The sequence below is a fragment of the Anomaloglossus baeobatrachus genome, chromosome 7 (assembly GCF_048569485.1).
Source record: "Anomaloglossus baeobatrachus isolate aAnoBae1 chromosome 7, aAnoBae1.hap1, whole genome shotgun sequence".
NCBI classification, from domain to species: Eukaryota; Metazoa; Chordata; class Amphibia; order Anura; family Aromobatidae; genus Anomaloglossus; species Anomaloglossus baeobatrachus.
Genome location: NC_134359.1, coordinates 97,779,234 through 97,851,322, shown reverse-complemented (window position 1 = coordinate 97,851,322; position 72,089 = coordinate 97,779,234). Strand labels below are relative to the sequence as shown.

General features: G+C 48.8%; 1 protein-coding gene across 1 annotated transcript; it reads left to right on the top strand.

Annotated features, from left to right (window-relative positions):
- Positions 1-19,885: 19,885 nt before the first annotated feature.
- COPS8 (COP9 signalosome subunit 8) lies at positions 19,886-63,611 on the top strand. The gene is made up of 7 exons (XM_075318943.1): positions 19,886-20,048; positions 23,496-23,566; positions 53,789-53,837; positions 55,315-55,447; positions 59,091-59,198; positions 60,848-60,910; positions 62,593-63,611. Exons 1-7 carry the CDS (start codon positions 19,971-19,973, stop codon positions 62,670-62,672), a joined length of 582 nt encoding a protein of 193 aa, XP_075175058.1. The 5' UTR covers positions 19,886-19,970; the 3' UTR covers positions 62,673-63,611.
- Positions 63,612-72,089: the final 8,478 nt, after the last annotated feature.

The window sequence follows — 72,089 nt, the reverse complement described above, 5'->3', positions numbered from 1 at the left end:
TAGGAAGTGCCATCAGTCTTTTTCTTAGATTATAGGGTCATGCCTTCTGATTGAGCCCTCCTGCTCTTCAACCTTAGGCAATTTGAATTCTTTATTAGCAGGTTCCTCTCCACCCATAAATTGTAGGTTTTTTAACCCAAAGTGAGACATTAGTTTGATAGGAAACCAACAATAACGCCTTGGCAATTGGGCTCACATAAAACTGGCCATTTTTGAACTCTAAGTATCTCAATTTTTACATGTTTTTCATAGTGGTGATGTATGTTTATATTCCTGGCACTATAGAGTGCAAGTGTCTCTTTTTTGTTACTATTGATGTATGTCATCAATTTTTCATTTTCATCATTCTCTCAGTATTTCACAGCCTTGTCTAAATGTTGTTGAACAAATTTTAAATGCACTTCAACATGCTTTTTGTTCAGCAGTGGAGTCTTGCGTTGTGAGCGTGCATACAGGCCATGGAGGTTGAGTGCATTACTTATTGTTTTCTTTGAAACAATTGTACCTGCTAATTCCAGGTGTTCTTGTAGCTGTCTGCAGGTGGACCTTAGCTCTTGGGCAACTCTTCTGATAACTCTTCTCACTCCTCTGTCTAAATTTCTGTGGGAAGCACCTGGTTGTTGCCGGTTTATGGTGGAATGATGTTCTTTCCACTTCTGGATTATGGCCCCAACAGTGCTCATTGGAACCTACAGTAGTTTAGAAATTTTTGTGTAACCAATGCCATCAGTATGCTTTGCTACAATAAGGTTGTGAAGGTCTTGTGACAGCTCACTGGTTTTACCCATCATGAGATGTTTCTTATTTGGCACCTTGGTAATGAGACTTTTTTTATAAGCCATCAGTTAAACCAGCTAATGTTATTTTTCACTAAGTGGCAGGCTTATGTTCTAATTTCAGCTGGTGTTATGGTTTTCCTTCTTTTTTTGCACTCTCTATTTCTTCATGTGTTCAATACTTTTTTCCTATGTCATTTCTTATTATTACATATAGCTCAATGGGATATATGGTTTATTTTCTTTGCATGTGTGGATTGAATGGATTGTTACTGACATCTGGTGAGAAATTTATGTCAGTAGATTCTTTAGAAACTTAGAGAATTGGTGACACAATACTTATTTTACCTGCTGTATACAGCAGACACAGAGAGAAAACGGCCCCTGTGCAAGAACAGTGTATGGGTCTTTGGCTGTCCAATAATTCTGCCTATGACAGAAGCTCCTTGCTGTATACAGCAGACACAGAGAGAAAACGGCCCCTGTGCAAGAACAGTGTATGGGTCTTTGGCTGTCCAATAATTCTGCCTATGACAGAAGCTCCTTGCTGCTTTGGAGGTGGAAGTAGCCCCTAACCTCTTGGGTCCCTGTGCAGCTGCACCAATGATATGTCTGCCCTTGATATATGGAATTAGGGTTCGCACAAACCTGCGTATATATTGGACAAGTGGTATCTGATATTTTATCGAATAGCACTCATTCCATATTATACTGTGGTGCAGTGCTGACAAGTGCTTTTTTTTCATGGCATGAGAAAAAAAAAGCTCAACATGTGGCGATTTGTAGGGTATATTGGATGGTGAGCACCCATTCAAGTCCATGGGTGCATGCAAAACATCAGACTACTCTCGGATGTCATCCGAGTTAAGTCTGATTTATGCCAACACTAATGATGGAGAAATTAGGTTCTCCATCTTTTCTGCTCCTGTGCTCCACTTCTCGCATTTGAGAGAATCAAAGCACAGTGAATGACACCCGGTTAAAATTCTGATTAGCGTTAGAGCAGAGTGTCATTTGGATAAGAGAATCTACTGCTGTGTGACCCCGGCATAATACAGATACTGAAAATTACACCCAGTATACAGGACAAGAGAAGTGGTGCTGTAGTCTGTATACAGTACAAGACGACCACTGCCTTACTTAAAGGGAACCAGTCATCAGGATTTTCGTATATAACCTAAAGCCAGTACTATACTGGCACTATCAGGCTGCTTATCTACATACCTTTAGTGGTTAGCTCGGATGTTTAGGTTTTGAAATCCAAGAAAGTAAAGTTTATAAAATCGGCAGCTACTTGAGTGACAGCAGCTGAGGATCAGATAATATCTGGGGGGTATTCATAGTTATCCCCTCCCCCTGTTAGAATTAACATAAGTATTATACAATCATAATTATACAATCAATGTAACTTTCCTCTCCCAGGAACAGGACAGGCAGCGGAGAAGAGGGAGAAATTAATCTCTGCCTCTTCTCCGCAGATGTGATCCGATCGCAACAGAGTCTGAGCTGAGTGTTATTAGCATATCGCATCCGATGCTCTTGCATCAGAATACGCAAATAGAACCGAGGCCTAATATAGATACTGAGGATTACTCACAGTGAAGTGTATATATCTTAATGTAGTGTAACAGCTAGGGGGCTTTCCCTTTCACATGACTGACTTTACTCCCTGCAAAGTGATGAAGAAGTCTAGTCTAGTTGCATGTGCACAAAGACCTGAGGAAGGCGTTACCGCTGAAACGCGTTGCATTCACATACAGTCATAACAAACTGACAGTATGGATATGCAGTGTTTCAAATTATTTTTAATAGTATAGTAAAAGTTAATTTTTACTTTTCCATGGATTCCTAGCTTATCCCTTTTTTCTTTGTGGTTGCTACATACTGTGCGGTTTACTGCTGTATAAGGCTACTTTCACACATCGGGATTTTTGCTCTGCGGCACAATACGGCGTTCTGCAGAAAAACCGCAACCGGCTTTTGTAACGCCGGTTGCGTTTCTTATTGCATAGACATTAGTGCCGTATTGTGCCGCAGGGGCTTGCGTTCGGTCTGGTTTTGGCCTGTATAACAGGCTTGGATCCTGGAGACTCAACTACAAGGTTTATTCCGGAAAACCTTCAGAACGGTGAGTGGTTCCTTTTTTCTTTCTATGTGCACTACAAAAATAGAAGTGATGGCTTTCAGAGTATGGTGACAAAACAAATTTTTTAAAGTGTTTATTTTTTATTGGACAAAACTAGTAAAACAAATTTATATAAACTGATCTAGTTGAAAACCTACTAATGTGCAGAGTAAGGACAACATGCTATTTATACTGCTTCGTGAACTGCACAAATTTTTTTATTTTTTTTTTTAATCAACTTTTTATTTTTTGAAAAGAAAGAATTTTAAACAAGTTTTACAGAAACAGATAGACATTGAAAGGAAACATTTCCCAGGTATGCCGTTAGATACATTTTGCAACACACAGATGTAATGTCAGGTAGAAAAAAGGAGGGGGTATCCCCCCGCACACTTCGGCCCTGAAAAGGAGAAAGAAATCAACCCCTACTTGTTCGGGCTTCAAATCTGGAACGTATTCCCAAAATCATCCCACAGAGACCATGTCTTTATAAATCCGTCCATTGTATTGTGGAGCTGGGCCGTCAACCTCTCCATATTTCTCACATCTTTTATCCTAGCATAAAGATCCGAGAGTGACGGCGGTGCCACCCTCTTCCAGAATAGTGATATTAGACATTTGGCAGCGGTGAGAATATGTAGGAGAAGCTTTAATTCAGATTTGCTTAAAGACGAAGGGAGAGCGTTTAGTAAATATACCACCGGATCCCTACTCAGATTTCTACCTACTAATCTACCCATCAGGGACTCCACCTCCTCCCAGAAACCACCAATAGCTGGGCATGTCCAAAATATATGATATTAAGAGGCTCCCCCAAGTCCACATCTCCAACATTCATCTGGATATGAGCGGTTGAACCTATGCAGAAGCTCTGGAGTGTGATACCATGTCATAAGGACTTTGACTTGGTTCTCCTTATAGAGAGTGCTGACTGAGGACCGAAATGTCCTAGTCCATATCACCGACCAGAGTGCTTCCGATATAGGTCGACCGATCCAGCCCTCCCATCTCTTCATATATGTGTGCTTCACTATCTCTGAGGAGTTCCCTCTTGACAATATGTTGTAGATGGCTGAAATCAAACCCTTAGTAGAAGTGCGCCCCGAGCAGAGGGCCTCAAAAGTTGAGGGACGACTTGACGCCATCTGTCCTCTGATGGTCGAGAAGAAATGCGCTATCTGTTGGTATGAGAAATGGAGACCGAGAGGTAATTTGTACTGGTGTCGTAGGTCTGAGAATGGCTTTAGTTTTAAGGTGACCGGGTTAACAATATCACGGAAACAGTACAGGCCCGCCTTTGCCCATTGCCCCACCACCCCTGGGCTCATGCCCTCTGTCAAGTGTGGAGTGAACAGGAAAGGAGTCAGTAGAGAAGACTGCGTCGCTAGTTGGAACTTTATCCTACACTGCCGCCACAGCTCTCTTATGAATGCCATTGGGCCTAAAAGGTCTCTCGAATGAGTTTCACTAGGGCGTCCCCAGATTAGAGAGCTTGGGTGGAAAGGTGCCATCCAAAGCTTCTCAATCTCCGTCCATTTATTATATGCTGGCAGGGTTGTCCAAGAGGCCTGTGTACGTAAATGAGAGGCATAATAATAGAGTATTACACTCGGGCACGACAGACCCCCTCTTGAACGCGGTGCGCACAAAACTGAGTCTGGTATGCGGTGCCTCCCCGAATGCCAAATAAATTGCATTAACATTGACTGGACTCTTTTCAACACCCCCATAGGGACTCGTACCGGAAGTGTTTCAAACAGGTACAAAAATTTCGGGATTATTGACATTTTTATTGCTGCTATTTTGCCCAAAAAAGAGATCTGCAGGGATGACCATTTCTTTAGGCTATTTTCAACGTCTCGAATCAGGGGTGGGAAATTTGTCTGGTATATTGTTTTGTAGCTGGGGGTTATTTTAACCCCTAAGTATCGCAGGGAGTCCGAGCGCCAGGAATACTTAAAGTTTTGCTTTAGGGACCGCACTTTAACTTCCGGGATGTTAATGGGTAATGCCTCTGTTTTATCTGAATTAAGTTTATATCCCGAGAACCTAGCATACTGGGCTAAGACTGCATGCAGGTTTGGCAGGGAGACAACAGGGTTAGTTAGGGACAACAAAACATCGTCCGCAAATAAAGCCACCTTAAAGGATTTTTCCCGAACCTTGACCCCCATAATATCTGGGTTAAGCCGAATTTGAGCTGCCAACTGTTCAATGCTAAGAACGTATAAAAGAGGGGACAGTGGGCATCCCTGCCTCATTCCATTTCTGATAGGGAGGGATTCTGAGTGAGCGTGAGGGAGGCGAATTGTCGCCGCCGGGCACGAGTACAAGCCTCTTAATGCCGAGACAAATGGCCCCGACAGTCCGAACTGGCCCAACACAGAAAACATGAAGGACCAGTCCAGCCTGTCAAAGGCCTTCTCCGCATCCAAGCTTAGAAGCAAAGCCTCCACTCCCTCCCTGTTCACCACTTCCACCAAGTCCAGGATCCTACGTGTGTTATCTCCCGCCTGACGGTAGCAAACGAACCCAACTTGGTCTTTATGGACCAAGTACGGGAGCCAATTATTTAGACGTTCAGCTAAAAGTTTAGTGAATATCTTGAGGTCCGAATTCAAGAGGCTAATCGGGCGATAGCTCGCACATTCCATCGGGTCCTTACCGGCTTTGGGTATAATGGTTTGTGAGGTAGCGTCGTCGGCTGCGCTGCAGAAGACACGGGATCCAGGCACCAAGGTTCACAGCACACCGTTTATTCCAAAGAAAAAGTCCACAATAGTACATATGTGCCTTTCCGGCAGAGAACTCAGGGAGATGTGATCACTCCCTCACACCCGGCACACCTGCCCTTGTTCCTGAATCTATTTAACCCTCCCTTCAGCCTGTAGGGAAACAGCATTAACCCTATAGTGGATTATCATGGAGTGAGCACAACCGGGGCGAGACATACCGGCCGTCATAGATAACCCCGGTCACAGTCTCACATACCCCCCCCCTCAGTTCAAGCGTGCGGGGTTGAACTCCTGCCATCAAACACGGGCCGCGGGACAAGGCATCGGCGTTGCCCTGCAACCTACCGGCCCGGTGTTCAACCGTAAACCGGAAGTTCTGCAGAGAAAGGAACCACCGGGTAACCCGGGCATTCCGTTCCTTGGCGGACCTCATCCAGACCAGTGGAGAGTGATCCGTCACCAAGCGAAACTGACGTCCCAGCAGGTAATAGCGTAGGGACTCCAAGGCCCACTTGATCGCCAGGCACTCCTTCTCCACTACGCTATAATTCCGCTCGGGAGGGGTGAGCTTCCTGCTTAAGAAGGTGACGGGGTGTTCCACCCCCTGAACCACCTGAGACAGCACTGCCCCCAGGCCGACCTCCGAGGCGTCAGTCTGTACTATGAACTCTTTCCGGAAATCAGGGTTTACAAGAACGGGCTGTCCGCACAGGACCCCCTTCAGGGCCCGGAAGGAGTCCTCGGCCTGCGGAGTCCAGCGCACCATGACGGACTTCTTGCCTTTGAGAAGGTCCGTCAAGGGGGCTGATAGTCCCGCAAAATCTTTTACAAACCTCCTGTAGTACCCCACGATACCCAGGAAGGCCCTAACCTGCTTCGTGGTCAGGGGTCTGGGCCACTTCTGGATCGCCTCAACTTTGTTAATTTGGGGCTTAATCACTCCTTGGCCTATCACGTAGCCCAAGTAGCGGGCTTCTGTGAGTCCCAACGCACATTTTTTGGGATTGGCTGTCAATCCGGCTGTTCGAAGCGCGTCTACCACCGCTTGTACCTGTTCCAAGTGGGTCTGCCAATCGGAGCTGTAAATAATGATGTCATCAAGGTACGCTGATGCATACGCCTGGTGCGGTTCCAGCACTAAGTCCATCAACCTCTGGAACGTGGCCGGAGCGCCATGTAACCCAAAAGGCAAGACAACATAGTGGAAGAGACCATCCGGCGTAACAAAAGCGGTTTTCTCCTTGGCGGACTCCGTTAGTGGCACCTGCCAGTACCCCTTGGTCAGGTCGAGCGTGGTAAAATATCGCGCCTGTCCCAGCCTATCAATCAGCTCATCCACCCGGGGCATGGGGTAGAGATCAAACTTGGATATTTCGTTCAATCTCCTAAAGTCATTGCAGAACCTTAAGGAGCCATCGGGTTTTGGTATTAGGACAATCGGACTAGCCCATTCACTCCGGGATTTTTCGATGACCCCCAGGCGTAACATTGTCTTTACTTCCTCCGATATGGCTTGTCGTCGAGCCTCCGGTACTCGGTATGACTTCAGGCGTACCTTCAGGTGGGGCTCGGTGACAATATCATGTCGTATCAGACTGGTCCTACCGGGCAGCTCGGAGAAGACATCGGGGTTCTGCTGAACCAACCGTCTGGCCTCTCGCCTCTGTGTCTTGGTGAGGGCTTCTCCAATCCTTACTTCTGGTTCGTCCTCTCCAGAGGTCGCTGGAGCCGGATGTGAACGACCCGAAGAGGAGGGAGGTGGGGAAAAAACAGCCATCAGGCTTTCCCGTTCCTGCCACGGTTTTAATAGGTTGACATGGTATATTTGTTCAGGTTTCCGCCTACCGGGCTGCAATACTTTATAGTTAACCACCCCGACTCTTTCCTTTATCTCGTAGGGGCCTTGCCACTGAGCCAGGAATTTACTCTCCGCCGTGGGAATCAATACCAACACCCGATCCCCGGGATTAAAGGTCCGCACGGTGGCTTGTCTATTGTAGCGGCCGCTTTGCGCGGCCTGAGCCTCCTGTAAATGCTCCTTCACAATTGGCATGACCGCGCTTATGCGGTTCTGCATACCCAAAATGTGTTCAATCACGCTTTTATGGGGGGTGGGCTCCTGCTCCCAGGTTTCTTTTGCCAGGTCCAACAATCCCCGGGGATGTCGCCCGTATAACAATTCAAAAGGCGAAAACCCCGTGGATGCCTGTGGCACCTCTCGTATGGCAAACATCAAATAGGGAAGCATCATATCCCAGTCTTTCCCGTCTTTGGAAATCACCCTTTTGAGCATGGTTTTCAGGGTTTTATTGAATCGTTCCACTAAACCATCCATCTGAGGATGATACACGGACGTACGCAACTGCTTGATCTGGAGTAGCCGGCATAGCTCTTTGGTCACTTTAGACATGAATGGGGTCCCCTGATCCGTAAGGATCTCCTTGGGCAACCCCAGCCGGCAGAACACAGCAAACAACTCCCGAGCTATAAGCTTGGCTGCAGTATGTCTGAGAGGTATCGCTTCTGGATACCGGGTGGCATAGTCAGTGATCACTAGGATATGCTGGTGCCCTCGAGCAGACTTTACGAGGGGCCCCACCAGATCCATCCCTATCCGTTCAAAAGGGACTTCTATAATGGGTAACGGTACCAACGGACTGCGAAAGTGGGTCAGGGGTGCGGTAAGCTGACACTCCGGGCAGGTTTCGCAGAACCGTTTTACCTCCCCAAAGACCCCGGGCCAATAGAACCTTTGCAATATTCGCTCCTGCGTTTTCTTGACCCCTAGGTGACCACTCATCAGGTGTTTATGAGCCAAGTCGAGGACCCGCCGGCGATACGGCTGGGGCACCACCAACTGCTCTACCCCTACGCCCCGTATTTCATCTACCCGGTAGAGTAAATCCAGCTTAAGAGCGAAATGGGGGTATCTTACCTGGGCACCAGGCAGCTGTGCCACCCCGTCAACTACTGTCACCCGACTCCGGGCATGTATTAATGTAGGGTCCTGGAGTTGGGCTGTCCCAAACGTATCCGGGGACGCCTCCAACTCCGGGATGGGCTCGACCGTCTCAGCCTCTCCTGCCAATACCTCTAGGGGCGACCTATCAGGTTCACATCCTGTCCCTATCATGGGGACCCCTACGGCAGGCGTCCCGGATTCAGGATTGTAGGGCTCAGGTCCCGGACTGACCAATATCTGAGGGGACTTAGGAGGTCCCTTCCATAAAGTCCAAAAATAGGGCAGATCCCTTCCTAGGATCACATCATAGGGAAGAGTATTAATAAGTCCCACCTCATGTTGCACCTGACCGCAAGGTGCTGTGATGGTGACTATCCCCGTGGGATAGTCTCGGCGGTCCCCATGTATGCAAACCACCCCCACGGTACGTCCTGTGGCCTTTACTTTAGCCCTTAGGGTTGATCGCACAAGGGTCACTAAGCTTCCGGAATCCAACAAGCCTGTAACCGGACATCCATTCACCTGAATTTGGCACAAGTGGGGCTCAGTCTCTGGGTAGACCAGGTCAGCGGTACACACCACCTGAGCATACATTGAACCCCGCCGGGTAACCCCACAATCCATGGGCTCCGTGGTGAGTGGACACTGGGCTTCCATATGTCCCACCCGCTGGCACCGCCAACATCTAATGGAGACGGGAACCCCCTTCACGGGTTGTCGTTTAGGGTACAGAACCTTCCGGACCTCAGGAAGGGCGGCCGCGGCCTCAGACGGGACGGTAGGGGACTCCTGCACCGGTGTCAGCGGTGGGTCCTTGGCCCTAGGCTTGGAGGGGCCGGACCGACGGGTGGTACGCAAAGTCTCAGTGTCCCGTATCAAGTCCTGTGTAGCCACATGCCGCTCTACCAGGGACACTAATTGGTCCAGGGTACTCGGGTCACCCTGTCCTACCCACCGTTGAACGGTGACGGGTAAAGTGCGCACAAAACGATCCACTACTACCCTTTCCACCATCTGCGCCGGGCTCAGAGTGTCAGGCTGCAACCACTTTTTTACAAGATGCAATAAGTCATAGGCCTGGGAGCGTACGGGTTTAGCTTCCTCATAGAACCACTGATTTACCCGCTGAGCCCGTACATAGGTATTCACCCCCAACCGTGCCAGTATTTCGGCTTTCAGGGTCACATAGTCAATGGCGTCCTCGGTACAGAGGTCCAGGTACGCTTTTTGGGGTTCCCCCGTCAGATAGGGCGACAACACCTCAGCCCACTGGGGGGTCGGCAGCTTTTCCCGCTCGGCCACCCGCTCAAACACCGCCAGGAACGCTTCCACATCATCCCCCGGGGTCATCTTTTGTAATGCTTGTCTCACCGCTTTCCGGATGCTGCCGTCGTCACCCGGTCCCGGGGTTGTTGCTGCCGGTCCGGCACGGATCGACTTGGCCAGGAGAACCATCTGTTCTTGGTGCCTTTTTTCCTGCAATTGCATGGCTTGCTGCTGACGTGCATTGGCCTGATCCATCTGTTCTTGGAATTTTTTTTCCTGCACTTGCAAGGATTGGAGCAGGTGTGCATTGGTCTGTTGCTGCTGTGCATTAGCCTGTTGCTGCTGTGCATTAGCCTGAGCCAAATGCTTTATTATGTCCTCCATGGCGTCGCCGGGTTTGGGCTGTAGTATAGCCGCTCGAATCCAGGACATGCGCAGCTGGGTCACCAGGGATGGATGCTACACCTCACCGGCTGTCATGCCCGCATTCTCCACCATATGTGAGGTAGCGTCGTCGGCTGCGCTGCAGAAGACACGGGATCCAGGCACCAAGGTTCACAGCACACCGTTTATTCCAAAGAAAAAGTCCACAATAGTACATATGTGCCTTTCCGGCAGAGAACTCAGGGAGATGTGATCACTCCCTCACACCCGGCACACCTGCCCTTGTTCCTGAATCTATTTAACCCTCCCTTCAGCCTGTAGGGAAACAGCATTAACCCTATAGTGGATTATCATGGAGTGAGCACAACCGGGGCGAGACATACCGGCCGTCATAGATAACCCCGGTCACAGTCTCACAGGTTATATAAGAATGTAGGAATGTATTTGGAATGTCTACGCCCTCCATGAACAGATTGAAGAGGTGTGTTAGGTGAGGGGACAACTCCTCTACAAAAGTCTTATAGTATAGGTAAGTGAACCCATCGGGACCCGGGGCTTTATGACCTGGCAGGTCTTTGATCACTTGTTGTATCTCATCTGGGGATATGTTCCGATTGAGTTCCTCCACCGCCTCATGGGACAACCTTGGGAGGTGACAGGTGGCCAAGTAATCATTCACTATTTTTGCTCTGTCTGGCTGGGACATTGGAAATGGCGAGGGGATAGAATATAATGATGTGTAATAAACTTGAAACAATTGGGCCATTTTTGTGGGGTCATATTGAGGGATACCCGAAGTGTCTTTTATCGCGCAAGGGGCAGTAGTTATTGTTTGGTCTCTAAGCTTTCTGGCTAACAACGTATGCGGTTTGTTCCCATATTCGTAATATTTCTGGCGGGAGTACCGGAGGAGTTTTTCTATGTGACCCTGCATAATCTCTTTTAATTTAGATCTCAAGTCAATCACTCTTTTCAAGCGAATCTTAGAGGGACGGGTACAGAGCTGTTCCTCTGCTGACCGTAAATCCTTTTCATATTGGCGATAGAGCTGTTGAGAATCCTTTTTAATCCTAGAGGAGAGGGCTATGCACTCCCCCTAATGACTGCCTTATGGGCTTCCCATATCAACGGGAAGGAAGGAGGTGACTGAGAGTTTTCCGTAAAATAATTCTGTATGGCCTGTCGGAGGGATTCTCGAGAGGAAATGTTAGTTAATAAAGATTCATTAAGTCTCCAGTGGGTTCTTTTTAGGGGGGCAGACGTCAGGTTCAGAAATATCGATACGGAAGCATGGTCCGACCAGGTGATGCTACCAATCTGTGCCTGCTGGAGTGCTCTAAGTGTGGGGATATTGCCAAAGAAATAGTCTATCCGACTATGTGAGTTGTGTGGGTGTGAGAAGAAGGTGTATTGTCTTGCTGTTGGGTTGTCTATTCTCCAGAGGTCATACAATTGGTGTTTACGGATCAGCCTGCGGAAACCAACAGACAACTGTGATGATCTCTGTTGACCTACAGGATGTGAGGGTGCATGCAATTTATCAGCGTTCTCCGAAAATACCATATTAAAATCCCCTCCTATAATGTGTATGGCCCCCCGATCTGCTGAGAGACGTGACAAGACAGATGAAAGAAATTTAAGCTGATTGACGTTAGGGGTATATAGGTTACAGAGGATTAGCCGTTTTCCGTTCAGCGTTCCCTTGACAATCAGATAACGACCCAACGGATCTGCCTCACACTTACTCACTTGAAATGGGCAAGTGTGGGAAATCAATATGGCCACCCCTGCTTTCTTCCTTGAGTTAGTGGCTGAAAAGGATTGAGGAAACCAATGGCGGGCAAAGCTAAAAGACCCTTTGTTTGTAAAGTGTGTTTCTTGCAGGAACACTACTGCCGCCCTTGACTTCCGCATTTCCTGGAGGACCATCCTCCTCTTCACATCAGAATTCAACCCCTTAACATTAAGACTCATTATCTTCGCCATCCCGTGACCTCTAGATGTGCTTGTGTGGAGGCTAATATCTGAGACTTTCGTTTAGTGTGCGCGGCAGGCAATCCCCCTGAACCCCTCTGTGTTATAGCAGATATATTTTGATAAGTTGCATACCTGTGGATCTTACCAGGACCTAAAATAACAAACTCAAACATAACTATGATCAACTATAAAGTAGGAATTTTCAGTTATGAGATAAGTGCACGGCAGACAAAACTAGCCGCCCACTATCCCAATACCAGAGCCGACTTGTATTTACTCAGAATAGAGAGTATTACCTTGAATATAACCTGCACTATAAACTAGAGTGCGAAAAAATTTTTAGTACGACTCTGCCAGTGGGTAGGTGGCACAACTCCACGAATCTGACACACCGGCCCCTACCCCCCCCCCCCCCCCCCGAGATTTTCTAAAACGGAAAAATCACAAAGATATGGAGAACTATATAGGTAGACCCATTAGGACGAAATAACTTCTACAGGTAACCATAAGTTCACAGGAGAGCTTAGTCAAGTAGGTTCTTCTTCCCTCGAACTCTTGGAGCGTCGCTTGCGCGACGTAGTAGCCGGTTGCCAGGTCTGGGGAAGCGGCGGCATCTGCTGTGGCATAGTCCAATCTGGTAAATCTGGAACAGGGAGGTCGAAGGCCCGGCAGAAAGGCTCAAGATCAGCGGGGGCCCGAAGGCTGGCCTGTGTTTCTCCCCGCCGTGCGGAGAGGCTAAACGGAAACCCCCATCTGTAAAGAATGTTGTTATCCTTCAAAGACGACAGTAGCGGGCGGAGGGCCTTCCTCTGCTGGAGTGTTATCCACGAGAGATCTTGGAATAACTGGATTTTGGTACCTCGGTACATCACTTGTTTTGGCGGTCGAGCTTTAAACATTATTTCTTCTTTAAGTTGAAAGTCAGTGATGTGGCAGATAATATCCCTTGGATTCCCTTTCAGATTTTTAGGGCGCAAGGCCCTATGCGCTCTATCTATGGGAATTGGATGGTCAGGGGGTTGCTGCAGAAGTGAGTTGAATATAGTCTGCAAAATTGTTATGACGTCCTCCTTTGCTTGGGACTCGGGTACACCTCTGACCCTTATATTATGGCGTCTGCCTCTGTTGTCCAGATCCTCAATATGGCGCTGCAGCTCCCGTATGACGTCAGCCTGAGAGGTGGTTTGGGACTGGAGGTGACGGATGGTTGTTCTAGCTTCCGTATGGTCATTTTCCAGCTGGTTTATTCTTTTAGAGACTGAAATGACATCCTGCCGTACCGCCGCTATTTCAGATCTGCAGGCATTTTTAACCTCAGAAATGAGTGTTTGAAAATCCTTCTTGGTAGGGAGCTGTTGGACATGCTCCCACCACTCCACAGGTAGGCACATAGGTTGTGTGGTAGATAAGCTGGCCCCTGCCCTCTCCTGGGCCCTCTGCCTGGTGTTGTCTACACCTGATGGATCAGAGGGGGGCCCGGGGGTCTGCAGTCCCGTGCCCTTTATTAATCTGTGGGGTCTTTGGGGCCTGGGGATGAGGGTCTCATCATGCAACATTGGTGGTTCCAGTGGGGAAGACAGGGAGTCAGTGCCCAGTATTGTTTCACTGTCCCATGGGGGCCTGGGGACTCCAGCCCTCTGCAGGGCCTCATGTGAGCTCCCAAAAACCTCCCTGCTGCCTCCTGTCATGTCCTCTCTTCCCTCATTTCCTCCGCTCTCCAGTCCCAGCTCCCCTATGCTCCACTCTATGCCACTCACTACCTTCAGTGTGGCGTCCACTTGGGCTGCAGGGCTCCAGCCACCGCCGCGCTCCAGCACCCCCAGAGGGGGGAGGGGCGGCATCATCACCGCTGTCCCCTCATGGATCGCGGGGCTCGCCTCTAGGGAGAACGGCAGTCGCTCACCTGACCCAGGAGATCGGAGGTATTCTGGGTCCTCCGGCTCACCGCCTCCACGTTCCTGCTGGGCCAAAGGTGAGTCCCCGCGCGTCTTCCCCGCCGCCGCCATCTTGACCACGAGGGACGCCTCCATCCCGCCGGCACTCATGGGACCTCGCTCCTCACTCCCTCTTCCCTCCGCAGCACGAGCCGGCTGTCCCCGTGAGTTCTCCTCCGCGGCTGTTGTCAGGTGAGGTGAGAGGTGCTGAGTCACCCCCACAGCACGGGTCTCCTCCTGCTCCCCCTCGCCGGACGGCTCCCTTGTCAGATAAGCGTCCAGGGTGAGTGCTGCTGGGGTCCCAGGGTCTTTAGCCATCTTTGGGGGCTTCTTCTTCCCCATTTTGGATCCTCCGTGCGTATGCAGAAGTGCTTTTTATAATCCCGGGAGAAGGAGCTCAGGACCTAGGCGTCTTGTCTCATGGAGTTCCGGACACGCCCCCGAACTGCACAAATTTTAACCCCATCTCAGCATCCTTGTGGACTTACAATGCATGTTGGCTGCCCGTATAAATAGTGGGAAATGTGGGTACAAATCGTGCCATACAGGTGTCTTTTTTACTGATCTGAGTTATAAAGGAATAGCATCCTCAGCCAGTGAAAAATGCAGCAGCTGTTGGCTGTACACTATAGATGGCACCCTGCTGCAACAATCAAGTGTTGGCACTAAGCATGGCCATTGAATCGCTTAGATGCTACTGTTAAAAGTCACTATGGCATCTGGAAGGTTAACAGTTTTGGAGGGGGCTCCTCTTTAACCCTATCAGCATTCTAAAGTCATGATTTTGTGGTTCTGATGATTGCCATGGCAACTCAAGTTCAAATTACGGTATGTCCTTGGAGTCTTCCGGGTATAGTGGTCCGTACATTTAAAGCGAATGTGTCAGCTTGTTTTTGCCTCCTAATCTGAGAGCAGCATATTGTAGGGACAGAGATCCTGATTCCAGTGACGTGTCACTTACTGGGTGGATAAGTATAGTTTTGATAAGATTACGGATTAATCAGCAGGATATTATAATTACAGGACTACTTGGCGTGCTGCCAGGTAGTCCAGCATATTCATGAGTTCTGTATAACTGCTAGATTTGCAGCAGAGAAAACATTGATTTTATCAAAACGACAGCAAACAGCTCAGTAAGGGACACAACGCTGGAATCGGGGTCTCTGTCTCTACATTATGCTGCTCTCAGATAGGGGAGCAAAAATCTGGTGACAGATTCCCTTTTCCCCCGAAATGCACCAGCCATTTTGAATATATTGAGGTGCGCTGTTTTTAAAATATCAATTTCTGGTGGTTTCCAATCTACAGGTCCCCTAAAGTCGCTTCAATACTAAGGAAAATGTTTTGTAAATTTCTTTAAAAATTCCTGCGACATTTTTAAACCTTCTAATACCCTAACAAAATAAAAAGGACCTTTGACAAATGGTGTTTATGTGAGGTAGACATAGGGGAAATGCTATTTATTAAATATTATGCTTGGTAGAACAGTGCGGATTACAGTATAGGGATAATCAGTTAAAGTTTGAAAATTACTTTTTTTTCTAATGTTCATCAAATTTCAGGTATGTTTATAAACAAACACAAAACATGTTGGGTTAAATTCACCATTAACATAAAGTACAATGTGGCACAAAACAAATCTCAAAAGCACTGGGATATGTTGATGCATGGGTAGGTGACACTGGTCAGATGTGAAAAATGTGACTTGGTCACTAAGGCATACCTCCCAACATTTAAAGATGAGAAAGAGGGACAAAGTATGCGGCGCGCGTAGCGCGCTGCGGCAATTTTAAGCCACACCCACTAACCACACCCATTTTGCAATCTGTCACGCCCACATCCAATCCTTTTCAGCACTGATGATCACATTGTTTAAGGTTGTGTGCCCACGATTAGTATTTGCAGCATTTTGGACGTAGCGTGTTTTTGCTGTGTCCAAAACACTGCATTGTACAGTACAAGCACAGTGGAGGGATTTCTAGAAATCTCCTACCCATTGTGCTTGTTTTTTCTGCAGCAAACACTGACTTGCGGAGCGTCTTTCCAGACCGCAGCATATCAATTGTTTGCTGCAGTTGCATGCGTCCTCCGTAGGGAGAACACAGCAGGAGACCGCAGCGCACTGAACCCTGATCGTGGGCACAGACAGCTGCGTTCTCCTGTAGAGGAGACAAGCAGCCCCACAGGTCAGGACCCGCTGCCTCCAAGACACAGCGAGTCCTGATCATGGGCACAGGCAGCTGCGGTCTCCTGCGGAGGAGATGTGCAGCCCCGCAGGTCAGGACCCGCTGCCTCCAGGACACAGCGAGTCCTGATCATGGGCACAGGCAGCTGCGGTCTCCTGCGGAGGAGACGTGCAGCGCTGCAGGTCAGGACCCGCTGCCTCCAGGACACAGCGAGTCCTGATCGTGGGCACAGGCAGCTGCGGTCTCCTGCGGAGGAGACGTGCAGCCCCGCAGGTCAGGACCCGATGCCTCCAGGACACAGTGAGTCCTGATCGTGGGCACAGGCATACGCACATATACGGTACATATTTGAACACAAATTCCCTAAAATACATATAAACAGACAAATCTATACACAGTCATCTACACTAACATACACAGATATATACATCATACATATACACACATTGGAGGTAATAACATGGGGAAGCCGGCAGCAGCCGCACTCACCTACCCCGCTTGTCTCTATCCAGCTCCTCCTCGGCATGTGATCACTTGGCAACACTTTAACAGACCTAGCCACGCACAGTGCACACTGACACCGCTGTGTATGTATCACAAGGGAGGATGGGGGTTTTAGATACTAATATATATATATATATACATACACACTGTTTATATACACCCTGTATATATACAGTATATACAGCACAGGAGTGGCTGGAGGCTACAGTATATACAGCACAGGAGGGGCTGGGGCTACAGTATACACAGCACAGGAGGGGCTGGGGGCTACAGTATACACAGCACAGGAGGGGCTGGGGGCTACAGTATACACAGCACAGGAGGGGCTGGGGGCTGCAGTATATACAGCACAGGAGGGGCTGGGGGCTACAGTATATACAGCACAGGAGGGGCTGGGGGCTACAGTATATACAGCACAGGAGGGGCTGGGAGCTACAGTATATACAGCACAGGAGGGTCTTGGGGCATAGACAGTACTTGAGGGGCATACATATTAGGCCTGTTTCAGATGTCAGTGATTCTGGTACGTATGTGCTAGTTTTTATACATACCAGAATCACTGACCTATGCAGACCCATTATAATCAATGGGTCTGCACACACATCAGTGATTTTTCACTGACCATGTCTCCGTGCGGTGTACATGCGTATCCGTGATTGCCGCACAGAAACATGTCTGTTTTTTTCTGGCCTCACTGATGTCCCACAGACCACACTATGGTGTGATCCGTGAAACACGTACCAGAAAAACACAGACATTTAAAATAAAAAGCTTTTTCAACTCACCTTCTCCAGCGATGCTGAGTTCGGCAGCTGCTCTCTGCTTCTTCCTGGCCGGCTCATTATGGCATGCATATTCATTTATGCAGCCAGAGCCGACTCGGAAGTAGCTGCAGAGGTGAGAGAGCGGTGGCTGGGTGCTGAATCGCAGGACTCTTCAGCACCACAGAGAGCAGGAGCGGGGGCAGGGGAGTATATGTCCATGTGCAATCACGGAGTACGGATCACGTATCATGGATTGCACATGGACAACCACTGTGTGCCATGAATCACGAAATGAATATGCATGCCATAATGAGCCGGCCAGGAAGAAGCATTGAGCAGCTGCCGAACTCAGCATCGCTGGAGAAGGTGAGTTGAAAAAGCTTTTTATTTTAAATGTCTGTGTTTTTCTGGTACGTGTTTCACGGATCACACCATAGTGTGGTCTGTGGGACATCAGTGAGGCCAGAAAAAAACAGACATGTTTCTGTGCGGCAATCACGGATACGCATGTACACCGCACGGAGACACGGTCAGTGAAAAATCACTGATGTGTGTGCAGACCCATTGATTATAATGGGTCTGCATAGGTCAGTGATTCTGGTATGTATAAAAACTAGCACATACGTACCAGAATCACTGACATCTGAAACAGGCCTAATATGTATGCCCCTCAAGTACTGTCTATGCCCCAAGACCCTCCTGTGCTGTATATACTGTAGCTCCCAGCCCCTCCTGTGCTGTATATACTGTAGCCCCCAGCCCCTCCTGTGCTGTATATACTGTAGCCCCCAGCCCCTCCTGTGCTGTATATACTGCAGCCCCCAGCCCCTCCTGTGCTGTGTATACTGTAGCCCCCAGCCCCTCCTGTGCTGTGTATACTGTAGCCCCCAGCCCCTCCTGTACTGTGTATACTGTAGCCCCAGCCCCTCCTGTGCTGTATATACTGTAGCCTCCAGCCACTCCTGTGCTGTATATACTGTATATATACAGGGTGTATATATACAGTGTGTATGTATATATATATATATATATATATATTAGTATCTAAAACCCCCATCCTCCCTTGTGATACATACACAGCGGTGTCAGTGTGCACTGTGCGTGGCTAGGTCTGTTAAAGTGTTGCCAAGTGATCACATGCCGAGGAGGAGCTGGATAGAGACAAGCGGGGTAGGTGAGTGCGGCTGCTGCCGGCTTCCCCATGTTATTACCTCCAATGTGTGTATATGTATGATGTATATATCTGTGTATGTTAGTGTAGATGACTGTGTATAGATTTGTTTATATGTATGTTAGGGAATTTGTGTTCAAATATGTACCGTATATGTGCGTATGCCTGTGCCCACGATCAGGACTCACTGTGTCCTGGAGACAGCGGGTCCTGACCTGCGGGGCTGCACGTCTTCTCCGCAGGAGACCGCAGCTGCCTGTGCCCACGATCAGGACTCGCCATGTCTTGGAGGCAGCGGGTCCTAACCTGCGGGGCTGCTTGTCTCCTCTACATGAGAACGCAGCTGTCTGTGCCCACGATCAGGGTTCAGTGCGCTGCGGTCTCCTGCTGTGTTCTCCCTACGGAGGACGCATGCAACTGCAGCAAACAATTGATATGCTGCGGTCTGGAAAGACGCTCCGCAAGTCAGTGTTTGCTGCAGAAAAAACAAGCACAATGGGTAGGATATTTCTAGAAATCCCTCCACTGTGCTTGTACTGTACAATGCAGTGTTTTGGACACAGCAAAAACACGCTACATCCAAAATGCTGCAAATACTGATCGTGGGCACACAGCCTTAAACAATGTGATCATCAGTGCTGAAAAGGATTAGATGTGGGCGTGACAGATTGCAAAATGGGTGTGGTTAGTGGGCGTGGCTTAAAATTGCCGCGGCGAGCTACGCGCGCCGCATACTTTGTCCCTCCTTCTCATCTTTAAATGTTGGGAGGTATGGCTAAGGGGTTAAACTAAACAGTAAAAAAACCCAAAAAACCTCATATTTGATAAAAGCAGCGTCCTTAGTGTGCACGGGTATGGAGAACGTCTGGTGGGGCACAATGGTTTTGGCCGCTTGTATTTCTGGTCGCCACAGTAACCCGCACCCCGTAACCTGAGGGCCAGGGTAGTAAGCCCCCCGCTGTCAGCCACCCCGCCGTGAGCCCTGTAAAGGTAGCTGCAGTACTAGCGACGAGCAAGCGTAGTAGCGTACACGTAAACCATGATAAGGTCACGTGTTTGCGTTCCACCTACTCCCCCAATCAGGTGCAGCTGTCTTCTAGCCAATCCGTGGAAAGCAGCCGTGACCCGGAAGCGGAAGACGTGCGGTGGCGGAGCAGCGCTGAGGCCCTGGGGGCCAGCAGGGAAGATGCCAGTTGCCGTGATGGCGGAAAATCCGGTGTCCTTCCAGAGGCTTCTGGAGCAGTGTGAGGAGCAGGAGCTGGAGGTGCGTTCTCCTGATAGTGAAGGAGTCTGTTCGGCGGCCGCAGTGTGCGCTGTCAGAGGACATGTCGGCACCATGTGCTTCCACCCCTCATTGTCCTCTGTATATACTATATAGACCTGGCTATAGACAGGACTGCTGTACGAGATATCCCTCCACTGTCGTTATATAGTCCCTGACTGCTAGGAGGCGGAGCAGGCGGAGGATTGCTTGCTCTGTGCTTGTCTGTTACACTCTTCAAGGAATTCTCTATTTTAAGCGATATCATATTACAATAATAAAGGGATGTACTCAGAATGTCATGTCACCTATATACACAGGGAAGGGGACACTGTCTCTGGGGTCCCACTGTGCGGCCATCTAAATACAGAAGGGGCTGAGCCATTCAGTCTGTTAGTGATGGCTGGATAGTGAATTTCTGGTGATGAAGCTTTAACAGGTTTGACAATCGCATGATACCGGTCAGTGCATGTGATTTCCCCCAATATTCATCTGTTCTGGTGACGGCCCCCTATGGATTGTGCAATGTCTCATCTCTGCCATCCTCTTGGCCTGATTGATGTGGATGACGCCGTGACCTGCATCATCTATGTAGCTGAGCGCGCTCCGCAAAGGACATCGCTGCGTTTGCCCACAGTAGGGCAGCGCAAAGTGCGCCACCGTGGCAATTGGTGCTGCTGCACAGGCGCAAGAATTGCTTCAGTTGTGTGGTTGATGCAGGAGGTGTCACCACATCAATTAGCTGGAAGAGCGGACGCTGCAAGGAGGACGCCTATCGGACCGGACCATCATTTAAATATAGCGTGGGACCAAATCAAATGGTGTTTTTGGGTGTACATGGGGGAGTCAAGGAACAGTGTAATCATTTATGAAACACAGAACATCAGCAGGAAAAGGTCATAGCATTTGTTGAGATAATAAAAACTGGACAGGTTCCCTTTAAATTTATTTATTTTTCTTTGACTTAGAACCAACAAAAATATAGCAATAGACAAGCTTAGGTGGGCACCAAGAAAAATAACACGAGTGCACAGGATAAGGTGTATAATATATAATTAGAAGAAAAAGACAAAGCACATACATCTGCAAAAAAACACATCCAACAAGTAAACTTTTATTATGCAATTAAGAAATACTGAGCAAAGAAAATCTAATTAAAAACATGTAAAATGGCAAAGCCAAGAGATTTCAATTTTCCCATATAATAAAGATTTAAAATTAACCCCCCCCTTTAATGTTTTAATGTTCAAAACCACAGATTATTAAGAAAGTGAATCCTCCACTAATATGTTAGTCATTGAATGTTTTATGAGATAGTTCCAGAATGTATATAAACACCTAAGGCCTTGTGCGCACAATGCGTTTTTACCCGCGGTTTTGCTGCAGAAATTTCTTGAGAAATGTTTGTAACCTTTCTGCAGACATTTCCCAGCAAAACCTATGGGGAAAAAAAATAGCTGTGGGCACTGCGTTTTTTTTCTAAAGAACATTCTTTCTGCAGAATTTCTTGAGAAAATTTCTTGAGAAAATGAGCATGTCACTACTTTTCCACAGGTACCTGCGTTTTTGCCATAGATAATGGTAAAAACCGCGGGGACCAACTTGCGGAAAATCCGTGGCATAATCGTGGCATAAACGCGGGTGCGGGATTCTTTCAGGGGGTCCGTTTTTTTTTTTTCTCAAGAAAAATGCACTTTCTAGTGCGCACATAGCCTGGAGCACAGGTAAAGATGACAGGGGGGGAGCAAAGGACCCCACTCGTATCACTGGTATGGACCATCTTCTTTACGGGAGAAAAGTAAATTCTAATTCTAAAATCTAATTCTTGGGTCAGCATGTGAAAAATTGTCCAATTTTAATTTTTTTTTTTTTTTTTTTTTACCTTTTATGTTTTCACATGCAACAGTTTAAGGCCCCTTTCACACGTCAGTGATTCTGGTACGTTTGTGCTTTTTTTATACGTACCAGAATCTCTGACTTACGCAGACCCAGTAAAATCAATGGGTCTGCTCACACATCAGTGATTTTTCACTGAACGTGTCTCTGTGCAGCATACACCCGTGGCCGTGATTCTGCACGGAGACATGTCAGTTTTCGTCTGGCATCACTGATGACCCACGGACCACACTATGGTGTGATCCGTGAAACACGTACCAGAAAATCACGGACATATTAAATATTAAAAAAATTCAACTTACCTTGCCTGCGATTCGCTGTGTAGCCTCTGCTTTCGGCAGCTCTTGCCTGGCTCATGAATATTCATGAAAGCAGGAACTGCCGACCAGGAAGTAGCTGCTGAGAGCGGTGGGCGGACGCTGGAGACCCGAGGAGATCAGCACCCTGGACAGCAGCAGTGAAGGCAGGTGAGTAATGTCCATATGCAATCACGGATTGCACATGGACAACCCACGTGTGCCGTGAATCACGGAACACGGAGGGACATGTGCGTGTTTTACACGTCAGTGAAGAACGTCAGTGTTTTTAACTGACGTGTGAAACGGGCCTAAAATGTACAAAGTCAAATATAGTTTCCTACGTTAAAGGGGTTGTCCACTACTTGGACAACCCCCTTCTCAGTCTCCTTGTAAACACTTGTAAAAATAAATAAGCCTACACTCATCTCCAGTGCGGCCGCAGCTCCACTGATGTCTGAAGTCGTGTTCCCAAGACCCACATGATTGATTGCTCTCAGTGAGAGAAACCAAATTAAAATTTTGTAGTTGTGATACCTTTTAATGGCTAACTGAAAATAAAATATGATGTTATAAAGCAAGCTTTAGAGACATCTCAGGTATCTTCCTCAGGCATGGTATGACAAAATATCTGAAGAAACACAAATATATGCACAAACAGAGCAGAGCGATGCATAGTAAAAAGACATTTAAATAAATAAACACTGAGCTTGGAAAGTGAATCCTTAATTAGCTTTGATTAGTGGTGAGTTTTATTGTCCCAATATCCATGTAGGATGAGACATGGTGCCCTACCAGTGGACCAGTCGAAGCGTACACCAACGCGAAATGGCAGTCGTCCTTATGAGGAGCCTGCACTCAGCTCCTTCCTTGCCTTTTATGCTGGACTTTTTGGAATAAAAGAAACTTCACTTGGCTTATGGATTGTGCGGTCCTTTTCTTCTACGTTCTACTTGGACATTCTCAAGTCAGACACTCAGACTCGGTTCTGTTCTTTGGATGCTAGTTATGTCTGAAGGGCAGGAGGAGATGTGATCACTAATTGGCTGCAGCAATCTCATGATATAATATCATGCGAGCCCCAAAAGAGCCTGTGCTGATACCTCTGGAACGGCAAGGGAGGGGAGTATAGCTGTTATTATTTTATAAGGGCGGAGCATAGTGATTGAGAAAGTGTTGTCCAAGTAGTGGACAACCCGTTTAGTAACTAGAGAAACTATTTTATGTGAAGAACTAACCCCGACTTGTCTTTATTTAGGCCCCAGGAGGTGTTGCTACTCCACAAGTCTACAGTCAACTTTTAGTCCTGTACCTGTTGCATAATGACATGTAAGTATGTACAGGTTGCACTACATAGTTTAATACTCATCTTAGCAATTTTGAGGAGTATTTCTTTATCATTCCTTATGGGAGACCCAGACCATGGGTGTATAGCTTATGCCTCCGGAGGACACACAAAGTACTACACTAAAAAGTGTAGCTCCTCCCTCCGAGCATATACACCCCTGGATGACAGGACCAAACCAGTTTCATGCTTTGTGTTCAGGAGGTCACACACACACACATGCATCCTCTTTTGATTTTTCATTTTTTCTAAAGATTTGGAAGAAAAGCGGGTCCACTGGACTCCCGGCATGTCCCTTCTCACCCCCCCTGTGCGGCGGTGCTGTTAAGGTTGACTTCAGGGCAGGAGCCCTTCATGCCGCGCTCCTTCACCATCCCTTAGGGGCTCTGGCTTGAAGTTAGAGCCAACACGGTTCTCAGTGCCTTGCAGGAGACCGGCCTCCATCCGCAGCCCTTTTGCAGGACCCTGCTGGACGGAGCACTGAACCCCCACCCCACCCAGGGACTGGGCCCTGCGTCTCAAAGCTAAGTATAGAGACGTTATTCAGAGGGTCCTTCTGCAATGTGGGGCACTTTTATGGGGGGGACAGTGATTTACTTTAATAATGCTGCTTTTTACTGTGTTTCCGGCCGGTTCCACGGTTTTTACTGAGAACCGCGCCGATGATGCCTGATTGTCGGCCGCATGCATAACTCTAGGCCCCGGCTTCAGCCGCGGCCTAGTTTCGTTTCGTTCCCCTGCATGTCAGTCCTGCAGGGGGACACTGCAGCGCCGCCCACCGGCCGTTCTGCACAGGGGAGGACACTCCTCTCTGAGGAGATGATTCCCTCCCCTGTACATCTCCTTAGCCCTCCGATTCCCGCTCCTGGCTTAACCCCCGCCCCCCCCCCTCACTCTGGCGCCATTTTCTCAGCGTTCTTAGTACACTGGTCGGCGCTGGCTGCTCTGCAGAAGGAGTGAATATCTGGCTGGGGGTCCAGGCTTGGAATCCGGAGGGCACACATAATAGCGGTCTGGTAAGTCACAACCTCTGGTTGTGCACTTTTTATACACTCTCAGGGCATTCTGATGGAGTTAATTCTTTATTATAGAACCTCCTCCTCAGCAGCATGTCTAACACTAGGAGCAAGGCTCCAAGGCTATACGCTATATGCACTGCATGCAAGCTCATATTGCCTGAACCGAGCACAGACCCACACTGTAATGCCTGTTCTAATGTGGTGGTGCCTCAGCCTGGAGTCTCCCCAGGCTGAACCCCCGGCTTGGGTAGCATCTTTTTCCAATGCTATTTCCCAGTCCTTTGCAGACTCCATTGGACAGTTGTCTCGGACGCTGCTAAGCATGCATCAGCCCCCTTCTCAGGGTGCCTCTGCTGCTCCAGCTCGCTCTGCAGAGCTCACAGAGTCTGTTTCATCTAATCCCAGACCCCGTCCTCCTAAACGGAGACGCAGGGACTCCTCTCCTTCCTCGTCCCACGGCTCTGGCTCACGGGCCGAGTCACAGGGCGAGGAGGATGCCCTTACTGTGGGCTCAGACGCTTCGTCTATGTTCCCCATTGATACCGATGGTGATGCAGATGTTAGCGATTTGATAGCGTCCATTAACTCCGTTCTGGACCTTAACCCTCCAGTGTCAGAAGAACAGGCCTCTTTGGTAGAAAAACACCAGTTTATCTCACCTAAGAGAGCAAGGAGTACGTTTTTTAACCACTCCAGTTTTCAGGCCACTGTGACTAAACCCAGGGCCTGTCCTGACAAACGCTTTCTTAAGCGTACTTCTGATGACCGTTTCCCCTTTCCACCAGAGGTGGTCAAGGAGTGGGCTCAGTCACCAAAGGTAGATCCTCCGGTGTCTAGAATCTCAGCCCGGACAGTTGTGTCTGTGGCGGATGGCACCTCTCTTAAGGACTCCACTAACCGCCAGGTTGACCTTCTGGCCAAATCTGTATATGAAGCGGCAGGAGCTTCTTTCTCCCCGTCTTTTGCAGCAGTGTGGGCTCTTCAGGCCAGCTCTGCTTCCCTGGCGGAGATGCACTCCCTCACCCGGGACTCTATGCCGGAAATGGTGGCCTTAACTTCCCAAGCCTCGGCTTTTTCATCCTATGCCATGTCTGCCATTTTGGAGGCGTCTCAACGCACAGCGGTAGCCTCCGCTAATTCCCTCGCGATCCGCAGGATCTTGTGGCTCCTTGAGTGGAAAGCAGACGCTGCTTCCAAGAAGTTTCTAGCCGGACTCCCTTTTTCAGGTACCCGGCTGTTCGGTGAACGATTGGATGAAATCATTAAGGGGGCTATTGGCGGGAAGAGTTCTTCCTTGCCACAAACTAAGGCCAAGAAACCTGTCCTGGGCAGGAACCAGTCGAGGTTTCGGTCCTTTCGTTCCTCAAACTGGTCTTCCTCTAAGCCCTCAGCCTCCACGAGCTCGGTTAAGGATCAAAGACCCGCCTGGCCCTCGAAGCCTCGTCCCCAGAAAAACGGAGGAGCTGCTGCCACCAAGGCAGCCTCCTCTTGACTATCGGGCCGCGCCAGCAGCGTCCTTAGTCGGTGGCAGGCTCTCCCACTTTGGCGACGCGTGGTTTCAACACGTCTCCGACCAGTGGGTGCGGGATATCATCTCCCACGGCTACAGGATAGAGTTCTCTTCCAGCCCGCCAAACAGATTTTTCTTCGGCGCTCCATTGGGAGACCCAGACGATTGGGTGTATAGCTACTGCCTCCGGAGGCCACACAAAGTATTACACTAAAAAGTGTAAGGCCCCTCCCCTTCTGCATATACACCCCCCGTGGGATCACGGGCTGCTTCAGTTTTCATGCTTTGTGCGAAGGAGGTCAGACATCCACGCATAGCTCCACTGTTTTTAGTCAGCAGCAGCTGCTGACTATGTCGGTTGGAAGAAAAGTGGGCCCATATGGGGCCCCCAGCATGCTCCCTTCTCACCCCACTTTTGTCGGCGGTGTTTGTAAGGTTGAGGTACCCATTGCGGGTACGGAGGCTGGAGCCCACATGCTGTTTTCCTTCCCCATCCCCCCTCGGGGCTCTGGGTGAAGTGGGATCTTACCGGTCTCCAGGCACTGAGACCGACCTCCATCCACAGACCCGGAGAACCTGCTGGATATGGAGCTGGGTATCGTCAGGGACAGGGCCCTGCTACATTAAGATACTCTGTGTCCCCGTACACATCTCGCACACACACACCAGCATTGCTGGGAGTGCTAGTGCGCCGGGGACAACAGCGCGGAGCGCTTGTGCTATTATTCACTGCAGCTTAGCTGAGTGAATTTATGTGTTAGAAACTGCCGCGCCGGCCGCTGCGGGGTGTTTTACACTGTGGCGCGGCTGGGACTTGTGGTGCGCCGGGGACTTCCGCGCTAGCCGTGCACATAGGACGGCCGCGCTTATTACTCGAGTCCCCGGCTTTGCGGCCTAGTTTTCGCTTCGTTCCCGCCCCCAGCCCTGCCAGTCAGGGGAGGGGCGGGACGCTGTACAGAAAGTCAGCGCCGAGAGCTGGAGTCTGCTTTGCATTCTCCAGCCCCCTTCACTGGACACAGTGGGACGCCAGTTTCCCGCTCTTGTCTGGGGCACGCCCACGGCCCGCCCCTCTTCACAAGACGCCGGCAGCCATTCCTGCACGCAGTCTGGGCTGGAGAAGGGAGACAAGCTCTGGGCAACCAGTCACAGGATTCGGGCGACCACACACCCGCCTTTGTGCGGGCGGTAAGCAGCACCTGAAGTGCTGACCCCACTAATGCCATTTGTACTTTATGCCTAGATGGCTAGACTACAGCAGCAAAAAGCAAGGGTGCTAAGGAACAGGCTTTCTAGGCTGCTTGTATTGCATGTGCTGAAGTGTTCATTTGTACTTTATGCTGGTATGCTATACACTGCACTGTACGGTCGCTATTCTTGGCTATATACTCCTAGATGGCTGGACAACAGCAGCAAAAAAGCAAGGGTGCTAAGGCACAGGCTTTCTATGCTGCTAGTACTGCATGTGCTGAAGTGTTCATTTGTACTTTCTGCTTGTATGCTATACATCGCACTGTACGGTCGCTATTCTTGGCTAATGCTTCTAGATGGCTAGACAACAGCAGCAAAAAAGAAAGGGTGCCAAGGCACAGGCTTTTTATGCTGCTTGTACTGCACGTGATACTGTTCCACACGGCAGGTTCCACTGTCCCCATTGTGTGCAATGCTCCCCTGTAGCACTTGGTCAGCCGGGGTCTCTGCTAGAGGTGGCCAAAGGAACCACCTGTGAACCCTGTCCAGGGACAGGGACGGAGTTGCAGTTTTCGGCTGATAGATTGTCTGTGACTGTGACTAACATCTTAGAGACTTTGCAGTCCAGACGGACCATGGGCAATGTTGATACAATGCTCCCTCGCCGCCCTCATTTGGAACAAATCAGTGCTCCGGGGGGGTCCCATGCATCCCAGGGCGCAGGCTCTGACACGGACGACAGTCCCAGACAGTCTAAGCGAGCTCGCTGGGAGCGGCACTCTGCTTCATCACTGGTTAGGGTCCCAGCAGGACTCTCTGTATGATGAGGCAGACGTAGCTGATCAGGACTCTGATCCTGAGACCGCTCTCAATCCGGATACTCCGGATGGTGACGCCATAGTGAATGATCTCCTAGCGTCCATCAAGGGAATGTTGGATATTTCTCCCTCAGCTCCTCCGGTGGAGGAGTCAGCTTCACAGCAGGAGAAATCCCTTTTCAGTATCTCAAGCGTATTTTGAGTACTTTTCTGGCCACTCTGACTTCAGAGAAGCAATCCGGAAACACCACACTTATCCAGATAAGCGTTCTCCAATCGTATTAAGGATACACGTTATCCTTTTTTCTCCCTGACGTGGTCAAGCGCTGGACCCAGTGTCCAAAGGTGGATCCCCCAATCTCCAGGCTTGTGGCTAGATCCATAGTTGCAGTGGAAGATGGGACTTCACTTAAAGATGCCATTGACAGACAGATGGTCCTCTGGTTGAACTCTGTCTATGAAGCTATCGGCGTGTCGGTTGCTCCGGCATTCGCAGCCGTATGGGCATTCCAAGCTATTTCAGCTGGTCTTGCGCACGTGGACACTGTCACATGTACATCTGTGCCGCAGATGGCGTCCTTAACCTCGCAGTGTCTGCATTGCGACTTACGTTATTAATGCTGTCCTGCACTACGAGCCGTACGTCAGTGGCGTCCGCCGACTCCGTGGTTTTACGCAGAGCCTTGTGGTTGAGGGAATGGAAAGCAGATTCTGCTTCCAAAAAAGTGCTTAACCAGTTTGCCATTATCTGGTGACAGACTGTTTGGTGAGCGATTGGATGAAATCATTAAACAGTCCAAGGGTAAGGACTCTTCCTTACACCAGCCCAGATCAAACAACACCCAACAGAGGAAGGGACAGTCGAGGTTTCGGTCCTTCCCAGGCTCGGGCAGGTCCCAATTGTCCTCGTCCAAAAGGACTCAAAAGGCTCAGAGAGGCGCAGATTCCTGACAGGCTCAATCACGCCCAAGGAAGGCAGCCGGAGGAACCGCTACCAAGGCGGTTTCCTCATGACGTTCAGCCCTCTCTCTCCGCATCCGCGGTCGGTGGCAGACTCTCCCGCTTTGGCGACATTTAGCTGCCACAGGTCAAAGACCGGTGGGTGAGAGACATTTTGTCTCACGTGTACAGGATAGAGTTCTGTTCTCGTCCTCCGACTAGATCTTCAGAACTTCCTCACCTCCCGACCGAGCCGATGCTCTTCTGCAGGCAGAAGGAGTGGTAATCCCTGTTCCTCCTCAGGAACAAGATACGGTTTTTACTCCAATCTGGTTGTGGTACCAAAAGACGACGGCTTTTTCCGTTCCGTTTTGGACCTAAACCTGCTCAACAAGCACGTGAAAACCAGGCGGTTCCGGATGGAATCCCTCCACTCCGTCATTGCCTCAATGTCTCAAGGAGATTTCCTAGCGTCAATAGACATCAGGATGCTTATCTCCACGTGCCGATTGCTCCAGAGCACCGGTGTTGGCTACGTTTCGTTATTGAAGACGAGCATCTTCAGTTCGTAGCCCTGCCCTTCGGTCTGGCGACAGCCCCACGGCTTTTCACAAGTTCATGGCAGCAGTGGGAGTAGCCCTGCACTCTCAGGGTCACTCTGTGATCCCTTACTTGGACGATCTACTTGTCAAGGCACCCTCTCAAGAGGCATGCCAACACAGCCTGAACGTGGCGCTGAGACTCTCCAGAGTTTCGGGTGGATTATAAACTTTTCAAAGTTAAATCTGACACCGACCCAATCGCTGACATATCTTGGCATGGAGCTTCACACTCTCTCAGCGATAGTGCAGCTCCCGCTGAACATACAGCGTTCACTACAGACGGGGGTGCAGTCTCTCCTTCAAGGCCAGTCACACCCCTTAAGACGCCTCATGCAGAGGCAGTCCCTTTCGCGCAGTTTCATCTGCGTCCACTTCTATAGGACATTCTTCGCCAATGGGAGGGGAAGTCGACGTCCCTAGACAGGAACGTACCCCTTTCTCAGACGGGCAAGGACTCTCTTCAGAGGAGTCCACCCTTCAGATCAATGTTCTGGAAATCTGGGCAGGGTATCTTGTCCTGCAAACCTTCCAGCAGAGGCTGGAAGGCAAACAGATCCGAATTCAGTCGAACAACTTCGCAGCGGTGGCATACATCAACCACCAAGGCGGAACACGCAGTCGGCAAGCCTCCCAGGAAGTCCGGCGGATTCTGATGTGGGTGGAAGACAGAGCATACACCATATCCGCAGTTCACATCCCGGGCGTAGAAAACTGGGAAGCAGGCTTCCTCAGTCGCCAGGGCATGGACGCAGGGGAATGGTCTCTGCACCCGGACGGGTTTCAAGAAATCTGTAGCCGCTGGGGGAGGCCGGACGTCGACCTACTGGCGTCTCGGCACAACAACAAGGGCCCGATTTTCATGGCGCGGTCTCACGATCAAAGAGCTCTGGCGGCAGGCGCCTTAGTTCAGGATTGGTCGCAGTTCCAGCTACCCTATGTGTTTCCCCCTCTGGCACTGTTGCCCAGAGGGCTACGCAAGATCAGCTCCGATTGCCGCCGCGCCATCCTCGTCGCCCCAGACTGGCCGAGGAGGCCGTGGTACCTGCATCTGTGGCATCTCACGGTCGGCCGACCGTGGGCACTACCAGACCGGCCAGACTTACTGTCCCAAGGGCCGTTTTTTCCATCTGAATTCTACAGCCCTGAACCTGACTGTGTGGCCATTGAGTCCTGGATCCTAGCGTCTTCAGGATTATCTCAAGACGTCATTGTCACCATGAGACGGGCTAGGAAGCCGACGTCTGCCAAGATCTACCACAAGACGTGGAAGATATTCTTATCTTAGTGCTCTGCTCAGGGAGTGTCTCCCTGGACATTTGCATTGCCTACTTTTCCTTCCTTCCTGCAATCTGGTTTGGGAAAAGGTCTGTCGCTCGGCTCCCTTAACGGACGAGTCCCAGCGCTGTCTGTATTCTTTCAGAAGCGCATAGTACGACTTCCTCAGGTACGCACGTTCCTGCAGGGGGTTTGTCACATTGTCCCTCCGTACAAGAGGCCGTTAGACCCATGGGATCTGAACAGGGTACTAATTGCTCTCCAGGAGCCGCCCTTTGAGCCTCTGAGGGATGTTTCACTTTCTCGACTTTCACAGAAAGTGGCCTTTTTGGTAGCGGTCACGTCTCTTCAGAGAGTGTCCGAGCTAGCAGCGCGGTCATCCAAAGCTCCCTTCCTGGTGTTTCACCAAGACAAGGTAGTGCTGCGCCTGATTCCGGGGTTTCTCCCTAAGGTGGTATCCCCCTTTTCATCTCAGTCAGGCTATCTCCTTACCTTCCTTTTGTCCTCATCCAGTTCATCGATATGAATTGGATTTGCATTTGTTGGATCTGATGAGAGCGCTCAGAATCTACATTTCCCGCACGGCGCCCCTGCGCCGCTCGGATGCACTCTTTGTACTTGTCGCTGGTCAGCGCAAAGGGTCGCAGGCTTCCAAATCCACCCTGGCTCGATGGATCAAGGAACCAATTCTTGAAGCCTACCGTTCTGCTGGGCTTCCGGTTCCATCAGGGCTGAAGGCCCATCCTACCAGAGCCGTGGGTGCGTCCTGGACATTATGGCACCAGGCTACGGCTCAGCAGGTGTGCCAGGCGGCTACCTGGGCGAGTCTACACACCTTCACCAAGCGTTATCAGGTGCATGCCTACGCTTAGGCGGATGCCAGCCTAAGTAGAAGAGTCCTGCAGGCGGCGGTTGCCTCCATGTAGGGAAGGTCTGTTTTTACAGTCCAAACTTGAGGTATTAATTTACCCACCCAGGGACTGCTTTTGGACGTCCCAATCGTCTGGGTCTCCCAATGGAGCGCCGAAGAAGAAGGGAATTTTGTTACTTACCGTAAATTCCTTTTCTTCTAGCTCCAATTGGGAGACCCAGCACCCGCCCCTGTTCCTTCGGGATTTTTGGTTGTTCGGGTACACATGTTGTTCATGTTGCATGGTTTCAGTTCTCCGATGTTCCTTCGGATTGAATTGTTTAACCAATTATTGGCTTTCCTCCTTCTTGCTTTTGCACTAAAACTGAAGCAGCCCGTGATCCCACGGGGGGTGTATATGCAGAAGGGGAGGGGCCTTACACTTTTTAGTGTAATACTTTGTGTGGCCTCCGGAGGCAGTAGCTATACACCCAATCGTCTGGGTCTCCCAATTGGAGCTAGAAGAAAAGGAATTTACGGTAAGTAACAAAATTCCCTTCTTTCTGTCCACTCCCCCCTGCAACAGGACCGCCGCCTTCTCACAGGCCGTGGCATCCTTGCAGGCCAGCGGAGTGATTGTACCGGTTCCCGCTCGGGAACAGTTCAGAGGTTCTACTCAAACCTCTTCCTAGTCCCCAAGAAGGACGGTTCCTTCCGGCCCATCCTGGATCTCAAGCTTCTCAACAAGCATATTCAGGTGCGGCACTTTCGCATGGAGTCTCTGCGATCAGTCATTGCCTCAATGACCCAGGGAGACTTTTTTGCATCCATCGACATCAAAGATGCCTATTTGCATGTGCCGATTGCAGCTTCACACCACCGTTGGCTCCGGTTTGCAGTCGGGGAGGAACACTTCCAATTCGTGGCTCTCCCTTTCGGCCTTGCCACGGCTCCTCGAGTTTTCACCAAGGTCATGGCAGCAGTGGTTGCGGTTCTGCACCTCCAGGGGTTGGCAGTGATCCCTTACCTGGACGACCTTCTAGTCAAGGCGTCCTCGAGTGCAGAATGTCAGCGGAGTGTCTCTCTCACTCTTGCCACGCTTGTCCAATTCGGGTGGCTTGTCAATCTGCCAAAGTCCACTCTGACCCCGACCCAGAAACTCGCGTACCTGGGGATGCAATTCGAGACTCTGCCGGCACTGGTCAAGCTGCCCTTAGTCAAACAGCAGTCCCTTCAGGGGGCAGTGCGCTCTCTGTTGCGGCCCCGCCGTCATTCCATCAGGCACCTCATGCAGGTGCTGGGTCAGATGGTGGCATCAATGGAAGCGGTTCCCTTTGCCCAGTTCCACCTGCGTCCCCTGCAGCTGGACATTCTCCGCTGTTGGGACAAGCGGACTTCTTCCTTGCACAGGCTGGTGGCTCTGTTGCCACAGACCAGGAGCTCTCTTCAGTGGTGGCTTCGGCCCCTCTCTCTGTCTCAGGGACGCTCCTTCCTGACCCCGTCCTGGGTGATTCTCACCACGGATGCCAGTCTATCCGGCTGGGGAGCAGTATTTCTCCACCACCGAGCACAGGGCACTTGGACTCCGACCGAATCAGCCCTCTCGATCAATGTGCTGGAAATAAGGGCTGTGCTCCTAGTTCTCGAAGCCTTTCACCCCCTCTTGGCGGGCAAGAACATTCGAGTCCAGTCACACAACGCGACAGCGGTTGCCTACATCACTCACCAGGGCGGGACTCGCAGCCGCCTGGCAATGTTGGAGGTCCAACGTATCCTTCAGTGGACGGAGGACTCCAAGTCCACCATATCCGCAGTCCACATCCCAGGCGTAAAAAACTGGGAGGCAGATTATCTCAGCCGTCAATCCGTGGACAGCGGCGAGTGGGCCCTGCATCCGACGGTGTTTCGGTCAATCTGCCGCAAGTGGGGCACTCCCGAAGTCGATCTCATGGCTTCCCGGCACAACAACAAGGTCCCGGTGTACGTGGCTCGTTCCCACGATCCTCAGGCCTTGGCAGCGGACGCGCTGGTTCAAGATTGGTCCCAGTTCCGTCTAGCCTACGTGTTTCCTCCCCTAGCGCTCTTGCCCAGAGTACTGCGCAAGATCAGGATGGAGGGTCGCCGGGTCATAATCATTGCTCCAGACTGGCCCAGACGAGCGTGGTACCCAGACCTGCTCCGTCTGTCCGTAGAAGTGCCGTGGCGTCTCCCAGACCGCCCAGACCTTCTCTCACAAGGTCCGTTTTTCCGCCAGAATTCTGCGGCCCTCAGATTGACGGCGTGGCTCTTGAGTCCTGGATCCTGACGGCTTCAGGCATTCCTTCCGAGGTCATCTCTACTATGACTCAGGCCCGGAAGTCTTCTTCGGCCAACATTTACCACAGGACCTGGAGAATTTTCCTGTCCTGGTGTCGGTCGTCCGGCCATGCTCCTTGGCCTTTTTCCTTGCCGACCGTCCTGTCCTTTCTACAGTCTGGTCTGCAGCTAGGACTTTCAATTCCCTCAAGGGACAGGTCTCGGCTCTGTCGGTGTTGTTCCAGCGGCGTATCGCTAGGCTGGCTCAGGTGCGCACCTGCATGCAGGGCGCATCTCACATCATTCCTCCTTATCGGAGGCCCTTGGATCCCTGGGACCTTAATTTGGTCCTCACGGCCTTACAGAAACCCCCCTTCGACCCTCTTAGGGAGGTTCCCTTGTTTCGCCTTTCCCAGAAAGTAGTTTTTCTGGTGGCCATAACCTCTCTCAGAAGAGTCTCTGATTTGGCTGCGCTCTCTTCAGAGTCACCCTTTTTGGTGTTTCACCAGGACAAGGTGGTTCTCCGTCCGACGCCGGATTTTCTACCTAAGGTGGTGTCTCCTTTCCACCTTAACCAGGACATTTCATTGCCTTCTCTTTGTCCGGCCCCTGTGCATCGCTTTGAGAAAGCGTTACATACTTTAGATTTGGTGCGGGCGCTCCGGATCTATGTGTCACGCACCGCTGCTCTTAGGCGGTGCACTTCTCTTTTTGTGCTGACCGCTGGTCAGCGCAAGGGGCTCTCGGCTTCCAAACCGACCCTAGCTCGTTGGATTAGGTCGGCCATTTCCGATGCCTACCAATGTGCTCAGGTGCCTCCCCCGCCGGGGATTAAAGCGCACTCGACCAGAGCTGTCGGTGCCTCTTGGGCTTTCAGGCACCAGGCTACGGCTCAGCAGGTCTGTCAGGCTGCCACTTGGTCCAGTCTGCATACCTTTTCGAAGCACTACCAAGTGCATGCTCATGCTTCGGCAGATGCGAGCTTGGGCAGACGCATCCTTCAGGCGGCTGTCTCCCATTTGTGAAGTTAGGTTTTGCCTACTTCTCAGTTATCTGTTTTTTCCCACCCATGGACTGCTTTGGGACGTCCCATGGTCTGGGTCTCCCATAAGGAACGATAAAGAAAAAGAGAATTTTGTTTACTTACCGTAAATTCTTTTTCTTATAGTTCCGACATGGGAGACCCAGCACCCTCCCTGTTGCCTGTTGGCAGGTCTTGTTCCGTGTGTTTTTCACCGGCTGTTGTTGTAGACAGAGGTTCCGGTTAGTTCCGGGTATTACTCTATTTCTACTAATGGGTGGATGTCCTCCTTCAGCTTTTGCACTAAACTGGTTTGGTCCTGTCATCCAGGGGTGTATATGCTCGGAGGGAGGAGCTACACTTTTTAGTGTAGTACTTTGTGTGTCCTCCGGAGGCATAAGCTATACACCCATGGTCTGGGTCTCCCATGTCGGAACTATAAGAAAAAGAATTTACGGTAAGTAAACAAAATTCTCTTTTTTAGCCAAGAAGTCTGTAAATTATAATAACTCAAATTTGTAGTACTTCGGTTACATAATGTTAGGATATTGCTATTTATGCAGGAAAATGTGTTTCCAAGAATGACTGGTGAGATGGTGAAAGCTCAGGACAAGACTGTTCTGCAATAACAGGCCATGAATGTTTTCTTGTTCTTATAGGGAATGTTGACTACATGGCAACACATTACTAATAGCCCCATAGTATAAAATAAACTCTATACTTGGCTCCTTGACGCCATCATTTCTCTAATATTGGCCTTTTGTCCCTCGTCCAAAACCCTGAGATAATGTCACTTGGCCCCCGATTGGATGCAGCTTTCACTATTCTGGCTGATTGGCTGCAGTGGTCAAGTGACATTTTTATATTTTTAGATAGAAAGAAACTGGCTGGGGACGGAGAGCTGAGATTCGATCAATGGCGCTTGTGCTGGAGCCAAGTATACAGGTGTCTTATGTTGGGGCTTTTTTTTTTTTCCTTTAAGGCTGCACCTTGGGGCTCTTAAGAAAGGCTTGTCCATCAGATGGCAATACCTTTAAATTAATATTCTCTAGCCACCAACTTCCACATCCGAGAGGAGCAGTGTCAGTGATGTTACGACCCGTCTACCTGCTGAGACTTGTGCATGCATCCCGGCGGTTATGTAGGGCCGTAATGTCATTGGCTTCACTTCATAATAACCCTGCAGATATGGTTTATACACTGAAGCACATGCAAGCAGTGGCTATCCCTGACCCTTGCACTGATGACACTGCTGATCACAGGATAAGTCCTCAGTCCACTTGTCTTTTATACAGATGAGTCTAATCCTATAAAACATTGGATTGCACTCGCACCAGTGTTAAACAGTGGAGCAGTGTCCATTTGCTTTATTTATTTTTTTTTCTCGTGTTATCGGCATGAGAAAAGAATCTCAACATGCTGCGATTGTCAACGAGCCTCGCTTCACACGCACCCATACAAGTCTATGGGTGCGTGTGAAACATCACACTGTACTGATGTAATCTGAGTGCAGAGCGATATACCCAGACAAGGAGGGGAGGAAGAGGTTACTCTCTCCCTCTTCTCACCTGTGATCGGATCGCAGTTGCTTGACACTCGGCTCATGCTCGAAGTGGAGTCTGAACTGAGGGTTATTAGCATTTCTCATCCGATGATCTACATCGGAAGTAACACACAACAATCTCAGAAGATTGTTGGGGGCAATGTTTTGTCAATGTCCAAATCTTCAGGTCCCGGATTTGTTCTGGTTTTACTATTTGTTGTACTCAGGGTATGCAGAAAGAGAATTAATTCTATATAACATCAGAGCCCCAAATGTTATACTCAAGAAAAATGGAATAGCACAATTAGTCCGGCCAGTACTTTGCTGGAACGCTCGATCCTGATAATCTGCCCACATAAACATGCCAGTCACCTCCTGAGCGATCAAAGTGCTATATCGGCAGCACATCGCCCGATGCAAACTGAGGATGTGCTGCCGATAATAAATACTGACACTGGGAAAAGAACAATTGTGTTAATGATCTTCTATTCCCATACTTTCTTTTCAGCTCATGTAAACAATGTGGAAAACAAAGGAGTCACTCAATGTGCAGATTTTTTTTTTTTTTCCTCCTCATTGCTTCCTATTGCTGAAAGAAAGGGAATCTGTCACCAGGTTTTTGCCACCTAATCAGAGAGCAGCATAATGTAGAGATAGAGATTCTGAATCCAGCGATGTCACTTAGGCTGCTTTCACATCAGCGTTTTTTTTTCCCTGTAGACAAAAAAAAAACGCAAATCGCATATGACCGGATCCTGTGGATTGTACGTGCAACACATGCAACCGCAATTATTTTACTGGATCCTTCTACTTTTTATGGCTGCTGCGATGGATGCAGTGGGACACAGAATTTATCGGCCGCCATTGGAGTCAGCTGATTGGGAGTCTGCTGACTCCTGATCTCAGAGCCCGCACACGCTGCGATGGATGCAGGTTAACAGCAGTCACTGGCTGCTGCCTATCACGTGTGACCATGTGTCGGCTGTGTGGTCAGGAGTTCAGATCAGCAGACTCCAGTATCGGCTGATTACTTGTTCTGTGTCCTGCTGCATCCATCGTAGAGTGTGCGGGCTGTGAAGTCAGCTGAGTTTGGCCGGCACCGGAGTCAGTTGATCTGAACTCCTGACCTCACAGCCAGCAGAACAAGTAATCAGATCAGCTGACTCCACTGTTGGCCGATTACTTGTTTTGTTTCCCCCTTCATCCATCACAGCGTGTGTGGGCTGGAGTTCAACAGAGTTCAGATCAGCTGACTCCAGTGGCGGCCGAACTCAGCTGACCTCACAGCCCACACACGCTGCGATTGATGCAGGGGGACACAGAACAAGTAATCGGCCGACACTGGAGTCAGCTGATCTGATTACTTGTTCTGCTGGTGGTGTGGTCAGGAGTAGGGATGAGTGAGCCGTAAAATGCACGATGAAAAAAAGAAACCCAAACATCTAACCCTGGGGTTAGGGGTAAAAAAAAATGACGTAGGGTTCGCCATATTTTTGTATTCTAGCCATGTACAGCAGGCAGGTACGGGCTACCCCCAACCGCCAGCTGCCTATTTATACTTGGCTGGGAGCCAAAAATATAGGGAAGCCCTTTTTTAATTATTTCATGTGGCGGTGGCATGTTATTTCTTCTTTAGCGCAGTCCAATATTTCACATGCACCCATAGACTTGTATGTGATGCGAGACTTGCTGCCAAATGCAGTATGCTGTGATTTATTTTTTCAGACTGATGTGGCATGAGAAAAAAATAGTGGATGGACACTGCTCCAAAGTTTTCCACTGGTGTGAGTCCAATGTTTTATTAGATTGTACTTGTCTGTTAAAAAACGCAAGTGGAGCCGAGGCCTAAAGAGTAAAAATCCATTTACTAGTATCGATGACGCATGTAGAGACCATATTAAAACCTCTGGATGTGTTTTGTTTTTTTATATATAAATATATTCTTGAGTACATAATTTCTCAATACCAATTATTCTAGAGGCTTCAACAGGTCCACAAATTTTTTTTTGAAGCTCTCATACTTCTCATTGCTGAGCTTTTGCTGCAGTTGAATCCACCCTCTAAGTCCATCCTCTAAGAGTTACATACCGTATCTTTATGATAAGACCGTTTCTTTGTCGCTCCATTGGGAGACCCAGACAATTGGGTGTATAGCTTCTGCCTCCGGAGGCCACACAAAGTATTACACTTTAAAAAGTGTAAAGCCCCTCCCCTTCTGCCTATACACCCCCCATGCCTCACGGACTCCTCAGTTTTTATGCTTTGTGCGAAGGAGGCACACATGCACGCATAGCTCCACATCTTAGTCAGCAGCAGCTGCTGACTAGGTCGGATGGAAGAAAAGAGGACCCATAACAGGGTCCCCAGCATGCTCCCTTCTCACCCCACTCTGGTCGGCGGTGCGGTTAAGGTTGAGGTACCCATTGCGGGTACACAGGCAGGAGCCACATGCTGTTTTCCTTCCCCATCCCTTAAGGGCTCTGGGTGAAGTGGGATCCTAATCGGCCTCCAGGCACTGAGGCAGTGCTCCCTCCGCAGCCCCTGGGGAATCTGCTGGACAGGAGCCGGGTATCATCAGGGACAAGGCCCTGCTACTGTGAGGTACTCTGTGTCCCCCTGGGGGACCGCGCATGAAGCGCTTGTGCCATACACACCGCAGCGCTGCTGGGTGTGTTAGTGCGCCGGGGACTACCGCGCCGGCCGCGCTTATAACTTTAGTCCCCGGCTTTTGCGGCCTAGTATCGCTTACTCCCGCCCCCAGGCCTGCCAGTCAGGGGAAGGGCGGGACGCTGCACAGGACGTCAGCTCTGAGGGCTGGAGCATACTGTGTATCCTCCTCCCCCCTCATACAGCACAGTGGGGCATCAGATTCCCGCACTTTCTGGGGCACGCCCACGGCCCCCTCCTCCCCACAGAACGCCGACAGCCATTCCTGTCAGCAACTCTGACGCTAGAGAGGAGAGACAACTTGGCTCTGGGAGGCCCAGGCAAGGGAATCTGGTGATCACACAACCGCTTTCAGCGGTCGGTAAGCAGCACCTGGGTGCTGGCCCCACTGAGTGCCGAAGTGTATATATATATATATATATTAGTTATATGCTGTACATTTACACTGTACGGTCGCACTGTTGATTTTTGGCTATATACCCTCCTGCATTGTACTCAGAGGAGACAACAGCATGTCGTCCGCAAAAAGCAAGGGTGCCAAAGCACAGGCTTACTTTGCAACCTGTACTTCATGTGCGGCTATACTACCGGCAGGTTCCACCGATCCTCATTGTGTGCAATGCTCGGCCCCTGTGGCACTTACTCAGCCGCAGCCGCTGTCACTGGTGGCCCAAGGGGAACCACCTGTTACCACTGTCCAGGTGACAGGGACAGAGTTTGCAGTATTTGCTGACAAACTGTCTGAGAGTATGGATAAATGGTCTGCTAAGATACTAGAAGCCTTGAAGTCCAGGCCGGTAACTCAGGCCCCGGGCACTGTTGTTTCATTGACCCCAGGCCCCCCTCAGTTAGAGCAGCAAAATGCTCCTGGGGTGACTTATAGGTCCCAAAATGAGGTCTCTGACATGGACCGCAGTCCCAGACCACCTAAGCGGGCTCGCTGGGAAATTCCCTCGACTTCATCACACTGCTCAGGGTCTCAGCAAGAGGACTCTCTAGAGGATGAAGCGGAGGTGGCAGGTCAGGATTCTGATCCTGAAGCCGCTCTCAACCTAGATACGCCAGAGGGAGACGCCATAGTGAATGACCTTATAGCGTCCATCAATCAGGTGTTGGAGCTTTCTCCCCCAGCGCCTCCAATTGAGGAGTCAGCTTCTCAGCAGGAGAAATTCCGTTTTAGGTTTCCTAAGCGTACAATGAGTATGTTTCTGGATCACTCCGACTTCAGAGAGTCAGTCCAGAAGCACCGAGCTTGTCCAGATAAACGCTTTTCTAAGCGCCTTAAGGACACACGTTATCCCTTCCCCCCTGACGTTGTCAAGGTTTGGGCTCAGTGTCCCAAGGTGGATCCTCCAGTCTCCAGACTGGCGGCTAGATCCATAGTTGCAGTGGAAGATGGGGCTTCTCTCAAAGATGCCACTGACAGACAGATGGAGCTCTGGTTGAAATCCATCTATGAGGCTATCGGCGCGTCCTTTGCTCCGGCATTCGCAGCCGTATGGGCCCTCCAAGCTATCTCAGCTTGTCACTCGCAGATTAATGCAGGTGGAGTCATTAACCACTCAGGCGTCGGCGTTTGCGTCCTACGCCATTAATGCTGTCCTGGACTCTACGAGCCGTACGGCGGTAGCATCCGCCAATTCGGTGGCGGTCCGCAGGGCCATGTGGCTACGTGAATGGAAGGCAGACTCTGCTTCCAAAAAATTCTTAACCGGGTTGCCATTTTCTGGCGACCGCCTGTTTGGTGAGCGATTGGATGAAATCATTAAACAATCCAAGGGAAAGGATTCATCCTTACCCCAGCCCAAACCGAAGAGACCTCAACAACGGAAGGTACAATCGAGATTTCGGTCCTTTCGGCCCGCGGGCAGGTCTCAATTCTCATCGTCCAACAGGCCACAGAAGAGTCAGTCGAACTCCGATTCATGGCGGTCTAAGTCACGTCCTAAAAAGACCGCCGGAAGAACCGCTTCTAAAGCGGCCTCCTCATGACTTTCGGCCTCTTCACACCGCATCCTCGGTCGGTGGCAGGCTCTCCCGCTTTTGCGACGCCTGGCTGCCACAGGTACAAGACCGTTGGGTGAGAGACATTCTGTCTCACGGTTACAGGATAGAGTTCAGTTCTCGTCCTCCGACTCGTTTTTTCAGAACATCCCCGCCCCCCGAGCGAGCCGATGCTCTTCTTCAGGCGGTGTGCACTTTGAAGGCAGAAGGAGTGGTGATCCCTGTTCCTCTACAGCAACAGGGTCACGGTTTTTACTCCAACCTGTTTGTGGTGCCAAAAAAGGACGGATCTTTCTTTGTCGCTCCTAATTGGGAGACCCAGACAATTGGGTGTATAGCTACTGCCTCCGGAGGCCACACAAAGCACTACACTTAAAAGTGTAAGGCCCCTCCCCTTCTGCCTATACACCCCCCGTGGGATCACGGGCTCCTCAGTTTTTCATGCTTTGTGCGAAGGAGGTCAGACATCCACGCATAGCTCCACTATTTAGTCAGCAGCAGCTGCTGACTATGTCGGATGGAAGAAAAGAGGGCCCATACTAGGGCCCCCAGCATGCTCCCTTCTCACCCCACTTTTGTCGGCGGTGTTTGTTAAGGTTGAGGTACCCATTGCGGGTACGGAGGCTGGAGCCCACATGCTGCATCCTTCCCCATCCCCCTTAGGGCTCTGGGTGAAGTGGGATTTTACCGGTCTCCAGGCACTGAGACCGTGCTCCATCCACAGCCCCTGGGATGGATATGGAGCTGAGTATCGTCAGGGACAGGACCCTGCTACATCAAGGTACTCTGTGTCCCCATACAGACGCAGACACACTGCAGCATTGCTGAGTGTGTTAGTGCGCCGGGGACAACAGCGCCGCGCGCTTGTGCCACTACTCACTACAGCTCTGCTGAGTGAGTCTATGTATTGCGAACTGCCGTGCCGGCCGCTGCTGTTAGTTTGCTGCGGCGCGGCTGGGACTTGTGGTGCGCCGGGGACTTCCGCGCTGGCCGTGCATGTATGACGGCCGCGCTTATTAATCGAGTCCCCGGCTTTTGCGGCCTAGTTTCGTTTCGTTCCCGCCCCCAGGCCTGCCAGTCAGGGGAAGGGCGGGACGCTGTACAGAATGTCAGCGCAGAGGGCTGGAGTCTACTTTACATACTCCAGCCATCACACTGGGCACAGTGGGACGCCAGTTTCCCGCACTTTGTCTGCGGCACGCCCACGGTCCGCCCCTCTTCACAGAACGCCGGCAGCCATTCCTGTGTGCAGTCTGAGCTGGAGAGGGGAGACAGGTTCTGGGAGACCCAGACACGGGATTCTGGCGACCACACACCCGCGTTTGAGCGGGCGGTAAGCGGCACCTCTGGTGCTGACCCCACTAGTGCCGAAGTGTACATTTGTATTTTTATGCTTGCATGCTATACATTGCACTGTACGGTCGCTGGTGATTCTTGGCTATATACCCTCCTATATTGCTCAGAGGAGACAACAGCATGTCATCCGCAAAAAGCAAGGGTGCCAAGGCACAGGCTTTCTATGCTGCTTGCACCGCATGTGAGGCTACTCTACCGGCAGGTTCCACTGACCCCCACTGTGTGCAGTGCTCGGCCCCTGTGGCAACTGCTCGGCCGGGGCCTCTGCTAGAGGTGACCCAGGGAGAACCACCTGTGAATACTGTCCAGGTGACGGGGACAGAGTTTGCAGTTTTTGCTGATAGATTGTCTGTGACTATGACTAAAATTCTAGAAACTTTGCAGTCTAGACCAGTAACTCAGACCAGGGGCACTGTTGACTCATTGCTCCCTGGTCCCCCTCAGTTGGAACAGCTCCGGGCTCCGAGGGTGTCCCATGCATCCCAGGGTGAAGGCTCTGACACGGACGACAGTCCCAGACAGCCTAAGCGAGCTCGCTATGAGCGGCCCTCGACTTCATCACACTGGTCAGGGTCCCAGCAGGAGGACTCTCTGTGTGATGAGGCGGAGGTAGCTGATCAGTATTCTGATCCTGAGACCGCTCTCAATTTGGATACGCCTTAGACGCCATAGTGAATGATCTTATAGCGTCCATCAATAGAATGTTGGATATTTCTCCCCCAGCTCCTCCGGTGGAGGAGTCAGCTTCACAGCAGGAGAAATTCCATTTCAGGTATCCCAAGCGTAAATTAAGTACTTTTCTGGACCATTCTGACTTTAGAGAGTCAGTCCAGAAACACCACGCTTACCCAGATGAGCGTTTCTCCAAACGGATTAAGGATACACGTTATCCCTTTCCCCCTGACGTGGTCAAAGGCTGGACCCAGTGTCCCAAGGTGGATCCCCCTATCTCCAGGCTTGCGGCTAGATCCATAGTTGCAGTGGAGGATGGGGCTGCACTTAAAGATGCCACTGACAGACAGATGGAGCTCTGGTTGAAATCCATCTATGAAGCTATCGGCGCGTCGTTTGCTCCAGCATTCGCAGCCGTATGGGCACTCCAGGCTATTTCAGCTGGTCTTACACAGATTGACACGGTCACACGTACCTCTGTTCCGCAGGTGGCATCCTTAACCTCTCAAATGTCTGCATTTGCGTCTTACGCGATTAATGCTGTTCTGGACTCTACGAGCCGTACGGCAGTGGCGTCAGCCAACTCCGTGGTTCTACGCAGAGCCTTATGGTTAAGGGAATGGAAGGCAGATTCTGCGTCCAAAAAGTGCTTAACCAGTCTGCCATTTTCTGGTGATCGACTGTTTGGTGAGCGTTTGGATGAAATCATTAAGCAGTCCAAGGGTAAGGATTCATCCTTACCTCAGCCCAGACAAACCAAACCCCAACAGAGGAGGGGACAGTCGGGGTTTCGGTCCTTTCGAGGCTCGGGCAGGTCCCAATTCTCCTCGTCCAAAAGGACTCAAAAGGATCAGAGGAACTCAGATTCTTGGCGGGCTCAGTCACGCCCAAAAAAGACAGCCGGTAGACCCGCTACCAAGGCGGCTTCCTCATGACTTTCGGCCTCCTCTCTCCGCATCCTCGGTCGGTGGCAGGCTCTCCCGCTTTGGCGACGTTTGGCTGCCACAGGTCCAAGACCGTTGGGTGAGAGACATTCTGTCCCACGGGTACAGGATAGAGTTCAGTTCTCGTCCTCCAACTCGATTCTTCAGAACGTCTCCGCCTCCCGACCGAGCCGATGCTCTTCTGCAAGCGGTGTGCACTCTAAAGGCAGAAGGAGTGGTGATCCCGGTTCCTCTTCAGGAGCAAGGTCACGGTTTTTACTCCAATTTGTTTGTGGTACCAAAAAAGGACGGATCTTTCCGTCCCGTTCTGGACCTAAAACTTCTCAACAAGTACGTGAAAACCAGACGGTTCCGGATGGAATCCCTCCGCTCCGTCATCGCCGCAATGTCTCAAGGAGATTTCCTAGCATCAATAGACATCAAGGATGCTTATCTCCACGTGCCGATTGCTCCAGAGCATCAGCGTTTTCTACGCTTCGTGATAGGAGACGAACACCTTCAGTTCGTAGCTCTGCCTTTCGGTCTGGCGACAGCCCCACGGGCCTTCACCAAGGTCATGGCAGCAGTAGTAGCAGTCCTGCACTCTCAGGGACACTCTGTGATCCCTTACTTAGACGATCTGCTTGTCAAGGCTCCCTCTCAAGAGGCATGCCAACACAGCCTGAACGTTGCGCTGGAGACTCTCCAGAGTTTCGGGTGGATCATCAACTTTTCCAAGTCAAATTTGACCCCGACCCAATCGCTAACATATCTTGGCATGGAGTTTCATACTCTCTCAGCGATAGTGAAGCGTCCGCTGGACAAACAGCGTTCACTACAGACAGGGGTGCGATCTCTCCTTCAAGACCAGTCACACCCCTTGAGACGCCTCAAGCACTTCCTAGGGAAGATGGTAGCAGCAATGGAGGCAGTCCCTTTCGCGCAGTTTCATCTGCGTCCACTACAATGGGACATTCTCCGCCAATGGGACGGGAAGTCAACGTCCCTCGACAGGAACGTCTCCCTTTCTCAGGCGGCCAAGGAAGCTCTTCAGTGGTGGCTTCTTCCCACCTCTTTGTCAAAGGGAAAGTCCTTCCTACCCCCATCCTGGGCGGTGGTCACGACGGACGCGAGTCTGTCAGGGTGGGGAGCGGTTTTTCTCCACCACAGGGCTCAGGGTACGTGGACTCAGCAAGAGTCCACCCTTCAGATCAATGTTCTGGAAATCAGAGCAGTGTATCTTGCCCTACAAGCCTTCCAGCAGTGGCTGGAAGGCAAGCAGATCCGAATTCAGTCGGACAACTCCACAGCGGTGGCATACATCAACCACCAAGGAGGAACACGCAGTCGGCAAGCCTTCCAGGAAGTCCGGCGGATTCTGACGTGGGTGGAAGACACGGCATCCACCATATCCGCAGTTCACATCCCAGGCGTGGACAACTGGGAAGCAGATTTTCTCAGTCGCCAGGGTATGGACGCAGGGGAATGGTCTCTTCACCCGGACGTGTTTCAGGAGATCTGTCGCCGCTGGGGGATGCCGGACGTCGACCTAATGGCGTCCCGGCACAACAACAAGGTCCCAGCTTTCATGGCGCGGTCTCACGATCACCGAGCTCTGGCGGCGGACGCCTTAGTTCAAGATTGGTCGCAGTTCCGGCTACCTTATGTGTTCCCTCCTCTGGCACTGTTGCCCAGAGTGCTGCGCAAGATCAGGTCCGACTGCCGCCGCGCCATCCTCGTCGCTCCAGACTGGCCGAGGAGGTCGTGGTACCCGGATCTGTGGCACCTCACGGTAGGCCAACCGTGGGCGCTACCAGACCGACCAGACTTGCTGTCTCAAGGGCCGTTTTTCCATCGGAATTCTGCGGCCCTGAACCTGACTGTGTGGCCATTGAGTCCTGGATCCTAGCGTATTCAGGGTTATCTCAAGAGGTCATTGCCACCATGAGACAGGCTAGAAAACCAACCTCCGCCAAGATCTACCACAGGACGTGGAAGATATTCTTATCTTGGTGTTCTGCTCAGGGATTTTCTCCCTGGCCATTTGCATTGCCTACTTTTCTTTCCTTCCTACAATCCGGTTTGGAAAAAGGTTTGTCGCTAGGCTCCCTTAAAGGACAGGTCTCAGCGCTATCTGTATTTTTTCAGAAGCGCCTAGCACGACTTCCTCAGGTACGCACGTTCCTGCAAGGGGTTTGTCATATCGTCCCTCCTTACAAGCGGCCGTTAGAGCCCTGGGATCTGAACAGGGTTCTAATTGCTCTCCAGAAGCCGCCTTTCGAGCCTATGAGGGATGTTTCCCTTTCTCGCCTTTCACAGAAAGTGACTTTTCTTGTAGCGGTCACCTCTCTTCGGAGAGTGTCCGAGCTAGCAGCGCTGTCATGCAAATCTCCCTTCCTGGTGATTCACCAGGACAAGGTGGTTCTGCGCCCGATTCCGGAGTTTCTCCCTAAGGTGGTATCCCCCTTTCATCTCAATCAGGATATCTCCTTACCTTCTTTGTGTCCTCATCCAGTTCATCAATGTGAAAAGGATTTGCATTTGTTGGATCTAGTGAGAGCACTCAGAATCTACATTTCCCGCACGGCGCCCCTGCGCCGATCGGATGCACTCTTTGTCCTTGTCGCTGGTCAGCGTAAAGGGTCGCAAGCTTCCAAATCCACCTTGGCTCGGTGGATCAAGGAACCAATTCTTGAAGCCTACCGTTCCGCTGGGCTTCCGGTTCCCTCAGGGCTGAAGGCCCATTCTACCAGAGCCGTGGGTGCGTCCTGGGCATTACGGCACCAGGCTACGGCTCAGCAGGTGTGCCAGGCGGCTACCTGGTCGAGTCTGCACACTTTTACCAAGCATTATCAGGTGCATACCTACGCTTCGGCGGACGCCAGCCTAGGTAGACAAGTCCTTCAGGCGGCGGTTGCCCACCTGTAGGAAAGGGCTGTTTTACGGTCCTGTCACGAGGGTTATTTTACCCACCCAGGGACTGCTTTTGGACGTCCCAATTGTCTGGGTCTCCCAATTAGGAGCGACAAAGAAGAAGGGAATTTTGTTTACTTACCGTAAATTCCTTTTCTTCTAGCTCCAATTGGGAGACCCAGCGCCCGCCCTGTTTTCTTAGGGATTTTTGTTTTTTTCGGGTACACATGTTGTTCATGTTGATTGGTTTCAGTTCTCCGATGTTTCTTCGGATTGAATTTGTTTTTAAACCAGTTATTGGCTTTCCTCCTTCTTGCTTTTGCACTAAAACTGAGGAGCCCGTGATCCCACGGGGGGTGTATAGGCAGAAGGGGAGGGGCCTTACACTTTTAAGTGTAGTGCTTTGTGTGGCCTCCGGAGGCAGTAGCTATACACCCAATTGTCTGGGTCTCCCAATTGGAGCTAGAAGAAAAGGAATTTACGGTAAGTAAACAAAATTCCCTTCTTCCGTCCTGTTCTGGACCTAAAACTGCTCAACAAACACGTGAAAACCAGGCGGTTCCGGATGGAATCGCTCCGCTCCGTCATCGCCTCAATGTCCCAAGGAGACTTCCTGGCATCAATCGACATCAAAGATGCTTATCTCCACGTACCGATTGCACCAGAGCATCAGTGCTTCCTGCGTTTCGCCATAGGAAACGAACACCTTCAGTTCGTGGCACTGCCTTTCGGCCTGGCGACAGCACCACGGGTCTTCACCAAGGTCATGGCTACAGTGGTAGCAGTCCTACACTCTCAGGGACACTCGGTGATCCCTTACTTAGACGATCTGCTTGTCAAGGCACCCTCTCGAGTGGCATGCCAACGCAGCCTGAACATTGCTCTGGAAACTCTCCAGAGATTCGGGTGGATCATCAATTTCCCAAAGTCAAATCTGACACCGGCCCAATCACTGACATATCTGGCATGGAGTTTCATACTCTCTCAGCGATAGTGAAGCTTCCGCAGGACAAACAGCGTTCACTACAGACAGGGGTGCAATCTCTCCTTCAAGGCCAGTCACACCCCTTGAGGCGCCTCATGCACTTCCTAGGGAAGATGGTGGCAGCAATGGAGGCAGTCCCTTTTGCGCAGTTTCATCTGCGTCCACTTCAATGGGACATTCTCCGCAAGTGGGACAGGAAGTCGACGTCCCTCGACAGGAACGTCTCCCTTTCTCAGGCAGCCAAAGCCTCCCTTCGGTGGTGGCTTCTTCCCACTTCATTGTCGAAGGGGAAATCCTTCCTACCCCCATCCTGGGCGGTGGTCACGACGGACGCGAGTCTGTCAGGATGGGGAGCGGTCTTTCTCCACCACAGAGCTCAGGGTACCTGGACTCAGCCAGAGTCCTCCCTGCAGATCAATGTTCTGGAGATAAGGGCAGTATATCTGGCCCTAAAGGCGTTCCAGCCGTGGCTGAAAGGCAAACAGATCCGAATTCAGTCGGACAACTCCACAGCGGTGGCATACATCAACCACCAAGGCGGAACACGCAGTCGGCAAGCCTTCCAGGAGGTCCGACGGATTCTGCTGTGGGTGGAAGCCACAGCATCCACCATATCCGCAGTTCACATCCCGGGCGTAGAAAACTGGGAAGCAGACTTTCTCAGTCGCCAGGGCATGGACGCAGGGGAATGGTCCCTTCACCCGGACGTGTTTCAAGAGATCTGTTGCCGCTGGGGGATGCCGGACGTCGACCTAATGGCGTCCCGGCACAACAACAAGGTCCCGGCATTCATGGCACGGTCTCAAGATCACAGAGCTCTGGCGGCAGACGCATTAGTGCAGGATTGGTCGCAGTTTCAACTGCCTTATGTGTTTCCTCCTCTGGCACTGTTGCCCAGAGTGTTACGCAAGATCAGGTCCGACTGCCGCCGCGCCATCCTCATCGCTCCAGACTGGCCGAGGAGGTCGTGGTACCCGGATCTGTGGCATCTCACGGTGGGTCAACCGTGGGCACTACCAGACCGACCAGACTTGCTGTCTCAAGGGCCGTTTTTCCATCTGAATTCTGCGGCCCTCAACCTGACTGTGTGGCCATTGAGTCCTGGGTCCTAGCGTCTTCAGGGTTGTCTCAAGAGGTCATTGCCACTATGAGACAGGCCAGGAAACAAACGTCCGCCAAGATCTACCACAGGACGTGGAGAATATTCTTATCCTGGTGCTCTGATCAGGGTTTTACTCCCTGGCCATTTGCCTTACCTACTTTTCTTTCCTTCCTTCAATCCGGATTGGAAAAAGGTTTGTCGCTTGGCTCCCTTAAGGGACAAGTCTCAGCGCTCTGTGTTTTTTTCAGAAGCGCCTAGCCAGACTTCCAAAGGTACGCACGTTCCTGCAGGGGGTTTGTCACATAGTCCCTCCTTACAAGCGTCCGTTAGAGCCCTGGGATCTGAACAGGGTTCTGATGGCTCTTCAGAAACCGCCCTTCGAGCCAATGAAGGATATTTCTCTTTCACGCCTTTCGCAGAAAGTTGTCTTCCTAGTAGCAGTCACATCGCTTCGCAGAGTGTCTGAGCTAGCAGCGCTGTCATGCAAAGCTCCTTTCCTGGTGTTTCACCAGGACAAGGTGGTTCTGCGGCCCGTTCCGGAATTTCTCCCTAAGGTGGTATCACCCTTTCATCTGAATCAGGATATCTCCTTACCTTCTCTTTGTCCACATCCAGTTCACCAATGTGAGAAGGATTTGCACTTGTTGGATCTGGTGAGAGCACTCAGATTCTACATTTCTCGTACGGCGCCCCTGCGCCGCTCGGATGCACTCTTTGTCCTTGTCGCTGGCCAGCGTAAGGGGTCACAGGCTTCCAAATCAACCCTGGCTCGGTGGATTAAGGAACCAATTCTCGAAGCCTACCGGTCTTCTGGGCTTCCGGTTCCATCAGGGCTGAAGGCCCATTCTACCAGAGCCGTGGGTGCGTCCTGGGCTTTGCGGCACCAGGCTACGGCTCAGCAGGTGTGTCAGGCGGCTACCTGGTCGAGCCTGCACACTTTCACGAAACACTATCAGGTGCATGCCTATGCTTCGGCAGATGCCAGCCTAGGCAGGCGAGTCCTTCAGGCGGCTCTATTACGAGGTATTATTTTACCCACCCAGGGACTGCTTTTGGACGTCCCAATTGTCTGGGTCTCCCAATGGAGCGACAAAGAAGAAGGGAATTTTGTTTACTTACCGTAAATTCCTTTTCTTCTAGCTCCAATTGGGAGACCCAGCACCCGCCCCTGTTCCCTTCGGGCTGTTGTTCTTTGTGTACACATGTTGTTCATGTTTAATGGTTTCAGTTCTCCGAAATTTCTTCGGACTGAATTTACTTTAAACCAATTTATAACTTTCCTCCTTCTTTCTTTTGCACCAAAACTGAGGAGCCCGTGAGGCACGGGGGGTGTATAGGCAGAAGGGGAGGGGCTTTACACTTTTTAGTGTAATACTTTGTGTGGCCTCCGGAGGCAGAAGCTATACACCCAATTGTCTGGGTGTCCCAATTGGAGCTAGAAGAAAAGGAATTTACGGTAAGTAAACAAAATTCCCTTCTTTTACTTCTGAATAATCCAGGTCCAGAGGCAGCTTCCTCTGTGGTTGAAAGGAACGCTCATTATCCTTGCCAATCACTGAGAATTATGCACGATAGCGTGGAGGTCTCCTCCTGCCCAACACTGATTTATGTGATGTGTGTAGGGCGGGAAAGGAGGCTAATCTGCTCATCACTAAAGCTGAACAGGACCGGCACCGTCTTTACCATGCTGGAAGTCCTAAAAAAAATAAATAAAAATAAAGCACACCACTGATCACTGGAGCTGAAGGACCTCGCAGGATATCAGCCATATGATCAGTTACACACCTTGTGAAACCTGAAAAATATGGGGAATAAGAAGACTTTAATCATGCGTAGTTCAGTACCAGATATAAAGTCTGTGTATATGCAGCAGAGCTGTGCGTCTGTTGTTCGTGCAGCAGAGCTGTGCGTCTGTTGTTCGTGCAGCAGAGCCGTGCGTCTGTTGTTCGTGCAGCAGAGCCGTGCGTCTGTTGTTCGTGCAGCAGAGCCGTGCGTCTGTTGTTCGTGCAGCAGAGCCGTGCGTCTGTTGTTCGTGCAGCAGAGCCGTGCGTCTGTTGTTCGTGCAGCAGAGCCGTGCGTCTGTTGTTCGTGCAGCAGAGAAACCGTAACAGGAACTGTCTGGTAATCTGCCTATGACTTCCCTCTGGGGCTCCCAAGAGCACTTTATTGAACCCTACACAATCAAGGAACTTTTAATAAGTAGAAATACTTTTTTTCTCTTTTTGTGAAGTCTAAACTTGGATGGATTTTACTGCATGGTGTGTCCTATAGTCTAAAAAAAAAAAATTCAGTACCTGACCAGCTCAAAACTATAACGTATTCACATAATAGGGTTATGGAAACAAGACTGTACCAGGTGAAGACAATCAGATATGAAAATATTGAACTGGATACAAAGCATCAGAAAAGTCCTGTAGCTTGTGTTGAAGAAACCCTTCAGCGTTTGGTCACCCTTTGCACCTCAGATCAGCTACAGTCTTATATATATATATATACTAGAAGGTGGCCCGATTCTACGCATCGGGTATTCTAGAATTTACGTATTGTGTAGTTCATGTATGATTTTTGATATAGATATAGATACAGATATATATATATATATATATATATATAGATATATATAGATAGATAGATGTTGTGTGTAGTTACCAAGTGTTTGTGTAGGGCGCTGTACATGTTCTGGGTGTTGTCTGGGTGTGGCGGGGGGTGAGAGCGGTGTTGTATGTGTGTTGCGTTGTTTGTGGAGCGCTGTGTGTCTGTCGCGTTGTGTGTGTGTGTTGCGCGGTTTGTGTGGGTGTTGTGTGTTTGGGGGAGGTATGTTTTGTGCAATGTGTGTGTTGTGCGGTATGTGCGTATATTTATGTATGCCGCGGTGTTTGTGTGTTGGGTGTTGTGTGTGTGGGTGTCTGTGTATGGCGGTGTTTGTGGTTCCCTGTGTGTGTGTGTGTGTGTGTTGGGGGGAGGTGTGCACCTCCCATCGTGCTCCATCCCCCATGCTGCGCACCCCCCTTCGTGCTACATCCCCTATGCTGCGCATTCCCCTTCGTGCTACATCCCCCATGCTGCGCACTCCCCATCGTGCTACATCCCCCATGCTGCGCACCCCCCATCGTGCTACATCCCCCATCGTGCTACATCCCCCATGCTGCGCACCCGCCATCGTGCTCCATCCGCCATGCTGCGTACTCCCCATCGTGCTCCATCCCCCATGCTGCGCACCCGCCATCGTGCTCCATCCGCCATGCTGCGTACTCCCCATCGTGCTACATCCCCCATGCTGCGCACCTCCCCATCGTGCTACATCCCCCATGCTGCGCACCTCCCCATCGTGCTACATCCCCCATGCTGCGCCCTCCCCATCGTGCTACATCCCCCATGCTATAATAGTTCTCCTATTATACTCAGAGAGGAGTATAATAGGAGGACTGTAATAGGAGGAGTAGTCCTGAGGGGAGAGGAGTATAATGCCGGCTCCCTGCACATGTGTACCGGGAGCCGGTGTACGCTGGTAACTATGATACACATCGGGTAACTAAGGGACCTTAGTTACCCGATGTGTATAATGGTTACCAGCGTTCACGGGCTCCGTCAAGATCCAAGCATCGCAAGGTTATGTCTGGCGCTGCTTGGATCGTGACGGAGCCGGTGTACACTGGTAACTGTGATACACATCGGGTAACCAAGGGACCTTAGTTACCCGCTGCTGGGATCGTGACGGAGCCGGTGTAGAAGCAAGCGATATCCCAGGATGTTGTGAGTGTGTGGATGTGATGTGTGAGGTGTGTGTGAGAGTGAGTGTGATCTGATGTGTGTGTGTGTGTACTCACCTGGGAGTCGGAGCTCCGTTTCAGTTGGGCCAGAGCGAGCGTGCATTGCGTGAGGGGGGCGGGGCCTGCAGAGAGCCGGGGCGAGAGGCCAATCCGTGTGGGGGGGGCGGGACCATGGCGAGCCCAGCGGCCAATCAGCTTTGTGTCACCGTAAGGACACAATTTTGGAGCATGACAGACAGACAGACAGAATAAGGCAAAAAAAAAAATATATATATATATATATATATATATATATATATATATATATATATATATATATATATATATATATTATATATTTTTCTAGTTTTTGTTGGGGGAGGGGGGGTGAATTGTGTGTGTGTGTGTGTGTGTGTGTGTGTGTTCGTTCCTTTATGGTGATGCTGCTCAACTCAAGCCCTCCAGGCCACCAACAAATCAGAATTTCAGGATTTCTCTAGTATTACGAAGGTGATGGAACTATAATCAAGGCATCAGAAATTGCTACAGTTTCTCTCATCTCTGGAAATCCTGAAAACAGGATCTGTTTCTGGGCTTTGAGGCCTGGAGTTGAGGAACACTGCTTTACGGCATCTCTGTTTTGTGCAGCCGCCGGGTTCGGTCAGACACACGTAGTTATACCTTTTATATGCTTCTCTGGTATATACAGAATGCTATACACTTAGCGCTCCTGTAACAGTTTCTATATATTTATTATTTTTTTTTTCTTTTTCAGGAATAATGCTCGCTATTTATGGAAAAGAATCCCACCTGCTGTTAGATCTGTAAGTTTTTATGTTGTTTGACTTTCAGCATTGTGTCTATCTTTACTATTAGTGGTTGTGAAAATAAATACAATTGGAAAGCTTTACCTATGCCTTATAGCATGTGTATTGCACCCAGATGACCTCAGTCTATGGTGTGTAATTCTCACTTATATAGTATAGTCTCCATGATTCCTGATTTCTCTTTTTCATTGTGTTGACACATGGTCAGAAAAAGGAGACTGCTCCATAGGTTACAATCGGTACGTGTTCTTTAAGTAGGGCTACGTTCACACACACACTTGTGTGACATAACTGTGCTGTTTTTTTTTGTGTGGTTTTTTTTTTTTTTTTTGTTTCCCCCCCCCCAGACAGAGCACAGACCCCTAGTTTAATTGACCCATTCACACGTTAGTTTTAAAAATTGGATCCGTGCCTCCTGTCAGAGACTCCGAGCACGTCCTGTTATCATCCATTTTTGCAGATCAGACTTTGCTATTAAAGTCTTTGGGGAGCTGTATAAAGTGGATCAAATACCAAAAACAGACTTTATATTTCAGTTTTCCATCCATTTTTGATCAGTTTTAAAACTGACATCTTGAAAAAATGGATAAAAAACAGTTAGTCTACCTTCTTTAGAGGAAAAAACAAGCAAAGGAAAAAAACCCCCAATGCAATATAGATGAAACCAGAGAAAAAAAATCAGGCCTGTTCTCTCAGATGGTAACAATCACAGATGTGTGAACCTAACCTAAAAAGCGCAGAACATGTACTTGAAAATCAGCCGTTCGTCCACTTAGCAAGTGCTACAAACTGCTGTCTGTATGAACCTAGTGATATCACACTCAGCTATCCTTTCATAATGTTCTTTTTTATCTTTTATATAGAAAGCGTGAAAAGGGTGTACTCGAAGGTTCATTTACCTAGTCTAGGTGTGATTGGCCATGCCTATATTACCATGACTTATATTGCGGTTCCTAGTGATGAGTGGGCACTACCGTGCTCGGTACTCGCATAACTAGTGGTGAGCGGACACTACCATGCAAAAGTGCTCGGTACTCACGTAACTAGTGATGAGCGGGCACTACCATGCATAGGTGCTTAGTACTTGTAACAAGCAATCGGACGGACTTGACTCATATACTGAGTATTATGGAAGGCAATCGGAAACTCAAGCATTTTTACAAAAGATCTTCTGGATAAAAGCTCAAGTTCCCCATTGGCTTCCATCATACTTGGTAGACTGGTCGAGCCCGTCCGACTGCTTGTGACGAGTACCGAGCATGGTAGGGCTTGGTCATCGTCATCACTAATTATGAATACCAAGCACTCGTGCAGCGTCGTACTCACTCCTCACTAGTTACGAGCACCCGTGCATGGTAGTGCTTACTGCTCGCTCATCACTAGTGGTTACATTTTATATGTATAGACTTTTTACTTACTGTCTTACGATTACTTTTCTTAATAACATTTCCATTGACCTATTTTTTTTCCTTAGTCGAGTCCAGAGATTGGGTGGATCTGGGAGGTTGGACAGAGAATCTGGCTGAGAGATTTCCCAGGAATCTATTCTACAATAGCTGCCCATCAATGGTCTGAAAACATACAGCCCATCATAGAGGCTGTTAGAGGTAAGGAACCTTTTGTATACACCTTGCTAGGAGAAGCCTTTACTACATCTGAACATCACATCCTTGTACAATTGGTACATAGCTTATTCCCGAGCTATGGCCATTATTGTGGATTCCTTGTTCGCGTTTCTATAAACCTTTAGGGGTACTTTGCACGTTGCGACATCGCTACTGTGATATCGTCGGGGTCAAATTGAAAGTGACGCACATCCGGCGCCGGTAACGACGTCGCAACGTGTAAAGCCTAGAAGCACCGATAAACGATCGCAAAAGCGTCAAAATCGGTGATCTCTGTAGTGTCGGTCATTTCCATAATTTCGCTGAAGCGACAGGTACAATGTTGTTCCTCGTTCCTGCGGCAGCACACATCGCTGTGTATGAAGCCGCAGGAGCGAGGAACATCTCCTTACCTGCGTCCCGCCTGCAATGAGGAAGGAAGGATGTGGGTGGGATGTTTACGTCCCGCTCATCTCCGCCCCTCCGCTTCTATTGGCTGCTTGCCGTGTGACGCCGCACGACCCGCCCCCTTAGGAAGGAGGCGGGTCGCCGGCCAGAGCAACGTCGCAGGGCAGGTAAGTGCGTATGAAGCTGCCGTAGCGATAATGTTCTCTACGGCAGCTATCACAAGATTTCGCATCTGCGACGGGGGCGGGGACTATCGCACTCGGCATCGCTACAATCGGCTAGCGATGTCGCAGCGTGCAATGTGACCCCTATTCTTGTAGAAAATATTACTAGATTCTGCTGGTGGGATTACATATACAGTGGAACCCTGGTTTATGAGAACAATCCGTTCTGGGACTGTGCTTATTAACCAAGTTACTCGTCTAGCAAAGCAAGATTTCCAATAGGAAATCATTGCAATGCAGACAATTCCTTCCACAACTTGTTAAATGTCCCATCCTGGTCCCCTGTTGTGCCATTCCACAAACTCACACATTATATGCTCACCTTACCTTCCTTTCCATCGCCGGCCTGCTGGAACTTGCTGTTCGCTAGCACAGGCTGTGTATCGGGTAACCATGACGACGACGGAGGAACTTCCGCGCCCAGAGCGCTGACGTCAAAGGCAGGAGCCTCTGATTGGTCAGCGCACTGCCTTTGAGTAGCATCTGACAGCGGAAGTTCCTGGCTCTTCGCCGATGGTTACCGATACGCAGCCTGGAGCGGCGAACTACAGGACCCAGGAGGCCAGCGATGGAACGGAAGGTACACATATTATGCTCACTTTACCTTCCGTTCCATCACTGGCCTCCTGAGTCTTGTAGTTCGCCGCGAGGATTCCTCAATCGTCGCGATGCACCGGCAAACTACAAGACCCAGGAGGCCGGCAATGAAACGGAAGGTAAGGTGAGCATAATACTGTATGTGCGTGCGTGCGTGTTTGTTTGTGTGTGTTTTGTGCGTGCTTGTGTGGGTTTGTGTGGACTGCAAGTGCGGGTCAGAGCGCGGTGGATGTACGGAACCGGAAGTGTGTGCGGTGAGTATTTTGCTCGTACAGCAAAGCTTTCTCGTAAACCGGGTTACAAATTTACAGAAAGCTTTGCTTGTTAAGCGAAATTCTCGTTAACTGGGTTACTCGTTAAGCGAGGTTCCACTGTAATGCGCCCTGGTTCACAGTGGAGACTGTAACAGATTTGTGAGATTTGTCTTGAGTCCTAGAAGATCTGTGCAGATCAGACCAGGTCTGTAATAGCGATAAGGGCTATCTTTTTATTTCTTGGCTTAGTAATTTTAGAATATACCATGAGTGATGTGTTCTGTTTATAGAAACCAATCATTTTCCTTCATGTGAGAATTACAGAACGTCCTATACACAGCTATTTCACTGTGGTTATATCTTGTGCTCTCACCTAAAAGTATAGATGAGTGAATTGGTTCACAGAGTCCTGGTCCATGTGTTAGATCAGCATGTTGCGACTGTCAGAAAGGAGACTTGCAAACAATCTCCCACCTACCAGCATCCCCGACTCTTCAGAATGGCAGGAAATCTTGTATGTATCATGCCACACTCATGACGTCTTCTCAAAATAGGAACCAGAAATGCTGGCAGGTGGGGAACAGTTCAGAAGGCTCCCGTCCACAATAACAGAATGTTTTTGTGACCGCTGCACAAGGGTCCTGCAAATTTTTTTGCTTATTTCTACTTCTGTCCTCATAGTGCACAGCTCTGTAGCCTTCAACTTCCAGATTGTGGGCTCACCTGGTTGATTGAACATTTGGGCGAGATGAAATGTGACTCTACTGTCTCAATATGTACTCTCCTGATGCAGCAAAGTGCAGAAGGACTGAAGCCGTCCGAAATCAGGGGATAAACAGCGCTTTCTAGAGATCCTGGGCACACTTAATGTAGTGCTTACAAGCTCACTTTGAAAGAGCTTGGAAGCACTGAACATATTTGGCCATGACTGCAATGGTCGCTGGTCCTCTTGGTGATGAGCAGTATATAAAATTATATAAAAGCGGAGACATTTGGAGAACAGGGCAAAGTTTTTATAATCCATAAATTACAATGTTCATTGCTCATCTACCCATTTTGTGGGATTAACCATGTAAAGGTGAAGAATTCCCAAAGATCAATTGTTTTCTTTCGTACAGTGGCTAAATAGGGTCCTAAAGTTCAACCTTTGTTGAATTTACCCTTGTTTAACCCTTTTAAAATTGTTTTTGTTTGTATCACAATATATTTTGACAAAATTATTTCATATTTGAAAGAAAGAAAATGCTTCAACTGTGCCATCTGGTAAGGCTCTGCTAACAGCTCCGCTTTTCTTTTCCATTGTCTGTTCTATTTATAATGGAGAAACGGACCAGATAGATGCCGCTGACATCCTGAGCATTTCTGTGTCAGATTAAAGTAGAGGGATCCCATTGATTTATATGGAGGTCCTTCTTTTCATTTATACTTAGAATGGAGGAAAAAAAGTCCCATATGCAGAGTTTGCTTCCATTCTAACAATGAACAGCACATGGAAAGCAGACCCCCATATAAATCAATGGGGCCCCTGTGCTTTTGTTTGAAACAGGAATGCCCTGGATGCTAATTAATTTGATATGTTCTCTATGTAACAGACAGAACAGCGAAACGTACGTGTGACCAGAGCCTGAATGCTGCCATACACATTAGATGGCGTTCAGCTGGCAGCTGTCGCTCGTTTCTCCATACAGCCGAGTGCTCCATGAAAGTGGCACTGTCAAACATCTCTGGGGGGCAGTATGATCCGCTGTCCAAAATCTGACATCCCAGATCAATATTTTTTCAGGAGGTGGTCATTCATTTATAAAAAGGAAAAAAAGCAATTCATTTTTGAGGATGTGATTTAAAAAGCTTTGCTTGAATCTGTATGATCTGTGTCTGGAATAGTAATCGGCTGCAATACCAGACTCGGATGGGTTTTTTTTCTTCATCCTGTTTAATGTCTTGCTTCATATATTCTCTGTGGACGTGTGATCTGGAGACTGGACCTCTACCGCCATTATTTGCGTTCTATTGCATCTCTCTCCACCAGAGGGAGACAAAGTCCACAAGATTTTGCTTCTTCGTCTTTGACTATCTCCGTAATGCCGGTTTTGTGTAATAAACGTGGTAAGCTGTGGCTTTGCTCCATTGGTGTTATTGAAACAAATGCTTTTTCGTTGTTAGATGCTACACGACGCCGCGCGTTTAGCCTGGTAGCACAAGCCTACACATCAATCTCTGCTGACGACTTGGCAGCCTTTGTTGGACTCTCTGTGGAAGACGCTGTTAAAGGTGAGTTTTGCCGCAAACTTTCCAGTTTTTATATTTATAGAAAAAAAAATAATTAATTTATATTTCAAAATATAATTCAGAGAAAGATGAGTAGTAGTGTTCATTATTCAGTGTCGTGGCTTATACAGGGCAACTAACAGCATATTCATTTCCCTATAGAGATGAGCAGATCTGTTCACACAGCCTTGGTCCACAGTCCAGGTCAATGCTATCTGGTCATGGAAAGGAGTCGCTCGAATTTACGTTCCCTCTGTGATCTCAGGGTCGGCTTTTGATTAGCTCAGCCAGCAAAATATCACCTGTGCGTCGCAATGTTGATGTCACACCAGACCGGAAATCAAACGGTGTACCGAGAAACCGGGAAGATCAGGACACTCGCTTACGTTGACGGCCAGAGAGCACTGACCTGGACTGCGGTCGGACCGGGGCTGTCCAAAGTGATCAGCTCAGCTCCACTTCCTGGCAATACAGATATTTGGGTTTTCTTTTTACAAATTAACTGGCATTTTTGGTCACCACTGCACCCACAAAAAATGCAATGTGATTAAAACATAGTATGTATCTCAAATTCGTACTAATGGCGCACAAGAAAACAAATCCTCTTACTATTTTTTTCCATTGATCGAACTGTAAGTGTCCAAAAATGACGACAAACTATTTATTTATTTTTTGTTAACCTCTGTTTATACTCTGTACTTGGCATTCAAAAACAAGCTCTCAAATGGCTATATGAAGTAAAAAGAGGCGTTAGGGCTCTCTTCCTCAAGGGGAAGAAAAAAGAAAGACAAAATAAAAATTCTGTGTCCTTATAGTTTTAAAGAGGTTTTTTGAATAGACCATATGTATCAAATCACAGGGGGTTTAAATTTCCATCACTCCCACTGATTGGTCTGTGCGGCTCCAATGAACGCCATGTTCCCTTATTTACCAGACAAAGCTCCATACATGTGGTGGTGGTGGTGGTTGTGTCTGGTATTGCAGCTCACATCTCCTCCGGTATATTTAAGTGCTTACAGTGCTGTTAGTTTGGATCACAGTTGGGCCTAGTGTTGAGCGAGTAGTTGACTATTCGTACTCGCTATGCTGTTAGTGAGTCCTGTCCACTACCCGCATATTAGTTACGAGTAGCGGGTGCAATGTAAGTCAATGGGAAATACTCGCTAAGTAGCCAGTAACAAGAAAGCCGTACTATTCGCTAGTCACACAAATAGTACGGCTTTTGGGTTACTCGCTACTTAATGAGTATTTCCCATTGACTTACATTGTGCCCGCAACTCGTAACGAATATGCGAGTAGCGGACTTTACTCTCTAACAGCATAGCGAGTACGAATGGTTAACTACTCGCTCACCTCTAGTTGGGCCAGAACCTGCGGGTGTAATGTAGATTATAAATTAAGGCCACCATTCGATCATGTGACTTGGTCCTGTACACTGGCCTGTTGTTTTCATACACAGATGTCACCCAAGATTTAACCTATGCCTTGGACCAATTTAAAATGGCTAAAATACATTACATATTTGTGTCGATGTCATTAACACAAATGTGTTGTGTTTTTTTTTTTTTGTTTTTTTTATTATTCCTTTAAATATCCAATCAGTCCAAAATAACATTTTCTGTTTTCTTCTTGTGTGTGAAACCCTGTAACAGGTGTCGTAGAGCAGGGCTGGCAAGCTGATTCTGCCTCTCGTATGGTAATGCCCAAGAAACCTGGTAAGTGGCAGTTTATGGAAGTTACATTTGTTAGATACAATATTGTTAAAATATAAGTTGATCAGATATTCTCATTAAGAGGATCATCCACAAACACCTTCCTTCCAGTGTAACATCTGCGATGGATAGATGTAACAGCAGTCTGGGTGGTCCAGTTACAGGGGTAGTTCTACAGGAATCAGCAAGTATCATGCGCGGGACTTGGGTTTCATTCAGACATCCAGCTAGGGGGCCATTCACACAACCATGAATTTTTTTGTGGACTGCAGAAATCGCAGAGATGTATCTGATTTTGATTAAAACGTCAGATCAAAATAGGCCATGCAAGTCTATGGATAAGTGAAAAAAAATCCGACCACACTTGTGTGGTCTGACTTTTACGGACTGTAAGAATTTAGAAGATGGAGAAAGTTTTATTTACCGTATTTTTCGGTTTATAAGACGCTCTGGATTATAAAACGCACCCCAAATTTAGAGGAAAAAAAATGGGGTCTTTCTTACAATCCGGTGTTGTATTACAGGGAGCAGGCGGCAGTGGTGGTGAAACTGGGTCACAGGAGGCAGGGGCAGTGGTGGAATAGGGCAATACTGTGGGCGCTGTGCTGTGGGGCTGCAGGCACCATCCTGAAAATGTTGGCGGTCGGACTTCAAAATAATGGCGCCTGGAGTCGGTGTGTGAGCAGATGAAGCTCTCGGCTCAAGATCTCATCTGCGCACGCGTCGCCTCCGGCCCTTTGCTCTCCCAGCAGCGGACTTAAGGAAAATGGCTTGGAGGTGGTTAGTGCTCAGATGAGATCTTGAGCCGAGAGCTCCGTTGGCGCACGCACCGACTCTGGGCGCCATTATTTGAAATCCACACTGCCAACTTTATCCAGATGGTGATTGCAGCCACAGCACCTGCGGCATTGCTCCTGCAACCCCTCGCCACCATTTCTGGTAAGCAACACTCAGATTATAAGACGCACCCTTCACTTTCGTCCCAAATGTTTGGGAGGGAAAAGTGCGTTTTATAATCCGAAAAATACGGTATTTATTTTTTCCATGCCCAAGAAAAACTGACATGCTGATCAAAATAGTCGGTCTGTTTTTCTCGTGCGTAATAAATATAACTGAATGAGGCCTTATTCTTAGTAAATCCATGCACTATACTTGCCAGTCATGTGCTTCAACATCTGTACCACCCAGTGTACATCTGACCGTCACTCCACGCCCCAGTGGCAGATCCATCAGCAGAGGATGCCCAGAGGGATGCCCTTTTTTCACTCTGTGCTGGTTCACCTCATTCTTTGACGTTGTTGACACAGTTGTGTTATTTGCCTTCTCACATTTGTTACAGATTCCATACCTCGCACTATCCGTGCTCCACCGCTGACTGCCGGCTTTGTGCAGCTAATAACCTCTTGGCAGACTTCTTTATTTTAAAGAAAAGCAACTGCTCTCACAATCCCGGGGAGCGAGGTTACATCCGCTGCACCCTCCCTCTTTAAATCCATTGCTTTATTTAAAAGAAAAAGGGGAAAAAAACACTTTCTGTATTTCTGCTCTGTATTTAATTTTTGCCTGCAGTTCTGTTTGTGATTTCCTAAACCCTGCAGGTCTGGCGGAGGGAAGGGGAATCTGCATGGTAACAGTGTACATTTTGGGTGGGAGGTCAGTGACGGTTTCTTCTGCTTTCCACACAGATTCTGCGCCCCTGTCTCTGATCCCCAACGAGCAGCAGCTGGCTAGACTCACTGACTACGTGGCTTTCCTGGAGAACTAGCGCTCCCTCCCAGGCCTGACATCAAGAATGCACAGAAACGAGCAGTAGGCATACGGGGAAGGATTCTCCCAACTTCAATGCCTCCTCTTCTGAATCCTTACACTTTGCAATCACTACTCTTACAGGACACCCAAATATTGGTTTGGACTGAAAGAGTTAATGAGGAGGCACCAATAAGCTGACCTAAAATTAGGCTGGGGTTATCAATTAACCACTTTTGTGCCAGAAAGGTCTTGATCTTATGCACAGTATCATAGGCAAGTTGTTCTGGCATTAAAGTGGTTTTACAAAAAAAAAAAGTTTAGCAATAGTTCTTGACTTTTTGTTTCTTTCTGATGTGAGTTAAGAGGTCACATTGCCTGTTTAGTTTAAGACTCCACCTCAGAGACTGCATCTTGGGACATCCTTTTCTTGCTGTTTTTGTGACTTTCTAGTCTTCTTGCTCGTAGTGGACCACGTTAGCATCTTCTGTCCTCCTGGTAATTTCAGACATACGGACTGTCCTCTAAGCTTTATTCACACTGACGCTCCGTCTGTCAATGGGGGAACTTGAACAGTCTGAAGTTGCCATCATCTCAAAACCAGTAATCCCAGAGAAAGACCGGTCAGTATTTTAACGGCGTCTAAAGAAATCCGCATTTGCTTGAGGTTGAACCGGGAAAGCTGAAGAGGATGCACTACATCTACAGTCTCAGCCATAAGACGGTCTGCGCTCATCGTAGAGCTGGTCCGTTAGAAGTGAGAAGGCGCAGCCTTATGTCCTGCCTCGTTCTAACTAAGAAAATTAGGTTTACCAATTAAGCATCATCAGCGGGGCCATACACCTGACAGGAGGTAACAGTTGCTTATTGGGCACTGTTATCGGCAGATGCTGCACGGAAATCTTATAGCCTGATATTAAAGGCTCTAAAGAGACCTATTAAAAATGTTTACTACACAGATATGTCTACCTTTTGTCTTATTTTTTTCCTTTAACTGCCTCTTTCAGAGGCAGAATTACCTGGAAACTTGCTGAAAACGCCTCCTGAAAGGACTGGAAGGAGGCGTCTAAAAACTGCTTCAGTGGTCACTGTAAAAAAGTTTTTTTCTTCTTCATATGGTCTTTTTTTTTTTTTTTTAATTATATAAGGGAACCTGTCACCACTTTTTTGGCGTGTAAGCTGCGGCCACCACCACTGGGCTCTTATATACAGCATTCTAACATGCTGTATATAAGAACCCAGGCCGCTGTGTACAACATAAACACTTTATAATACTCACCTACCAGTCGTGCAGTGGGCCATATGGGCGTCTGCGTTCTCTGGTGCCGGCGCTGCCTCTTTCAGCCATCTTCGTCCTTCTTCTGAAGCCTGTGTGCATGATGCGGCTGTGTCATACACACTTGCCGGTCCTGCGCAGGCGCTCTACAATACTTTGATCTGCCCTGCTCAGGACCTGAATGCTGGCGAGTGTGGATGACGTCAGACGCGTCATGCACCGCGGCTAGAGAAGGAGGAGTACGAAGATGGCCGAAAGCGGGAGCACCGGAGAACGGAGACGCCCCTATGGCCCACCGCACGACCATTAGCTAAGTATTATAAAGTGTTTTTTATGTTGTACACAGCGGCCTGGGATCTTATATACAGCAGGTTAGAATGCTGTATATAAGAGCCCGGTGGTGGTGGCCACAGCTTATAGGCCGAAAAAGTGGTGACAGGTTCCCTTTTAAAGATATATGTAACACAAAAAAACTAATTTATTCCCCCTACACAATCAGGTACTTTGTCTGGTGATTCAGTAAAATATAAATAAATCTTTATTTTTATATAGCACTAACATATTCCACAGCGCTTTACATACATCAGTAACACTGTCCCCATTGGAGCTCACAATCTAAATTCCTTATCTGTAGGTCTTTAGAGTATGGGAGGAACCTGGAGGAAACCGATACAAACTCCTTGCAGATTGTGTCCTTGGTGGGATTTGAGTCCAGGACCCCAGCGCTGCAAGACTGCAGTGCTAACCACTGAGCCACCATGCTGCCCAGTACCGTCATACATCCTGCTGTACATGTACGTGATTCATTTATACTGTCACTGCAAGAAAACACACAGAGAAAGTTTAATGAAAACTGGATCCCACAAATGAGCAGCATGCGGACATTAGTCTGCTTTGGTACTGCCCAGTGTTCTGTGATTGGTCTGTATGTACAGATCAAGAGGCTGGTTTAGGCATTTTCCCTGCTCCAATCTTATTTGTTGTCCCAGAAGGAAGATCTGAGTCGGCTGTCAGACAGTGTGTCTCAATCCGAACAGCCCAATACCCTGCTGCATCAATAAACCCCCTTGATGTCGCTATCAATAGCTACAGCAGCATCTAGATGGTAAACGAGGGAGGGGGCTCCCTCTTTAACCACATTGGTACATGTGAGGATCTGACGGCTGCAATGGCAACCCTAGGCCACCTAATGGCAAATGGGTCTCAAAACCGCTATGAGCAAGGTCTAACAAGCAAGGTGTCAGTATAAAGCCAAGATCACACAACCATATTTTTCGCCTGAGTGCTGTCTGGAACATACTGACATCAGTCGGACTAGTGTTATTCAGTTGGGCTGTATAGCTGTATGTGAAAATTAAACTAAAAAATTTTTCACCAGCGATCCAAAATGTATGTAAGAAATAAAAATGGTAAAAGTGAAAATATTTTGGCCATCAAAAAAAACCAGACAAACGTTAAGTTACAGCTCAGTATACGTCGAGAAAAATAGTTTTATATATTTAGTATCGCTGTAATCGCACTGACCTTAATAACAACCTTTTCTTATCACTTTTATCATATGGCAAATGGCATAAATAACCATCAATTCAGGAATTGGTTTTATTTATTCTGTCTACAAAACACATACAGCTGCACTCTAGATTGCTAACTATGAATAAGGGAACTCTGGTATTGCATTACTGCTATAGGAATATTTGAAAAAAGATACTTGGCATATGAATTGGCCACTGCATGTGAGCCCGGTCACCACGGCAAGGTAATCTCTATACCGGGAACCTAACTTGAAATGGCTCTATCTGGGTTAAAAACCTCCATGTCTGTGTCCAAAATATTTTAATAAAAAATGATAGTTATGTATCCCAAAATGGTACTAATAAAAACTAATAAAAACTTCCAACTCCTTATCACCATGAAACAAACTAAAACTCTGGTCTGTTATCTGTACAAGGAGGAAAATAGGGGTTTCCATGTTACTGGTAGCCGAAATGCTCTTAAAGTGCCCAAAACATTAAAATCTGGTTTCCCAAATCCAAGGGACTCTCTACCGTTCTGAGAACCGCAATGTACCTAAACCACAGCATTCACGTATTTGCCATCACTGTAGCGAGGAAAAACCCAAGTAATAATTTACGAGGCGAGTATTCCTAGAAGCACATGCTGGGCACAATGTACTGGGCACTTAACTGGCATAGACGTAGATGAATTTGCATAGGGGTGTAAGCTACAATATGGGGTCACTATTGGGATTTTTCTGCTATTCTGGCACCACAGGGGTGCTGCAAACTATTCTAACAGAATTTGAGCTCCTGAAATCCTATAATGCTCCATCCCTTTAAGCCTTGGCGTGTGGTCAAGTAGCAATTTACAGTCCCAGGGATTATCTTCACATTTGCAAAAACTTGGGTAACAAATTGTTGGGTTAATTTTCTCCTATTACCCTTATAACACTAATACATAATATAACATTTTAGTGGATTTTTTTTTTTTGTATTCACAATCCAATCTTATAAAATTCTGTGATGCACCTCTGGCTTAAAAATGTTCACTGCAACCCTAGATGAATTGCTTTGGCACCTCAGGATCCCTGCAAATAAAACACGGCGTCCGCCATCTATTCCAGCCAAATTTATACATCAAAGTCAATGTCTTTCCCGACCTAGGCTCCAATTTGGGTTATAAATTGTTCATTTTTATCTATTATCCCTTGTGAAAATTAAATAATTCGGGCTCAAGCTAATATTTTGTGTGAAAAATAATGTAATTTTTCATTATATATATATATATATATATATATATATATATATATATATATATATATATATATATATATATATATATATATATATATATATATATATATATATATATATATATATATATATATATATATATATATATATATAATTTTTTTTTTTTTTTTTTTTTTTTTTTTCTTTTCAATTCATTTTGCATTAATGGCTGTGAAGCACTTGAAGGGTTAGGCTACTTTCACACATCCGGTATTTGCTCTGCGGCACAATACGGCGCTCTGCAGAAAAACCGCAAACGTTTTTTTTTGCCGCCGGTTGAGGTTTTTTTTGCATAGACCTACATTAGTGCCGTATTGTGCCGCAGGGGCTTGCGTTCGGTCTGTTTTTTGCCGCATGCGGCAGATTTAGCCGATGCCGCAGCCGGATAGAACGTTCCCTGCAACGTTTTTTGCTCCGGCAAAAAAAAAACGCATCGCGCCGCATCCGGCCGCTGCGGCGCATTTTCAATGCATGCCTATGGACGACGGATGCGGCGCGATGCGGAAAAAACGCATCCGGCCGCGGCATGCGTTTTTTTTCCACTGCGCATGCTCAGTAGCGTGCCGCAACCGGAAAAAACCGGACCGGCCGCATGTAAAAACTTATGCAAAGGATGCGGTGTTTTCGCCGCATCCGTTGCATAGCTTGCACAGCCGGATTGAGCCGCAGTGCTCAAACCGGATGTGTGAAAGTAGCCTTAACAAACTTCATGACAGCCATTTTGAATAATTATTATTTGGGGATGGAGGTTCCAATAAGTAGGCACCTTTTAAAGTCACTTCAATCCCAAGTAGCTCCAAAACAAAAATATATACCGTATGTTTCGCTTTATAAGACACACTTTTGTTCCCCCAAATTTTGGGGGAAAGTAGGGGTTGCGTCTTATAATTCGAATATACAGATTATATACTGAAGGGTCCAGGGGAGGTGGGGGCCGCTCTGGAGCGGTTCTGGAGGCTGAGGGAGGCTGGTGAAGGCTGCAGCGGGAGATCTCCTGCTCCCGCTCATATAATATGCACAGCCGCTGTCCATCACCGTGGTGCTGAAACTGCACCGCGGTGACTGGCTGGGGTAGAGGCGCATATTACATGTGCCTGTGCTCCCCTTTGATGGCACATGCCTCCCCTGTGTTAGATATGGCCCCCATGCCTGCTGCTCATAGTAAAATAAAAAACTCTTTACTTACCTCCTCCAGTGTGTCTCCCCGGTCTCCCTCCTGCTGCTGTGATCATGCACGCAGAGATGTCACTCTGCTGTGCCGATCACATGACCGGCACCGAGGACCAGGAAGTGCGGGAGGTTGGAGCTCAACCGCACGGAGGGAGACACAAGGGAGGACAGTGCTGGAGAAGGTAAGGAAAGAGTTTATTTTACTAAAAGCAGCTGCATGGAGCTGTGTGCCAGCCATAGGGGACATGTGGCATCACTGGGGGACATGTGCCAGCACAAGGGGGCTATATTCAATATAAGGTGGCCATATCCAGATTAAGGGGGCTAATTTTAGAATGGGGGGCTATGAGGGACATATACCATATATGATTTGTTAGACGGATACTGGCATTATAAGACTGACCCCATTTATTAAAAAAAAATTCTCTATTCCTTCAAATTTGGGGGTGCGTCTTATAATCAGGTGCGTCTTATAAAGCGAAAAATACGGTATATTTTTTAAACGTCTTCTGAAAGTGTTAAATTACTACTAAACTTTTATCATACCCCAAAAAAATAAAAGGACGTTTGAAAAATTATGCTCTAATATAGACATCTGGAAAAGGGTGTTTATTAATATTTTGTGGGTTGGACTATCCGATTAATGGCTTTCTCAGACGAGTGTTTAATCAGAAAACTAACAGACCGAATGAGCCAATGCACATGGCCGGTTTTTCATGTTGACGGATGGACCATCTGGGAAAAGAAATTGCAGCATGCACTACTATGGTTCATTTTAATGGCTCTTAAAGAGACCCAACCAGCAGGATTTTCATATATAAAGTAAAGCCAGTGCTATACTGGCGCTAGGATGCTGAAGGTAAGCATAGCTTTTGTTCAGAGATCGGATGCTTAATTTCAGAAATATGTGCAGGTAAAGTTCTAGCAATGCAGCGTTTATTTGATTGACAGCTGCAACAGGAAGGGAAAAAGATGGTTGGGTCCTGCTATCTATTCCCACCCCTCCCTGTGTGCCTGCATCGGAATTAACGCCTATGATGGCATCGGGGAGGAAGGCCAGGCAGCAGACGGGGGTGGAAATAGCAAGACTTGATCCACATATTCCCTTCCTGTTGCACCTGTCAATCAAATAGCAGTGCATTGCTGAAACTTGCACATATTTCTGAAATAAAACGTCCAATCTCAGAACAAAACTTATGCTTCCGTTCAGAATCCTAGCACCAGTATAGCACTGGCTTTATACTGTATATGAAACTCCTGCTGGTTGGTTCCCTTTAAATAATACATGAAATGTAAAAGCAATTTCTGCACCTGTTCCCCATGTGGATGAACACTTGGAGCAATTTGCGATCGTGACTGGCTTGAAAAGTACAATTTGTCACTAAAATCTTTCTTGGAATCTCTGAAATATATTGAAGCATTCCAGAGTTATTACCAAGAAACCTAACGGTAGAAAAAAATATATGGATCGCACATCCAAAACCTATACTTTGATCTATTGCGGCTAAGTAACATTTACAAAACTGAACACCAGGTTCTGAGTTAGAAATCTGATCTGATTGTGTGAAGCCCATTGCCAAATCACCGGGAACATCTTAGTGGATTCCTAATCGTAAAGGTGCAGGGCCGTGCGCCAAAGCAATACTACAGCATAAGGATGGCTTTGAGGACTAAATTTAGTTTAAAAGGATTTTTGGATTTATAGGTAAACTAAATACAGAAAATGCAGAAAAAATGTAAAAATATTTGAATAGATCTGTATCTCATGAGATCAGCCATGTTCTCACTAATCGTTCTCACTGGCTTGTGTGTGGCTAGAAGACAATTGTACTGTATGCAATAGAACTAAAGACTGTGAAGCCCCGCTCCTTATCAAGGCTTGACAGCCATCAATAACGGGTCTTGTAAACACCAAAGAGAGCCAGGATGTCAGCTCTTGAGTGCTGGCTAAGGCGCCGCTCACATCAGCGAGCATCAGTCGAATCTGGCATAAATGCGTTTCAGTTCCGTTTATTTTCAATGGAATCGCGGTCACATGCGCACGCAACCGCGTGTGACCGCATGTTGCCATGATTCCATAGAAAATGAATAGAACTGAAACGCATTTGTACCGTATCCAGCTTTCCGGCTAAATACCGCTGATGTGAGCGCGACCTAAGGGAGTTCACAGGATCTTGGACTGGCGCTATAGAGTACCGATCTGGACGCCCAACTAAGATCCGATAAATCTTTTTGCTCATCTTTAGAATTTAAATTTGGGTTAGGCCTCGTTCACACTTGTCAATATGGTGAGGATTTTACATCTCATTTTTGCAATCAAAACTATTGAATCCCCCATCACAGAAAAAGGTGTCATAGGAGCTTTCACTACTTTAAGCATCTATTCCAGATTTTGGCTTTTGCAAGTTTGAATAAGCCATAAATTCTAAGAATGTGAATTGGAAAACAGAGTTACTGCACCACTCCAGCGAAGGTTTCTTTTCACCTTTAGCGTGGTGCTTTAAATCTAAGTCCCCTGCCCCAAGTCTTACACTCATCCTCTAGCAGTTTCATCTTTTTTCGGCATCACTCTGGTCCCACGGTGCCATCTTGTGCCTGTAACTTAGTATTAGCCAGAAGTAAGATGTTACGTCACAAGCACTCAAAGCATCTCTGAGAGCCAGAACAAGGCTCTCATAGACTTGTATTGAGTTGTGACCTCCAGTGCGCTCCATGAAACACTGGAGCTGCCGGCAGCTCGCAAATCACCCAAGATCGACCAGAGCAGTAGCGATAACCGAAGATGAAATTGGAGGGGGAGTATAAGACAGAAATCAGGGGACTTAGATTTAAAGGACCACTACAGAAATGAAATAAATGCTGGAGTGGAGCTTTATGGTAGATTTATAAATGAGTTGTGCATATGTTCATAGGAATCCTAATGGCTCCAGACATTGTGGCTACCCATTTGTAATTTATCACGACTCGCCCTACTGATGTTCTATTCTTTGTTTCTTTATCGTTCCTATGGGAGACCCAGACCATGGGTGTATAGCTACTGCCTCCGGAGGACACACAAAGTTACTACACTCAAAACGTGTAGCTCCTCCCTCCTAGCATATACACCCCCTGCTAGCCAGTCCTAGCCAGTTTTCATGCTTTGTGTTTCAGGAGGATCACACACACATGCATTCTCTGATTTTGATTTTTGATTTTTCCTTTTGGACAAAGATTTGGAAGAAAAGCGGGTCCAGTCTGGACTCCCGGCATGTCCCTTCACACCCCACTGCGGGGCTGCTGTTAAGGTTGATTTCAGGGCTGTATCCCTTTCATGCCGCGCTCCTTCACCATCCCATGCTGGGGCTCTGGCTTGAAGTCGGAGCCAACACGGTTCTCACTGCTTTGCAGGAGACCGGTCTCCATCCGCAGCCCTTTTGCAGGACCCTGCTGGACGGAGCTATCACCCCCCAGGACCCTGGCAACCTGCGTCTCACAAGCTAAGTATATGAGACGTTATTACCACAGAAAGTGGTCTTTCCAAGGGTCCTTTATGTTTATTTATTGGGGGAATGTGTTTTATGTTTGGTGTTAACATTTCCGGCCGGTTCTCCAGTTTTCACTGGAGAACCGCGCCGATGGTGCCTGCACGTCGGCCGCATGTTTTACTCTAGGCCCCGGCTTCGCCTGGGGCCTAGTTTCGGTTTCCACTGTCTCTGCATGTCAGTCATGCAGAGAGGCAGTGTAGCTCCGCCCAGCGGCTGTGCAGCACAAGCGAAGGGACACTCCTCATTGAGGAAAGATTCCCTCCCCTGGCTACCTCACTGACAGAATCCTTTTGCCGCTCTCAGAGTAGGCCCCGCCCCCTCTCCTCGCTCCGGTCGCCATGTTCTCAGCGTTCTCTGTGCCTGCATGGGCACAGAGATTCCACAGTGTGACAAGTGGGGACCTGGGCTGAGGGACCAGGGGGCACAGACATGTCGTTTGGAACGATTGGCAGCCACAACCTCCGGTTGTGCAGCTGCTTGTTTTATCTGTTTATATATGCTGGTGGCCAGTCTTGACAGAGCCCCCACCTCTGCAGCATGTCACAGAGCGAGGCTGCAGGCTGTTTTTATTATTCACTGCAAGTAGTCTCGTACGGCTGTACCGAGCTCATAACCACTGTGGCCCCTCAGCTTGGAGGCTCATTAGTGGCCCCTCCATCTGCTCCGGTTTCGGTGGC

Coding starts and splice junctions, on each gene's coding strand:
- COPS8 (XM_075318943.1), top strand. CDS start 19,971: ATGCCAGTTGCCGTGATGGCGGAAAATCCGGTGTCCTTCCAGAGGCTT. Junction 53,838..55,314: donor TCCCACCTGCTGTTAGATCT/GTAAGTTTTTAT, acceptor TTTTTTCCTTAG/TCGAGTCCAGAGATTGGGTG. Junction 59,199..60,847: donor TGTGGAAGACGCTGTTAAAG/GTGAGTTTTGCC, acceptor ACCCTGTAACAG/GTGTCGTAGAGCAGGGCTGG.